This window comes from Sarcophilus harrisii, chromosome 3 (genome assembly GCF_902635505.1).
Source record: "Sarcophilus harrisii chromosome 3, mSarHar1.11, whole genome shotgun sequence".
In the NCBI taxonomy this organism is placed as follows: domain Eukaryota; kingdom Metazoa; phylum Chordata; class Mammalia; order Dasyuromorphia; family Dasyuridae; genus Sarcophilus; species Sarcophilus harrisii.
Genome location: NC_045428.1, coordinates 555,245,135 through 555,308,889, shown reverse-complemented (window position 1 = coordinate 555,308,889; position 63,755 = coordinate 555,245,135). Strand labels below are relative to the sequence as shown.

Here is a 63,755-nt window from a genome sequence, read left to right as displayed (position 1 = left end):
ATCCCAATGGGATGATCCACAAATTCCCCTCCAAATTTAGGTTTTTCTGGAAAATAGTATGGTCTAATCAATTTTTTCCTAGTAAATTTATTTATTTTTAATACCCATTACTTTATGAATCATGTTGGGAGAGAAAAATCAGTGCAAAAGGGAAAAATCATGGGAGAGATTAAAAAAAAAAAAAAAAGAAGAAAAGAAAAAAGAAGTGAACATAGCATGTGTTGATTTACATTCAGCCTCCTTAGTTCTTTTTTCTGGCTGCAGATGACATTTTCTGTCCAAAATCTATTGGGATTGTTTGGGATATGGTCTAATTAAAAGGCTACGAAAGAGCAGCACCAAAGTTAAAAATCCTCTTGGGCTTGCCTTGAAGGATAGGATCCATAGAAATGAGCATTGCCAGTGGTTGCACAGACAGTTAGCCTCACTAACAGTCTGGGAGTTTGGATACCTTTGCCTGGAGGATTGCAAGGGGATTTTTCTATACATCAGAAAGGGTGGGAGAGTGGGGGTGGGAGCAGCTAGGTAGTACAATGCATAGACCACCAGTCCTGCAATCAGAAGAACCTCAGTTCAAATCCAGTCTCAGATATTGACTAGCTGTGTGATCCTGGGCAAGTTCCCTCAACCCCATTGCCTCTGGAGGAAAAGATTACATATCATGGCAAAGGGTCCCACTCTTTGTGACTCATTTGGCATTTTCTTAGCGTGCCATATTAAAAGTCTGAGAGACCTGGTTTCTGGATAATATCAATGTATTAATTATAGCTAGCAAATAATTAATAAAATTATGGCCATCACTTTTCCCTTTTTTAATAATAGCTTTTCCAAATACATGCAAAGATAGTTTTCAACATTCACTTTTGAAAAACCTTGTGTTCCATATTTTTCTCCTCTCTTCTCTCCCCTCTCCCCTAGACAGCAAGTAATCCAATATAGGTACACAGTGAAATTCTTCTAAACATATTTCTACATATATCATGCTGTGCAAGAAAAATCAGATTAAAAATAAGCAAACAACAAATGTGAAAATACTGTGTTGTGATCCACATTTCGTCTCCATAGATCTCTCTTGGACTGGATCGGCTCTTTGCATCACAAGTCTAAATCAGTTTTCTTTTGTAACACTGAATGCTTAACAAGCCTTTGGGAAAGGGAATGTACCTGAGGATGGAAATCAACTCTGATTGGCTGACAGTGAGGGGAAGGACATATTAATGAAGAGCTCTGCAAAAAGTCTTCGGCTCCTCCTGTTGAGAATGTGACCTGATTGTGAGACAGCTGCCTTCAGCAATCTGGATGAAAGAATCCATCTCTACCCATCATGCTACTCTGACTGATTTTCTCCTTCATAAGCTGGGTCATCTTGAATACTAATGAAAGGTTCCAAGGACAGGAGTTTATTTCCTAAGTGCAAAATCTCTTTGGATCTCTACTGGATGCTATTCGTAAGGTTTTCTAGTTGGATGGGGGCCCACCCAAAATTGCATGTGTCCCCAGAGTTTGGGCAATCTCCTCTATGTCCTTCAGGGCTGTCTGAATAACCTACAGGGGTTGGTTTCTGAATGAGGAAATAGAGAAAACCTTAATCTTAATAATTGCTTATTAATAAAAGAAAAAGTATAATCATTTTTCTTGTTGGCAAGGATACTGGAACTGTTTGCATTTCCTCATCCAGCTCATTTTACAAATGAGGCAAACAGAGTGAAGTGTCTTGTCCAGGATCACAAGCTAGGAAATGTCTGAGGCCAGATTCTCAAACCTAGGTACTCCATGCCTGGCACTATTTAGCTGCCCTCATGGTCTAATGGGGAAGAAAAATCACTATATATATATATATATATATATATATATATATATATATATATATATATATATATATATGATACATATCCTGTATTTGGTGAGAAGGAAAATATTCCCTCCTCCTTTTTCCCTGCCTCACCCGCAAGCAGACTATTCTGCCATGGACAACCTTTAATTACTGGAAAAATATTCCTGATATCCAGCCTAAATCTTTATCTCAGCAATGTGCCTACTCATCATACCTAATCTTTGATTTCTAATTCTGTTCACTGTTTCTTCCCTGAAGTCCTATCTTCTCCAGGCTAAACAGCCCTAGTTCCTTCCAATTTTTTTCATATGACATGAACTGTAAGCCTTTTATCTTCCTAGTCTTCCTTCTCTGAATGTTTTTCAGCTTATCTAGGCAGCAAGGTAGTGCAGTAGATAGAGATTTGGGCCTGGTCTCAGAGTAGCTGTGAAACCCTGGACACGGTTTTATTTCTTGTCTCAGTTTCCTCATCTGTGAAAGGGAAGATAACATTTACCTCCCAGGATCATCGTGCTGATCAAATGAGATAATATCTGTGAAAAGCACTCAGCTCAGTGCCTGGCACATAATAGGTGCTTAATAAATGCTTGCTTTTCCCTTCTCATTATCCTTTCCAAAATGAAATGTCCAAAACTGAACAGTATTCAGAATATGGTTTCTCTAGGGCTTCCTCATTTTGGACTTTAGGCCTCTCTTAAATGCAGTCTAGATCTAATTCAATGGAGGCAATTAGGTGGAGTGAGTAGAACATGAGTTTATATCTTGGCCTTAAGACACTCACTAGCTATTTGATACTGGACAATTAACTTTGCCTCCAAAAAGAAAAAAAAAAAATTCAATTCAATGAATATTAAGTGGTGTATGTATAAGGCACCATACTGTGGCTTACAAGATAGGGGGAGGGGAAGCTGGAGATAGAAATACAACATATATACAGCTAAGAATTTTGAAAGTAAATTAAAAATGATACCCTATACCAAGATAAAGTCAAAATGGGTACATGACTTAGACATAAAGGGAGATACTATAAGCAAATTAGGAGAGTAAGGGATAGTTTATCATCAGTTCTTTGGAGAAAGGAGGAATTTATGACCAAACAAGAAATAGAGAACATTATGAAATATAAAATGAGACGTTTTAAGTACATTAAATAAAAAAGGTTTTGCACAAATTAAGACAACTCTGAGATACCACTAGACACCTCTCAGATTGGCTAAGATGACAGGAAAAGACAAGGACTAATGTTGGAGGGGATATGGGAAAATTGGGACACTGATGCATTGTTGGTGGAGTTGTGAACGGATCCAACCATTCTGGAGAGAAAATTGGAACTATGCTCAAAGGGCTATCAAACTATGCATACCTTTGACCCTGCAGTGCCATTACTGGGTCTGTATTCCAAAAAGATCATAAAAAAGGGAAAAGGTCCCACTGTGCAAAAATGTTTGTGGCAGCTCTTTTTGTGGTGGCAAAGAATTGGAAAATGACTTTTTAAGTAGATCCCACTGAGAAATGCTGAGCAAATTTAGGTATATGAATGTAATAGAATATTACTGTTCTATAAGAAATGAGGATGCTTTCGGAAAAGCTTGGAAAGGCTGACATGAATTGATACTAAATTAAATGAACAGAACCAGGAGAACACTGTGCACAGGAACAGCAAGATTGTGGATTGATCAACTATGATAGACTTAGATTTTCTCAGTAATTTGGTGATCCAAGGCAATCCCAACAAACTTTGGATGGAAAATGCCACCTGCATCCAGAAAACTGTTTTAAAAATGATTTTGGACTTGCGGGCTGAGGAGAAATGAGGAACTGAGGGGAAGGAGCAATTCGGAAAGATCTCTTGGTCTAGAATTTGGGAATTAGCTTTCTACTCTATTCCCATAACTACTCCCTTAGCTCAGGGTCATCTAAACGATTTCAAGGGCCTCCTAATTGGTCTTTTTGTCTCAAATCCCTCCTTGCTTCAGTCCATCTTCCACAAGTTCTAAGTAATTTATTCTTAAGCTTAGATCTGACCGCATCATTTCCCTACCCGATAAATTCCAGTAGCTACTAAAATTGACAACCAAGCCACTTCAAGTGAGCCGGAGGGAGGGAGGAGCGGCAGAAGGCACCTGAGTGACAGAGGAGGATGAGGGAGTTCCCAGCAAATGGCGCGAATGTTTTCTGTAAAACAGGCGGCAAAATTCTCCGTGTGGGGGGGAGGAGGAAGGATGGGAAGGTTTACAAGAGCCGCAGTGGGAGGGGGAGGTTAGGTAGGGCTGCTCGGAAGCAGTGAGGACCCAGAACGGTTCGGGGATTTTCTCCACCTTATCTCTGTTCTTATTGTCTCCCTTTCCCGAGAACGTAAGCTCCGTAGGGGCGAGGACCTCTCACTCCTGCTTTTGCCCGCGCAGTGCCGGGCACATACTCAGTAGTAACGCAGGATTGCGAAAACAATTCCGAAAGGCAAAGGAGAGAACGCCTTCTGGGCAGCCCGGGAGCCGACCAATAGCCATTTATTGAACACACAAGCCCAGGGGCCTTGCCGCGGAGGAGACAAGGCTGTCCGAGGCCTACCGCGGGCGGCAGCCGAGGGGCAGGACGGGCAGCTCGCGCTTGGCCGGCCCACCGCCCGGGGAAGGCGGGCAAGCTCGGGGCTTCCGGCCTGCAGGCCCGGCCCTAACCACGGCGCGGCCTCGGGCTGGGAGGAAGGAAATGACGAGGTCTCAGACGCGCAGGCCGGAGCCCTGGCCTAGCCCAGCCCGGCTGCCCAAGAGGAGGCCGATTCCGCCCCAGAAGCAATAGGGAGCCGCGCGGAGAGCGGAGCTTGTTCTCCTGCTGCCCCGTCTCGCTGCCGTGCGCTCCGCGTTCCTTCTCCTCCGCAGGATCCTCGGCGGAGACCGCACGGGGAGAGGAGGTCTGGCGTAGGCCCCAGGAGGCGAGGCTCCTGTTCCGGGGGAAGGGGGGGACGGGGAAGAAGGGCACATCATCTCCCGGAAGTGACGCAAGCAGAACGGCTCCCGCGGCCGGAGGTGGCGAGAGCCATGGCAGAGGCGGAAGCGGAAGGATGCTCCCTCCTGCTGCCACCAATGCCCCCTCAGGGGATGGCGGAAGTGGAGGCGGCCGACGGAGCGGCGAGGAAGCAGTTCCGTGGAAGCGGCGCCGGCGGCAGCAGCGGGGTCGCGGGCATGGACGTGGAGCGGAGTCGCTTCCCCTACTGCGTGGTGTGGACGCCCATTCCCCTGCTCACGTGAGTAGCCCTCAGATCCTCCCTCCCCGCCCCCCAGCTGTATTCCGGCTCAGCCTCCCGAGTGCGGAGTGAGAGCTGTCGGCCCCGCCCCCGTCACTGACCCGGCCCCGTTGCTAGTCCCTGCGCGCCTCACGAGCCTGGCCCCGCCCTCTCCAGCTCTTCCAGCTCCGCCTCCGCCAGACTAGCCCTCGGTGAAAGCTTTGCCTTGGAGAAGCTCGTGCGCCCGTTCCCCGCCCCCCACGTAACAGCTCCGCCCCTGCTAGCTCTCTGGTGTGAAGATGGCCCCGCCCCTTGCGCGTTCCGCGAGCCCGGCGCCGCCCCCCCCTCCCGTCCGTTCTCAGAGCTCCGCCCTTTGCTCCCACCCCTTCCCCCGCCCTCCGAGCTTCAGCCGTGCCTCCCCTCCCCCCGCGCTGCTCCCCAGCAGCCCCGCCCTTCTGGGGTCCCCTTCCTACCTCTGACCCCGGAGTCTCCAAGCGTCCGCGGCTCCGCCCCCCAGTCCCTGAAGGAGGGCGGTCCCGGGCCTTCTGTGCCCCCACCCTTGCCCGGGCCGCCCTCCTCGGTGGGACTGGAGAAAGCGGCGGTGGGCGGCGCTCAGGGGCTGGGTGACTTTGGAAAGTCCTGACTGAAATGGGGTCCTGGTGCCCGGGGCCCTGGCTTCCCTGCGAAACGGCGTGGGGGGGAGGGGACTGAGGGACCACCCCGGCTCCCGCTCCTGTCTCCGGGCCCGCCTTCGGAGCAGAGCGCTCTTTCCTCTCTGCCCCGGCGCTGGGGTCTGTGGCCCCGTCCCCATTTAGAGCTTCCCTGCCCTGGGGAGGATCCCAGCCTGGACACAGGAAGGCGCCTCTGCCCCCGCCACCCTCCCGGGGGAGAAGGCTCGTGGGCACCGCAGCTCTTTGGGGACCTCTGTCCCCATCCCCTTGCTTCCCAGAGCGGGAGGGGGCTTTGGGCCTTTCCAGCTCCCCAGCCTGAGGCGGGGCCTGCTTCCTGCCCCAGGAGCCAGATGAGCTGGCCCTGGGGCCGGGCCCGGCCAGGGACCCTCAGCATCCTCGTCCGGCCTGTCTCTAGAGGTTGCTCTAACCGAGATTCCCCCACGCGGCAGGGCATGGATGCTAGGGGTGGGATGGCTCCCTGGGAATGCCCCCTCACAAAGGTGGATGGCCAGAGGAGCGGCCTGGAAGGGGACCCGAGGCCTGCAAGGCCCAGAGTGTTTGGGCCTTCCTGAATGCAGGGAAGGGAAGCCATAGGAGGTGTTTGGGCAAGGGAATGAGGTAAGGGAAACAGCCTCGGGAGTAATAGCTCAGGGTCGGAGGGCTTTAAAGCCCACAGTCATGGCTCCCGTGGATCGGGACCAAATCCGCTCTCTGGGGCTTTGGGCCCCCAGTGTGAACAGCCTCCTGCATCATCTCAGCATGTTCCCGCAGGTTCAGAGCAGCCCACCCCTGCTCCCAGCAGCCCTTGCCAGTGCTCTCAAGGGCACAAGCGGCCTCTCACTTCCCTAGGCCCCAGCCCGGGCTCATCTACTCCCCTGCACGGATCTTGTCTTCTCTCTCTGCGTCACCTCTCGCCCAGCCCCCCCCAGCCTCATCACCTCTCTTCTGGATCACTGCAGCCGCCCCCCAGGCCTTTCTCCCTCCTGGCCCCTTCTGAAGCCGCCCCCTGCATCACTCTTTGGTGCTCACTTTCCCAGCCCTGTCCCACCCTCTGCCATCCCCACTAGGGGCTTTCTTGGCAGAAATACGGCAGTGCTGGGCCACTTCCTGCTCCAGCTTGTTTTTACAGACAAGGAAATGGAGGCACACAGGGTAGTGACTGGCCCAGGGTCACACAGCTGGGAAGGGGCTGAAGCTGGATTGTACTGAAGAGGACTAGGACCCCAGGCCCAGCTCGGTGCTCTGGGGCGCCCCCCAGCGGCCTGCTGGTTGGTTCTGGAAGAGGACCAAACAACACCCCGGTGTCAGAGCAAGCAGCTGCTGTGGCCCAGGAGCTGGGAGCGCTCGGCCACAGTCCCTGGGAACACTTGGGGGTGAAGTCTCCAATTCTGCATGTTCTGGCCCGGTTTGCTCCTTCGTCCTCGAGCGCACCTTCTCGGGCACGCCAGGCTGGTCTGTCCTGGGCCAGGTCTCCCCGTCTGCAGGCGATTGTACAGTCCTTAAGAGAGAGCTCGGCGTGGCCTCAAGTCCCTGTGCGAGCCCCCCACCCCCGGGAGTTCTCTGCAGCACGGCCCTTCCTCTGCCTTGCTCCTGCCTCACCTATGGGCACAACCATCGCGCTCTGCTCTGCTCATCTTGCCCACCGGCTCCTCTGACGCTCGTGGCGCGGCCTCCCACAGGGCCATGGCCCTTTTGCTACTCCCCCCCCGCCCCCCCCAGGGCGCTGCCTTTCTTGTTTCTGTGCCTGCACGCTGGCTGCCCCAGCTCCAGAATTCATCTCCTCCCTTCCCCCTCTTGGGCAGCCTTCCCCATCTCCAGCTTCCTTCCCCAGACTCCCGGCGTCTTCTCCATATAGTTAGGGGCACACACGTTGCCTTCCCCTTTAGGGCAGGGACTGTTCCCTTTGCCTTTCAGTCCCTAGCACTTGGCCAAGGCCTGGCGGCACATCAGAGATGGTTCCCCACCAGAGGCTGGTGGATTAGAGAGCACAAGTAGTGCCCTCGTTTTACAGATAAGAAACACTCTTGGGGAAGTGACTTCTAAGATCCCACAGCTAGGTGGGGCCAGGACTGGAATCTGTGTGGCTCTGGGTTGCATTTATTGCTCTTTCCCATACCTCGTGTCCCTCCTTGTTCTGATAGTGGAGAGGAGAGATAAGCTAAGAGATCTTTAAAGAGCCCGTCCCATGATCTTCCTCCTGCCCTTTCAGGCCCAGCACTGGTACCTCATCCTGCTGGAAGCTTTCCCCCACTCCCTTTTGTGGCTGGTCCACTCTTCCCCTTCACTGCACCTTGTATGTTGCTCTCTGCAGACACACTGCATCTCCCCACCCCGCACAGGGGGTGCTCTTGGAAGATCATATGCCTTTGACCCTGTCTCTCTAGTCCCAACACCATGTCCCATACCCCATGGGCCCTTAATGAAGGTCTGTTGAATTGAACTGTACTTTTGTCTTGCAGATGGGTTTTCCCCATCATTGGCCATATGGGCATCTGTACTTCCACGGGCATCATTCGGGACTTCGCAGGCCCCTACTATGTCTCGGTGAGTTCCCCAGACCTCCATCCCCTTCTAAATCAGCTGATCTCTGTGCTTGCTTCATGTCACAAAGATGAACCTGCAGTTAGCAAGCCCTGTTTCTTTCCACTCCATTATCCCCCTCCTGGCGCCATCCAGGGAGTCAGGGTAGCCAGTGGTCATTTCAGCAGCTCTTTCGTTTCTCTTCTCTGGACCCACGTTTCTCTGAGCAGTGGATTCCATCCCCTTAGGGCTCCCTTCACAGCAGAGCTTGCAAAGGCAGGACAGGAAAGCATGAAAAGTCACTTACAGGGCATTTGATTGCAAATATTAGATGAAGGTGTGGAGAAAAGTGTTAAGTATATCTGGACCACATAATGATCTCTCCCTGCCCTTCCCTGCCCTTCCCCACTTACAGATTTAGAGTTCTAGGTAATTGCTCCCTCATGTCTCACTGAAAAATGGAAGTGATAAGATCATGGAGTGGTGGGTATTGTAGGGAACTTAGAGAATCACCATTTAGATGCAGGTAGGAGAAGAAGACTAGTGTGTGTCCAAAAGAACAGGAGTCTCAGGGCTCCTGAGGGTGATGGTCTTACCTCTCACCAGGGGGAGGCACACTTACCAGCATGGGCCTAGTTAATTATGAAAATCATATGGCATCATATACATTGGCCCTTGGCCCTAGCAGCCAGGCAGCTTCAGTCGGGCAGTGGTGAGGGAATGGGCATGGGAGTGGTCTGGGAGAGAGCCTTGTCCTCCTTCCTCAGCAGTTCCCCCAGCAGCCAAGGAATGGCTCAGCCATAGAGTGATGGTGTCGGTGGCCATATGTGGTGCTAGGGACCCCTCCCAGGACATCTTTGCCTCTCTAGAAACTGGTCTCTAAATTTTGGGAGTTCACACGGACACCCTTTTTTTTCTCTTGGGGACACTAGATACCAGTCTCCTCTTCCTTCCTTCTTTAGCACTCTTAAAAATGCTTTCATTTTTACTATTCCATGGGCCCCCCCTCACTCCCCCCAGAGATCTAGCCTGCAGTCACTGGCCAGAGTGACAGGATCCCCCCTCTTAGACCTAGAAGAGAGCTCAGATTTATCTAGTACTTTGTGTATTTTGCAAAAAGCTTCCTCTGCAGGCCCCCCAGCAGGTTCCCATCTGTGTCTACCCAGACGCTCCCAGGAATGGAGGCTCACCGCTTTGCAGGACAGAACATTCCACCATCAGAAAGGTGTTCTCCTTTTTCAGCTAGAATTTCTCTCCCAGTAACACCCATCTTTGAATTTTGGAAGGATTTTTGCTGCCAACAAAGACAAGGCCAGGGGAAAAAAAATCAAACCTCAAGATGGCTTCTCCCAGGGCCCAAGAGGGCTTTTGTCCTTGAGTCTTCTGCCATGCATTACAGAGGAGTTCCCCTAGCTGCTGCTCCTTGCAGGCATTCTCCACTCTAGCCTCCTTGTCCCCGGGACCCCAGCCTCCTTCTCCTTTCCTTGGGAGGAGGGGATAGTGGGCCGCCTTCCCCTCCTTCCCTCAGCTCTGCTCTCCAAGTTAGGAGGCCTAGGCCACCCCTCCTGTCTTTATACTCTTTCTACAGTCAGTGACAGTGTTAGGTGACTTAGGGAACTATGGTGCATTCAGTGTCCATGGGCCCCATTTGTCCTGGGGGATTTCTTCCTTTCCCCTTATGCACCTAGCCCTGCAGTCCTGGGGCTGATCCACAGGCCAGAACGTGAGCTGTTGTTTGTTCCCTCTTGGCCATATGTGACATTTGAACACAAGATTTTCTTTTCTCTCCCCACAGGAAGACAATATGGCCTTTGGAAAGCCTGTGAAGTAAGTTATTAAAAATGTAGCTTGGAGGCTGGGCGAGCCCCACGTGCCCCAGCAGGGAAGTGGGCCCAGAGTGCGCCGGCTTCCCAGAGCGGGGCAGTCTCAGCGGCAGGGACCTGCGGCCCCCTCGCCACCATGCCAGAGGCCTGGAGCTCGCTCCCTGAGACAACCTTCACCTCCCTTATTCATCAGAGGAGGCGCTTTCTCCCCATGGCTTTAAGTCTGAGAGGAAGGGACTCACAAAACTGGCTAGAAGTGGGTACAAGAGGCCAGCGGGCCGAGGGGGCTTCGCTCTCAGAGCTCCCAGGGGAGCCTGGGACCCACGGCAGAGAGGAGCTGCCCAGAGGGGACCAGAACAGCTTCAGGGCCCCGGGGGATTTGTGTTTGCGGCTTCATGTCTCCATTGCCAACCTCCCTTGTGGTTGATCCAGTGCAAATGCCCTCCTAGCCACAGATAGGGCCCCATTCCTGACAGAGGAAGCCATAGGCTTGTGTCCTTCCCCTGCTGCCAGGGCCCAGGGCGGCTTACTGCCCCCAAGTAAAGCTATCGTTGCTTTGAAAGCTTATTGGGACAAACTATGGACTTAGAATAGAGGATCTGGGGCTCTTCAGGAGAGAGGAGGATGCGTCCCCCGCCCAGCTCTAGTCATAAAGAGTGGGCAGGGGCTCTAGGTCACTGTCTCTCCCCTTCAGGCCAAGATCATGGCCTTGGGTCTGCCCTGATTCATACTGGCCTTTGGAGGGGCAGGTGAAGGCAGGGATCTACTCTCTCAGACCCGCTGGCAGTGCCAGCCTAGGGCTGGACAGGGTGACTGACTGCCTGGGCAGCCTCGGAGATGCTGGAACCCCAAGGGTCCTTCTCCCCGCAGGTACTGGAAGCTGGACCCCTCCAAAGTGCACGCCGGCCGGCCCAATGCCTGGGACACGGCGGTCCATGAGGCCTCGGAGGAATATAAACATCGCATGGTAGGTGGGTGGGAGCGGGGGCGGCCGGGCTCCCCAAGTCCCCAGGGCCACCCCTCACCCTCTGCCCCTCCCTCCTGCAGCATAACCTCTGCTGTGACAATTGTCACTCCCACGTGGCCCTGGCCCTGAACCTGATGCGCTACAACAACAGCTCCCACTGGAACATGGTGAAAGTCTGCTTTTTCTGCCTGATCTACGGGAAGTATGTCAGGTGAGACCAGGCCTCTGCCCCCCCTCCTCCCCCCCAGGGAGAAGGCCGCCCAGTGCAGGGCAGAGGGGGAGCCTCTGCGGCTGCTTCTGCCCTCAGCTCTGGTCTGCTGCAGGGAGCTATGGCCAGCCATTAGTGTCATTGAGATTGGCTGAATGACCTCGGGAAATCACTTCCTCTCTGGGTCCTTGTCAAGAAAACTGGGGCACTCGTCTTCTCTTCTCTGGGCTGTGTCAGGGGGCGGGTGCTCTCCCCGTGCCGACACCAGGGGGTGCTGTCCAAGCTCGGAGGCCAGGGATGGCCCCAGCCTCCCTCAGAGACCATCAGACCCCTCATCCATCCATGGATCTGGCCTCTGCCGGCCTCCTGCCTCCCGGGGCAGTTCCAGAACTGGGTGTGAACCCTGCTCCTGCCCTCCCTAGTCTGGGCCTGACTGGACAAGGGAGTAGTTAGCGCCCCAGGATTTCCAGGCTCCCAGAAGTGCTCCCAAGGTGGCGCCTCCCGGAGGCAGCCCAGAGGGGGCTTATTTGGCTGTCTGCGAGCCTGGAGCTCTGTGGGGGCCTTAGAGATGGGAGCAGGAGCAGCCAGGGAGCCCAGGGGATGGCTGCACAGGGCAGTCCTGAGGGCGAGAGCTCCCCCCTGTACGGCCCCTCACCACCAATGAAAGTGCTCTCTGGCCCGGGGGGGTCAGGGAGAGCAAGGACCTTGTCCAGAGTCAGGCCCAGGCCAGAGGGCAGAGACCGGACTCACTCGGCTCCTGGAACTGCCCCGGGAGGTGGGAGGCTGGCAGAGCCAGATCCACTCGGATGATGCCTCTGATGGTCTCTGAGGGAGCCCAGGGGCCGTCCCTGCCCCCTGGCGTTGGGATCTGGGGGAGAGTACTGGGCAGGGAGAAGGTGGGGCTCCCCATGAATGTCAGCCTTTGCAAGCCTAGCCTTGTTCCCACTACTGGGGAAACCTAAGACACAGGCCCTCCCTCTACACCCGGCCCAGCCAGCCCTGAGCACAGTCACACACGCCCGTGCCCTTGCCGCTCCCCATTCCTGGGCTGTCAGCTTCCCGGTGTCTTTGTTGGGGACCCTTGTCAGAGCCCCCAGTCACGACAGCAGGAGGCTGAAGGCCCACCGAGGGCCTTTGCTTCTCCCTGGCTCACCCTGGGGCCAGGACCTGGGTCCTATTCCATACCCCAGCCCACTCTGCTGAATTCCCCCCTGGCAGCTCAGGCCCTGTGCATACCGGCCCTGCCTGGGGAAGCTAGAGCCCAGGGCAGTCCTCAGACTCCGGGCAGGCTAGCGTGGGGCAGTTGTGAGTGAGTGGGGGCTCAGGGAGTCTCGTTCGTCCAACACCCATACTGCGATCGGCCTTCATCGCAGGCTGAGGGGACTCGGCAGGAGCCCAAGATGGGGGCCTGGGCCCCCCCTGCTCGCTCATTCTTGTTCCCTTCCCCATCTCTCCCACAGTGTTGGGGCGTTTGTGAAGACCTGGCTCCCCTTTGTCCTCCTCTTGGGCATCATTGTCACCACTGCCTTCATCTTCAACCTGCGGTGATGGCTGCAGCCCCAGCTGTGCCGGGAGTCTGGAGGCCCTGGCCGGAAGGAGGGCAGGCTGGCGCACACTCTCCCTGCCCCGCTGTCCCAGAGCGACGCAGGGCCGAGATGCCCGCCTCCTTTGGTCGCAGATACTCCTCCCTCCCAAAAGTAGCAGAGCTGCCCGTGAGCCTGGAGCCAGGGTCCTTAGCAGCCAAAACTCGGGACAGATGCTGACCCTGGAAGGGGCCACGGCCTCCTAGTCCTGTTTCAACCCAGCCAGGGCCCTTCGTCTTCTCCCTCCCCCCAGGTGGAGCAGCTGTGGGGTCCTTACCTTGTGGGGTCTGTCAGGGAAGGGGGCTGGCTCTCCTCCCGAGGCCAGAATCCTTCCCTCCCCTTCCCTCCCATTCCCACTGAGCCCTGTCGCCTGGCCCAGCCCGCCTCTGCCCCTGTCCCAGGCTCCCCAGGCCTTTCCTTCTCATCCCTGTCTGGGGAGGGACAGAGGGTCTGGCACAGATTCAGTCACTCTAGCTTAGCCAAGGCCCAGAGTTAGCCAAGATGCCCCAGCAAAGGCAGTGGGTCAGACCCCAAGGGGGAGGTGCCCTGGTCCCCTCCAAACTAATCTCTGGTTCCCCTTCTCTGCCAGGAATAGGTAATGAATTGGGAGGGTTGGACTAATAACTGCTACGATTGCCCAGAAGGGGGGCAGCAGGTGCCCGCCTTCACCCCCTCCCCAGAGGCATGAGCCCTGCTCAGGTCCCTCCCCTTGCTCAGGGCCTTGCCCTCTAGTTTAGGGCAGAAGATGGTTGGCTGCCCCTACTTCTCCCCTGTCTGTTCCACCATGGAGGGAGACGGGTCAGCAATTCCTGGCCCAAGCAGGAAGCCCCACTTGTGCAGGCATATAGTTCTTCCAGTAACCCCGGTGTGAGGGCGGGAGGACCGAACCACAGTGGGAACTCCAAAGGGATATGGATCACTACGTCCAGTGCCACACTGACCAGCCCTGAGCCTCTCCTCGAAGGGGTGCTCTGGGGCACTTCCTGGGGCACCTCTAAGTCTAGTTCCCCCTTTTCATGTTATGTGATTGGGGCCTGGCCCCTCCAGTCCCCTGCCAAGCAGATCTAGCCTGCTGTGTCCCTGACCCTCAGAAGGAAAGGGGGCTCACCAGGCAGGGCCAATAAAGAGCCTTGACTCTAGTTTGCCCAGTCTTTTGCCCTTCCTTGCTCCCAAGCCCACAACCCCTGGATCTCTCCAAGGTTCCTCAGGAGCCTGAGCCCTGCTTTCCTAGATGAGCCAGAGGCCTGGATGGGTGAGGCTTGCAAAAGACTCCTGGGGCACCTTGCACTCGTTCTTAAAAACAGGATGTCCCCCCCAAAACACCCCCATGATATATGCTCCTAGTCCAGCCCTGACTGGGGCTAAAGTACAGTCTGAGGAAGGAAGGAGCCTTGGCTCCTGGTAAAGGCTGCGGCTTGTGTTCCCAAGTCGATGACTGAATCTTCTCTGTAACATCTCTGCCCAGGGGTCCTCTGACCTCTGCTGGAAGACTCCCACACCAGGGAGTTTGTTACCTCCTGAATTCGGCCCTCCCCACTTAGATCCCTTTTGTTGAGCCCCAAGCCAGATAGGGCCTTGAGCTGGACGAACTGGACTCGACACACAAGCTGACCGTCCTGGCTGTGGGACCCAGGCCTAGTCCTGTCACCTCCCAGTGGCCCAGACAACTCGGAAGGGGCTGCTGGAAATGGGAGGAAGGGAGCTCCCCATACTGTGGCAAAGACAGCTCAGCCCCTCTCAATCCTTCCTTTAGGAGCCCCCAAGCTTACTCTTGGGTGTGAAACCCCTTTGAATCCTTAAAGATAGCTGTCATGGTCCCCTCAAGTCTCTTCCAGGAGTGGCCCTCAACCAGATATTTGCTTTGAGAGCATCTTCCTTACTGTCCTGGCTGCCTTGTGCACAGTCAACATTCTCCCAAAAGGTGGGCTCCAGAAGTGGTCCCCGCAAGTCCTGATAGGATCCTGGCGGGGCTAGGGGATTCCCAGTGGGGCCTAAGGGATTGGAGGGGCTGCACTAGCACCCTGAAACAGCATGGGGAGCAAGATCACACCTCGGGTTTGGTGCGGGACTGAGCATTCTGGCCTGGTACACCCCAAAGGTGCTCAATCAGCCAAGGATCTGGCCAATTAGGCCCTACCTGCCCCCTGCTCCCTGGGGCTGTCAGCCTCCTCTGGGCCCACAAGCCACAGGGAAGTACATCATAATATCTACATGTTGCCTGTGGGCCTTCAGGAGGAGGGGAGTAGGTACCTTAGCTGGATCTTATGGCTGGATGGAGGCTGTGATCTAGGTGAGTAAAGGTGAAGGGGAGGGCATCCGGGATCCCAGGGAGAGCAGAATGGGGGAGGCAGGAGAATGTCGGGCGGACTACTCGAGGACATGTCGCAGCTAGTTTGGCTGGAGCCAGAGGCCAGAAAAGCAGGTTAGAGCTAGCGATGAGCTCAACTCTATTTAAATTGTCAATTCACTTGAAAATATACCTCACTGACCTTGAGTCAATTACTTCATTTCTCGCCGACACAGTTCCCTCATCCGGAAAACGGAGGGATTGGACCAGGTGACCTTTGCGGTCTCCTCCAGTAATAAGTTCTAAGAATCCATGAGCCAGCTGCCTTACAAAGCAGGAAGCTCCCCATCACTGGAATTATGTGAACAGAAACTAATCCTAGAGTGGTTGAGGGGTGGGGGTGGGGGGGAGGTGTGTGTATGTCTGGGAGTGGTCTGGGTCCCTTTGTCCCTTAAAATGTTATGGTTAATTTATAGTAACAGGCTGCCATCAACCAGGAAGTGATTAACCGGCCCTGTGTTTAAGGAGGATTAGTTACTCCCCGTTGTGTACAGAGGGATTGAAGGAGGTGAGCTCTAGCAGAAATGGTGAGGAAACTGTTGAAATAGTCCAGAGGAGGAGGAATAGTGCCCCATGGGATGGAAAGTGAGGGCATTAGCGAGTTTAAGCATGTTGGAAGGAGGGCAACAGTACTGGGGGACAAGCCCAGGAGACGATTGATCAGAAGCACCTGGGATATTTAGCCTGGAGAAGACATGGTGTCCTGAGGGATGTGATCCCTGCTGTAAAATATTTGGAACGTTGTTCCAGGGGAGAAGGATCAGATTTATTCTGATTTATGTTCTGGGAGGAGAGGAAAAGTTAAAGGGAAATAAATGAGGGTTCACTGTGGGGTGGAGGATTTCTTAAGAATAATTTTGTGGGAGCAGTTAGGTGCTGCAGTGGATAGAGAACCAGCCCTGAAGTTCAAATAGGTTTAAATACCAAAAGTTCAAATACCAGAACCTGAGTTCGAAGGTGACCTCAGACACAACTCTTCCTAGCTGTGTGACCCTGGGCAAGTCGCTTAACCCCAATTGCCTCAGGGGGGAAAAATTTGTGTAGTCTGGCTCTTCATGACTCCATTTGGGGTTTTCCTGGCAGAGATCCAAGAGTGGCTTACCATTTCCTTCTTCAGTTAATGTGACAGATGCGGAAACTGAGGCAAACAGGGTTAAGGGGCGTTCCCAGGGTTACATAGCTAGGACGTGACTGAGGGTGAATTTGAATTCAAAAAGATGAGTTTTCCTGAGTCCAGACTGGGCACACTGTTCACCCCACCACCCATCTTTCCCTTCTCACAGTCAGAGCTGTGCAAAAAGCCTCTCCATCATGGGAGGTCTTCAAGGGGAGGTTAAGGACCATTTGCTGTTATAATTCCTGCTCAGATATACATCAACCTGGAGGACCCCCAAAGTCCCTTCTAACCCCAACATTCTGCGTCAGGAGCAGAGGTCATGAAGGTGATGTCCATTCATTTGCAAGCTGGGTGAGAAGGAGATTGGAAACAAGGATAGCCAATACTGAGGTCATGGATGGGTTTGGGAGAGAGTCTGGGTGGAGAGCGGAAGAAGAGGGTGTAACCCAGGGACAAGTGGGCCCGATCCATGGGAGTCTAAGAGCTGGACTGGGTCAATGGATTGGAGGAGATCAACTCTTTACCCCCTTCAGGAAGGTTTTTGAGGAGGTGAGAAGGGTGTGTGTGTATGAAAAGCAAAATGCTTTTCTTAGATAATTACCCTGGGCTAGGATAAGGGAAGAGCAAAGGGGCCCCTTCTCCCTGACAAACGGCCATCCGGCTCCAGCTGGACCTGCAGGACCTGAATTTAGGAGCACCTTGAAGCACCGAGCTGCTGCTATTGACTCTGTGTGTTTTTCAGATCCACAAGACAAAGCAAATAGGGAGCAGATGGAAATATTTCTTTCGCAGTCAAGTAATAGTAATAAAAGTAAAGTACAAATCGTTTTTTGGCTTCAGTTGACTGGTCTTTCCAGCATAACGAGCACTAGGAAGGGAAAGCCCATCACACCTGTGCTCCTTTCCCTGCGTCCTACTGCCTGTGAGAGGGAATGACGTCATTGGCCTCTCCAGAAGGAAACCGATGGCGTCAGGAGGCGGGGGCGGGTTACCCTGGGCCCACTGCGATAAGAGGCCTTATGGATGGGGGTAGTGCCACTCCGAGCTGGTCCCACAGGCGCCGGGCAGCTTTCGGGGGCCTCTTGTGGCGAGGGGGGGAACTGCAAGGGGCAGGGCACGGTGACATCATGGATTCTAAGATCATTTACTGAGTCTCTCGTTTTTCAAATAAGGAAACTGAGCCTAGATAAAAATGATGATTCACTCAATGTCACAAGGCAGCAGTAACTAGACCTCCCCCAAGTCCTACTGCTCCACATTACTGTTCTTTCTGTGACCTCCCGCTTGTTCAGTGCCGTCCCACTCTGTGCTGCTCCATTTTCCTGGGAAAGATACATTTCCCTCTCAGCCCATTTTACAGATGGGGAAACTGAAGCAAACAAGGTGAAGCGACAGAGCTAGGAAGCGTCTGAGACCAGATTCGAACTCAGGAAATGAATCTTCTTAATTCCAGAGCAGTGCTCTTGTCTGCTGCCCCCTCCCCCCCAGCAATATCTTCACCCCTTATCCCCTAACAAGCGGAGACTCCGTCCTACCCTCTGGTGGGAAGACATCTCTGGGCGTCCCTGTGTGAGCTTCTGAGTCAGCTGAGCCTCTGGGGGGGAGTTCCAGCCACTCAGTTCCTACCTTTTCCTATCAATCATAATTTTAGGGAGGTGACAAGGGAATTTGGAGGGGGAGAAGTTGTTTCATTTCATGTTCTGTCCCCTTCTCCAATTTCTGGGGGGCACATCTAGGAACAATCACGTAAAAGGGGAGACAAGGTTTGGCAAGGGTCAGTGCTGTAAAATTACCCATGCATATGCTTTGTAAATAAAAAGCTTTAATTAAAAAATTAATGCATAAAAGGCATTGAGCATTTGTGGGGGGAAAAGGGAGGGGGTTACAAACACTTCACCAATTTCTGATTGTCTACCAGTGGAGCAGGCAGGGCGAGGTTCCGGCTGCCCGTTTCACAGCCCAAGCCACAGAGACCCAGAAGAAGGAAATCATTCCCTCAAAGCCCCTCAGTACTTTGGAGGGAGGATTGGGAGTAGGACCCATGGGTCTGGGGTTGGGCCCCCCTGGCGGGACAGCCGAGGTCTCTTGGGGAGCAGGGAGTCCAGGCTGGGCGGGAGCAGGCTCCAGGCCCGGTTTTGCAGCAGACTCTGTAGGTGTTTCCTCCTCCCCAGGTTGAGTCAGCCTTAGAACTCAGTTGCTTTTTCTCCCTTTCACAGATCTGGCTGCTCTGCCTCCCCTGGCTTCAAGAAGTTGGGGCCACCTCAGCCCGGAGCTCCCCAGCCTGGATCCCGACAGGTAACGCCCCCGGGGCCGCAGGGACCTCCAACAGAGGGACTGTGCTCCTCTTCAGGCAGGGAACAGGGACGCTTTTCTGTGGCTACCCCAGGCCGCCCACAAACTTTGGGTTACCCCTTTTCTCAGAGCAATCCATCTGGTCTGGGGGCCCCAGGGAGCGTCTGGGGCTCAGGACTGGTCCGGACAGACACATTCATCTGGAATTTCTGCCCTGGAGACTGCAGAAGGGTGGGAGCGGCTGCTTTGTTTATCTCACCTTCTCTGAGCCAGAGGAGATGTAGCTGGGGATGGAGAAGCCAGGCAGGCTTAGGGTCACAGAACCCCCCCCAAGACACCAATGCTCCCCCCGCTGTAGTAGGCTCTGGCCCCCAGCTTCCCAAATTATGCGCTGTAACCCCCTAGGGGTTTCCTAACCAACTACGGGGGTCATGAAATCATGATTTCTTATTAGCTGCTTTTGATTTGTACACCTGTTTAATACATCTGTGTGCCTGGAGTCTCGAACAATTTCTCAAGCGAAAAGGGGTCGCAAGTGGAAAAAGTTTAAGAAGCCCCGTGGGGCCCACACGAGCCGGGGCGTGTCACAAGTGAAGGTATACAACGCAGCCCAGCTCCGGGCCACACAGGCACATACAAGGCCGCGTCTCTGCATAAGTGGCCCGTCCACAGAGGGCCACACGGAGAATGTGGCCACCTCTCACGCAGACCCCTCCCAGGAGGGAGGGACATCTCGGAGAGACACAGAAGACCCCAGAACTGACTCACACAGACACACAGCTACACAACAACAGCTGAAGGGGAGAAGGTAGACACAAACAAGCAGACAGTCACAAAACAAACAGTACAATCCGCTATGTACACAGCCCAGGACTACCCAGGCCCAGAGGCCCTTCCAGAGCTCCCCATTCTGCCTGGCTCCATGGCGGGGGGTTCCTCCCTTGAGGTCCCCCCCTCCCGGCCCTAACTCCTATGTGTCCATATGTTTATCTTTCTCACCCAGGGCATGGTAAATAGCACCTGAGCTTGTCTGGATTTCCTAAGCGTTCCTACCCTGGTCCCTCCGAGCATGTGATCATCCCTTATCCCTCACCCCTACCCCAATTTGTAAAAGAAACTCTCCCTTCATCCTCTCCTTAAGTTACTGCTCCCCCAGCTTCATCATCTAGGCCTCCAGCACCTCCCAGCCAGGACTTGGGCTGGGTCTGAGCTAGGGAGCACGGCCGAGGTTCCCTCCCCAGAAGAGCAAGCAAGGGGGAGGGCACCCAGAGCCTCTTTTGTGGGTGCCGATTCAGGCTGGAGGGGTGTGGGAGGCTGAGGACGCAGGACAAGGCCTCCCTGCAGGCTCTAGCACAGCCTGGAACTCCCCGGGTGGGGAAGGGAAGGCCAGGAAGCCTTGGGAGGATTTGATGGATCCTGAGACCCCCTTTGGCTCCCAATTCTCCTGCCTGTCCCTGAGGCTCAATGTTTTCTTCTGGGATGGGGGGGCTGCCTTGGTGCCCACCCGTCCACTCTGAAGGAGGTCTCAGGGCCATGTTCTGCCCGGCCCCGAAAGCTGCCTTGGGTGGCCTCTGGGCCCTGCCAGCCACAGATGGGCTCCAGAGACACCCCCCAAGCCCGGGGCCCAGGAGGGAGGAGGGGAGCAGGCTTGGAGCTTACTGGAGTGAGCCCTGGGCCAGGGCTGGGGGTGAAGGTACGCAGTGGGTGTGGAAGAAGGGTGGGGAGGAAGTTGGGGAGGTTGCCTCATACAGGAAGGCAGAGGCCAGATCAGGGTAGAAGTGGGGGGCCGGGCAGAGCCTCCCAGGGTGGGGGCAGCGGATGTGGGGAAGCGAATTGATGTGTGGGCCCACTGTATGCGTGTGTGTACAACCCACAGCCAGGAGGATGGGCATCCGTGGGCTGCACGCCGGCTCCTGTGCGGGCCGGCCCTGACACGTGAGGGCTCACGGACTCCCTCTGTGGCCCAGCCCTTTGTCCGAGGGGGCTCCTGCCCAGACGGGCATCTCTGCTCGTCTGTGTCTCTGTACATGCCCATGGGCACTCTGTGTGCAGGCGTGCAGTCTGTCCTCTGAGTCCTGGCCTCTGGCTCTCAGGCCACCCAACTGGCCCTCTCTACTGAGCCTCTCAACCCCGCTCCTGCACAGACTCGGGGGCGGGGAATCAGCAGGGCAAGTTCTCAGGGAGAAGTCCTGCCGGGGGGTGGGCAAGGCTGGGGCTGGACCCAGGGGCTGATCTTGGGACAATCTCCTTAGGGAAAAGCTGTCCGCAGGCAGCCCGGACGTCGCTACCGACTGATGTCACCGAGGGTGCCTAGGACGTCAGAAGGATCCCTCTCCTATCGGTGGTCCTGGGGGCTGCTCAGCCCTGCCATCCCATGGCGCATGAAGTGGAGGCAGACACATTGCTGGATCTCAGCTTCCTTACCGAGGAGGAGCAGGATGCCATCGCCAGTGTCCTGAGCAGGGATGCCCGTCTGCGCCAGTTGGAGGAGGGAAGAATCAGGTGAGAGTGGGAGCAAGGAATAAGGCAGGCAGGGCCCTGAGATGGATGGAATAGCGTAGCTTTGGAGAATTAAAGGGCTGCAAAGGAATCTTAGAGCGCAAGATGTTAAAGGTACTTAGAACTTAGAATGTGACCCTAAAAACACCTCAGAACACAGAATATCAGAGCTGGGAGGGATCTTAGAACAGGGAATGTCAGAGCTGGGAGGAGTCTTAGAACCCGGGATGTCAGGGCTGGGAGGGCCCTTAGAACAGGGAATGTCAGAGATGGAATCTTAGAATCTTAAAACATCTAGTAGCAAAGCATCTCAGAGGTCAGAGTATATCTAGAATTCAGTAAAGGATTCAAGAACACTATGTTATCCTTGTGGACAAGACGGAGAGATGTGAGATCAATGATCACTCAGTTATGAGGATTTGGGATTCAACAATAGTAGTCATTAGTATACTGATGTCAACTTGGAGAAAAATCTGAGAGGTATATCCTCCGGGATCTGTCCTTGGTCGTCCAGGGCTACTCAACATTCTTATCAATGACTTGGATGAAGCTTTAAATTGATTAATTTGTCAGACTGGTGAATGACATGAAGCTGGGAGATATGGATAATATGTCAGATGGCACAATCAGGATACCAAAAGATCCCAGCGGACTGCAACAATGACCCGAACCTAATAATGTGAAATTTCATATGGATAAAAACCAAATCCTGCTCAGGTTCCAACCATCAACTCTGTAAGCACTGCATGGGGGAGAAATACCTAGAGATTAGTTCCTATGGAAAGAAAGAGATCCAGGAACCTTAGTGGACCTCAAACACAGTAGTGTGACATGGCAGAGAACATCAGCTGATTCGATGCTGCATTCAGAAAGGTTTCTTTGGCCCTGGTCCGAAGACATGTGGAGTATTGGATCTAATATGTTTGAGGAAGAACCTTAACAAGATAGAACTTGCCCAGAAAAGGGTAATGAGAATCCAGGAGACTGAAGGACCTAGAGAAGAGGGGATGTGATAAACAATCACGCAGATAAGGGGCAGGTCCTGGATTCGGAATTTCCTTGGTGTAGAGAATTCTCAGTCGGGGAATTCTCTGCTATAGTAAGTCAGTCAGCAAGCATTTGTTGAGTGTCAACTATATGCCGGGCACCAAGCTTAGCACTGGGGAAAAGAGTGAAAGGCACAAATAGTGAGGTCCGGTCTAAATGAGATTGCTGTAAGTGCACTCAACGTGCATAAAGGGATAAAGGGAAGGCAGTGACTTTAAGGGGAAGCAGCTTTCTTCTTTTACAAGGCGAGGCTTGAAGGAAGTCAGGGAGGCAAAGATGTGAAGGGAGAGAGTTCCAGGCATGAGGGTCTCGGGGAGTTGGCAGCTGGAATATTTCAGGTCAGGACCAGGAGACCCGGGTCCACAGTACATGTCAGGGAGTAAGTTTAAGAAGATTGGAAAGGTAGGAGGGGGTTAGCTTGGGAAGGGCTTTAAAGGCCATAAAATGGAGATAATAACAGCACTTACCCGCCCAGGGTGTTGTGAGAACCGAATGAGAGCATAACTTGGCACAGTGGCACATAGTGGGTACTAAATACAGGTTACTAGTTGTTATCATACAAGAGAACTTTGTGATGTTTTATCTGATACTGGAGGCAGTTACACCACTGGAGTTTATTGTATAGGGAGGTGACATGGTCAGACTTGAGCCTTAGGAAGATGGGTCCGATGAGTGAGTAAGAGAAGAGGGACATGAGCAATGCAAGCGGATTTGGGGCCCCTGTGAGTCTTAGATAACACTGAGAGATACAAGCAATTTCCCCGGCTCCCAAGCCAGGGTTTCCTGCAGCCAGCTCTTTAGCCACTTTCCCAGTTTCCCATGGGTCTTTAGAAGAGGGGCTGAGCTTGTCCCGTTGAAGTCCAGAGGGGAGAAGACCACAAGCGGCAGAGAGGCCCATGGAAGCTGCCCTGGGAGCTATCCAAGGTGCTGCCTTGGCAGGAGGAGATCATCCATTACTGGAGGTCTTCAAGCAGAGATAGGACAATACCTCAGGGGATATGGGTTGTAGAGGACTCTCAGGGTCTGTAATTCTGTAAGACTCTAATTAATGAGTTTGACTGAGGAGAGATGGCTTGGGAAGGAGGAGAGCAGGCTGAGGGTGAAGGGCATGGGGGATTGCAGCTGATTAGGGAGAGTTGCCAAGAATTTATCAGGGACAGAACCAATCAATGTCCACATTGCCATCTCCTCAGCAAGCTTCGAGCATCACTGGTGGACCCTGGGCAGCTAAAGATCCTGACAGGAGACTGGTTCAGAGATGCCCGCTCCCAGCGGCACCGCCATGCCCGCCTGGGCTCTGACCTTGTTCGAGCCTCCATCCGCCGGAAGAAAAGGTCCAGGGGTGAGGAGCTGCTGCTCCAGGGACCAAAGGCCCCTAGGAGTTTCCATTTGGAGCCCCCCTAGCCCATTTTCTCTGAACAATGCCAGTTAGGAAGTAGGTCCCAGCCTTGTGGGTCTTGGTGCCCCGCCATGTGTCCCCTGATTAGCCTGGCACACAACTCCTGTCCTTCTCTGGTCTTTCTCATAGCTTAGCATGGTCAACCTCCTGGGCACCGGGTCGTCCTCCCACGTTGTCCCTGTTGACTTCCACCCATTTCTTCCTTGACCTAGACATAAGGGGCAGAATGTGTCTTCTGGGAGGACTGAAACAGTGTACCTAGCCCGCCCAGTGGGTGCAAGGATACTGGGGGCAGGGAACACTGAGGCCCTTACTTTGGCACAGGTGAGCCAGAGCTGGGGAGTGAAGGAGAGCCTGAGGAGGAGGTGGGCTCCAGGTAAGAGGGGAAAGGAGTTAGGGGATGCCAAATGGGGTACCAATGGGGCTGAGAGCCCCAGAAGACCAGGATCCTTCCCCTGACATCCTTTTCCCTGCAGTCTCAGGCTCTCCTTGGAGGTGCCCACCCCAGAGAGGGACAGTGAAGCTCAGGTGAGAAGGGAGCTGGGAGAACCCCTGGATGCAGCTGTGGTGAGTGAAGCACAGATTAGCAACTGAGTCAGGCAGGGTTTGCTCTGGGCTGGGTTTGGACTTTTGTGGGACTGGAGCCCAGGAGGATTGAGCCTATAAAGCCCTGAGTCAGGCTCACACAAGCCTTAGGTCAGCCCTGGCCTGAGGGGGAGGCAAGTGAGCTGTTCAGTGAGAGTGGGAGGAAGCAGCTCTAGGACATGCTAAGCTGGTCCCACAGCTCAGAGTTCTCAGCCCCACCCTCAGGCTCGGGGCCTGGGCACCAAAGTTCAACCTCTGGTCTTCCCTCTGACCCCCCCCCCCCAATTCTTCATTCTCTCCTCCTCACCCCCCAACCCTCCCAGCCTTCCTCTTCTCTGTCCTTCCAGGCTCCAGCCCCAGCTTCAGTTGAAGAAGAGCCAGGGTCCCAGGCCCAAGCAGGTGAGCAGCCTTGTGTGGGGAGAGGGCCTGAGCAAGGAAATACTGGGGGAAGCAGGCAGGTCTGATGTTGGGAAAAACAAATGAAAAATCCAGGCAGCCTGGCTCAAGGGAAGAGATCTTCACCGGGAGCTGGGAGACGGGATTTTAATTCTAACTCTGTCACTGAGGCTCTGTGACCATGGAGAAATCACCTTTCAGGAACCCGTTGATTGTCAGAGCTGGGAGGACCCTTATAACCCAGGAGGTCAGAGCTGGGAGGGCCCTTAAAGTCTGTCAAAACTGAAAAGACACATAAATATAATCAGCCCTCCTTCCTTATTTTAAATATGGAGAAATTGAAAGCCAAAGAGAGAAGGAAAGACTCCATTTATATATCACCTACTATATGGGTAGACACTGTGTTAAGGATTTTTTTCCCCCAAATATTATGTCATTTGATCCTCACAACAGTGCTGGAAGATAGGGGCTATTTTACAGATGAGTGAATAAAATTGGGTGACTTAACTGAGGGCCCAGGCTGGATTTGAATTCAGGCCTTCCTAACTCCAGGTCCAGCATTCTATCCACTATCTCAGTAGCTGCTTCCAGAAGGTAAGTAATGTACCCATGGCAACGGGAAGAGGTGGCTACAAAGTCAAGGCTAAAGCTCAGCTCTGGCCAATCCACAGTTCCTGTTCTTTACCACTTAAGAACCTATTCTCTTCCTCAAACCAAATGAGAGGTGAGGACAAGAATATGATCAGCCAGCCTTTTTTGTTCCCTGGACTGGCAAATTGCTGGGTCCCTTTTTAGAATAAGGTTTTTTAATGCATAAATAAAAATAAGAAGATTGCATTCTAAACCTTATTTAAATTATCATAATATTTAAAAAAAAATAACAGACCAAAATAAAATCTCTGGATTTTGAGGGATTGGTGGGTCTCAAGTTAAGAATTTCTGGACTAGATGGATTAAGGCTTTTCCCAGCTTGAATTTGCTCTGAGGTAACTTTTAGGTAAAATAATCTATGTTCTAACTTCCTATATCTTAGGGTCTCTGACAGCTAATCAGTTAACATTTATTGGGTTGTATCTTAGTGCAGAACACCCTGCTAGGGAGAGATACAAAATTCAGATAGGATTTTGTCCTCTCCCCTGGAGGAATTTACAGTCTATCAAGGAGATAAGACACCTAACACACCTGCACAATATTAAGCGATAAAGGCTTGGAACCAAGAGGCGGCATGATATGGCACAGGAACTGGAATTAGGAAGATATGGGCCCAAATCACGCCTCTGTCAAATATCAGTGATGATTGTAAAAGGAAGGAAATAAGCATTTATTAAGTATTATGTGCCGGGTGCTTTGCAAATATTATTTTATGTGATCCTCATGACAATCCTGAGAGGTAGATGTTATCCTCATTACAGCTGAGGCAACCGAGGGAGTGATTAAATGATTTATGTCAACTTACAAGGGTCTGGGGGTAACATCCGAATTCAGGTCTTTGTTACTTTGGCATCCCCTAGTGCCCCTGGGCCGGTCAAAACCCCTCAGAGCAGTAAGTCAGGCTTTCTTTTGTTAGTCCCTGTGGAGGGAGGTGTGTGTGTGTGTGTGGGGGGGGACTCAGAGAGATAAAGTCCTTTGCAGATCTTAAATTGGCACCTACTTGTCTGCCACTATTATGTGCCGTTTCTAACACCCCGTGTCTGAAGCTCCTTCCATCTCTGACGCTCCATGTTCGGAGGGTTCTCCCATGTCTGACATTCTGGGTTCTAAGAGCATCTTTCTTAACTGACATCCCGTCGTCTGAGGTATCCTCCCAGTTCTGACAGTCCCGTTCTATGGTCTCTCCTCAGTTCTAAAATTCTATAACAAATACCCACTGATCCTCTCCTTCCCCCGCACGTTTATGAAATCCTTTCCCAATCTGAGATTGTCATCGATGTGCAAACATTATCATGGGAAGAGTTGGTCAGTCCACAAGCATTTATTAAGGGCCTATTACGTGTTAAACGTTAGGGATTCAAAGGCAAAAAAAACCCAAAAACCAAAACAAACCTTTCCAGGTGAGACCCCAAAGGGCCGGCCACCCCGAGCCCTTGCTCAGCCTCTGTGCAGAGCTTGCGCGTGTTTTTGAGGAAGGACTCTCTCGCGCGCAGCTTTGGGGATGTCCAGATTGGGACGGTGGTTAACTCGGTTTGGAGGGATAAACCGCGGGGTGGGACGGGGTGGGGTGTTCTACAGCCTGGCCTGCTCCTTGTCGCTCCAGGTACGGACCCCAGATCCGGAGTAGAGGGTTGGGAGAAGAAGGAGGAGGAGGTGGTGGTGAAAGAGGAGAAAAAGGAAAAGGAGGAGGCGGAGATCCGTGCCGGAGAGGTCCAGGAAGCGGAGCCGGAGCTGGGGCCAGAGACCCAGGGGCAGGGGCAGGAGCAGGAGCCCCACCCTCCCCTCGTCCAGGTAGGCAGGCCGGACTCCCGCAGCTTCCCCAGCAGGCTGCTCCCAAGATGTGGAGCGGAGACCACGGCCCGGAGCACTTCTTTCCCCTCCACTTTCCCTGGCCTCAGAGCTCGGCATTCTCAGAGCCCCAAGGAGGGAGATTCGTATTCCCAGAACCTCCGAGTTGGGCCCCTCACGGAAGGGGGGAGAAAGGGCGGGGATGGGGGCTACTCCGGGAGGGAGCTGGAGGAGGGGGAGCACTAGTCTGGGGAGGCTCCCCTGCCCCCCTCACCACTCTCTCCCCCTCCTCAGGAGGAGCCGGGCCTCCAAAGCTTGGAGAACGGGGACGAGGAGTCCTTAGGCTCCCCACAGCGCGGCTCCGCCCCGCCCTTCAACCGCATGCTGAGCAGTAGCTCCTCCGTGTCCAGCCTCAGCTCCTCCACGGTAAGGGGCGGGACTGGGGGGCCCGTGCCTTGGGGAGGGGCTTGAGGACTGCCCGGGCAGTCGCTCACTCTCTACCTGGCCGGGATAGGCCGTTTTTTCTGGGTTCCCTCCCTGTGTCGGTACCCTAAGTGAGTCCCCGATCCCGTGCCATCTGCCCGTGGCCGGGGCCCGAAAGGGTTCTCTCCACTCCCGCACCCCTCTGCTCGGCGTGGCCCCCGCCCACGTCCCTCTGCCAGCCTGTACCCGTGGTCCCTCTGGGTCCCTCCCCTCCGCCGGTGACCACGGTGTGCCCCATCCCGTGCCCCTGTCTCTGCCTCGCTGGGCGCCCCCTCCCCGGCTGGGCCCCCGAGGAGCCCCTGACCGCCCCGTCTGCCCGCAGCTGAGCGGCAGCCAGCTGAGCCTGTACAGCGAGGGCGAGGCGGTGCCCGTGCGCGGCTCCATCCAGTTCTCGCTGCTCTACCAGCCGGTGCCCGGGGAGCTGAGGGTGCAGGTGCTTCAGTGCCAGGGGCTGGCCCCCGCCCGGAAACGCCGCTCGGACCCGTGAGTCGGGGCGGGAGGGGCCGGGGGGCTTCCGACCCAGGCCGGGCGCTCCTAACCCCGCCCGCGCCCTCTTCCCCAGCTACGTGAAAAGCTACCTCCTCCCGGACAAGTCCCCGCAAAGCAAGCGCAAGACCGCCGTGAAGAAGCGCAACCTGAACCCGGTGTTTAACGAGACCCTGCGGGTGAGGAGGGGCCGAGGGGCGGGGCCAGCGGGGGCGGAGACCGTCCCGGTCCCAGAGCAGGGCGAGAAGCTGACCTGGGGGGCTGAGGGGGGCCAGGGGGCGGAGACCGTCCCGGTCCCAGAGCGAGGGCGAGAAGCTGACCTGGGGGGCAAGGGGCGGGGCCAGCGGGGGCGGAGACCGTCCCGGTCCCAGAGCGGAGGGCGAGAAGCTGACCTGGGGCTGAGGGCGGGGTAGCGGGGGCGGGAGACCGTCCTGGTCCCAGAGCGAGGGCGAGAAGCTGACCTGGGGGGCTGAGGGGCGGGGCCAGCGGGGCGGAGGACCGTCCCGGTCCCAGAGCGAGGGCGAGAAGCTGACCTGGGGGGGGCGGGCAGTGGGGGGCGGAGACTGTCCCGGTCCCAGAGCGAGGGCGAGAAGCTGACCTGGGGGGCAGGGCGGGGCAGGGGGGGAGACCGTCCCGGTCCCAGAGCGAGGGCGAGAAGCTGACCTGAGGGGGCTGAGGGGCGGGCAGCGGGGGCGGGAGACCTCTCGGTCCCAGAGCGAGGCGAGAAGCTGACCTGGGGGGCGAGGGGCGGGGCCAGCGGGGGCGGAGACCGTCCCGGTCCCAGAGCGAGGGCGAGAAGCTGACCTGGGGGGGCCGAGGGGCGGGGCCAGCGGGGGCGGAGACCGTCCCGGTCCCAGAGCGAGGGCGAGAAGCTGACCTGGGGGGGCCGAGGGGCGGGGCCAGGAGGGTTGGGCCTGGCTGAGGGGGCGGAGAAGTTAGCGATGGGCGTGGTCAAGGCGGAGAACCGTCCCGGTCCCAGAGCGAGGGCGAGAAGCTGACCGGGGTGGGGCGAGGGGCGGGGCCAGCGGGGGCGGAGACCGTCCCGGTCCCAGAGCGAGGGCAAGAAGCTGACCGGGGTGGGTCGATGGGCGGGGCCAGGAGGGTTGGGCCTGGCTGAGGGGGCGGAGAAGTTAGCGATGGGCGTGGTCAAGGCGGACATCTAAGAGGGGTGGGGTCTGACCTAGGGGGTGAGACTTGAAAGGCTAAGGAAAGGGGCGGAGTTTGAAGGAGGATCGGGATGGGGGCGGGGTGTAAAAAGCTTGAAGGACAGGTCAGAGCTCGCTGTAGGAGGAGCCAAGGAGGAAGGGGGCGTGGCTCGGGGGCGTGGCTGGAGGGGACCTGGGAGTCGCTGCTGACAGCCTATCTAACAGACTCTCCTGCTCTCAGTACTCGGTGGAGCAGTCCGAGCTCGGCGGCCGCGTGCTCCACCTCTCCGTGTGGCACCACGAAAGCCTCGGCCGCAACCTCTTCCTGGGCGAAGTCGAGGTGCCCTTGGGCACGTGGGACTGGGCTTCCGAGTCGGCCTGGTTGCCCCTGCAGCCCCGAGTAAGGAGACCCCAGAGTGCGGCCATCCGCATCCTGCCCAGCCCGGCCTCCCGTTATCCCCACCGTGTCTCCTTCTCTCGGTCCCATCCCCTCCCAGGAAAGCCCCCGGTGGAGCCTCCACCCCGCAGTTTCTTGCACCAGACCGTTCCCCAGATTCTCTTTGCCCGACCCTGCGGCCCCCCCCCCCCCCGCGGCTTTCTTCTCTCAGCCCCTCCCCTCCCCCGCAGGCCCCGCCTTCCCCTGACGGGCTCCCGAGCCGGGGGCAGCTGTCTGTGGCCCTCAAGTTCATCCCCGCTGGAGCGGAAGGTGAGGAGGCCCCCACCGCGCCCCTCCCCCAGTCCGGGCCGACTAGGCCGGGTCCGCCCCTGAGGGCGCCAGAAGCCGGGAGGGGGAGGGGGGTTGCTCAGGGTGTGGGGGAGAGGAGGAAGCTCCAGCAGCCTGGGCGGGGCGGGGCTTGCTGAGGGTGTGGGGGAGGTAAGGAGGGTCTGTCTCCTGTCTGGGACCGCAGGTGCCGGGCTCCCTCCCAGCGGGGAGCTGCACTTCTGGGTGAAGGACGCGCAGAACCTGGTGCCCTTTCGCTCGGGGTCCCCGGACTGCTACATACAGTGGTGAGCCAGCGCCCCTCCCCACTCACCGCCCCTACCCCCCATCCCCGGCATCCCCCGGTGCCGCTGCCCCAGCCGGACCCACTTCCCGTCTGTGCCCCCAGCTCGGTGCTGCCGGACGACAGTCGAGCCAGCCGCCAGAGGACACGCGTGGTCCGCCGCAGCCTGAGCCCGGTCTTCAACCACACCATGGTCTACGACGGCTTCGAGTCCTCCGACTTGCAGCAGGCCTGTGCCGAGCTGTCCCTCTGGGACTCTGGCACCCTGGGCAGCCGCCTGCTGGGGGGCACCCGCCTCAGCCTGGGCACCGGTGCGCGGGGCGGCTGAGGACGGGCAGGCAGGGGGCACTGGGAGGGCGCTTGCAGGGTGGTGTTTCTGGAGGGCCGATGGTGGGTCTGGGAGAAAGCCGTCCTGTGCCAGGTGGCAGAGAGTGTGCAGAGCAGAAGGCACAGGGTGGCATCAGCTCGTCCCTGCCTCCCCCCAAGGCAAAGGGACATTAGCTAGCACACATGAGTGGCCCGAGCATCCCGATTGCTGGGTCAGGTAGTGCCTGCCCGTGAGACAGTGCCTTCCGCCCCCAGGCAGCAGCTATGGGCTTCAGGTACCATGGATGGACTCCACCCCTGAGGAGAAGCACCTGTGGCAGATGCTGCTGGCCCGGCCTTGCGAGTGGGTGGATGGACTCCTGCCCCTCAGGACCAATCTTGCACCCAGGACGTAACTGCCAGTCCCTGCCAGGTGCTGGGGCAGGAGGGGAATTGGATGGGGAAAATAAAGTCACTACCAGTCTAAAAGGCCCTGGGTCTTCTTGGGGGGCCGGAGGGGTCTGGGAGGGGCAGGTTCTCTCCAGTGGGAAAAGGTCCCAAGATCCAGGGAACAGCCACAGGACTCTGCTTCCTGGCACCCTTTGGGAGGGACAGGAGAGTCAGGGAGTTGGATCTCCATACTCAAACTTGGTCACTTGGGAGAGGGTTGGGCACGGGGACATCCTTTGCCCGCTGTCCTGCCCTCAGCCACAAGCCCCTTCTCTGCCTTCTGGCCTCTGGTCTGCTGGGGCTGTCCCTCCTTGACTACTTCTGTGCATGTGTCCCACCATCTCCCCACCCCTGTCCCCGAGAGCAGGGACTGTTGCTTCTTTCTCTGTATCCCCAGGGTTTTGTCCTTAGTGAGGGCTTCAGAAATACATTTTGCATTAGATATGGGACATAGAATCAGAAACAAATACAGACCCAGCTCCCAGCTGGGTGGATGGAGAGATGTCGATGGAGACATCCAGGGACCCCGTAGCAGTGACAGACACAAATCTACAAAAGTATGCTCTTTAATGTCCTAAGCTGGCTGTGGCCCAGGCCAAGCCCTCCCCCGGGCAGTCCTTCCTGTGTCTCGTCAGCTCCCCCAAACACACTTTGGGGAGGAAGGTCCTCTGCTCCCTGTGGGGAAGCACCAGCTTCTGGGCCTCCGCCTGGATGGCCGCCTGCCGCCGTGACGTCCATGGGTCTGTCTTTGTGCCCCCTGCATCCTGAGCCTGAGGTGGGGGGGCTAGGGCACTGGCACAGCCCTCCGGACCATGATGGCTCTCCAGATTCGGCACACCATTCCACCTCTTGGGAGAGAGGGGAGGGTTCAGTAAACACAGCCTGCTCTTGCCCCACCTTAGGTGGGAGGCCAGTGTGGAGGGTTTGGGGCAGCTGCGGTCAGAGGGAAGGGGGCCCTCTGCCAAATTTGTGCCTGAGTAAATCAGGGAAGATACCTGATCCGAGTATAAACAAGGTCATCTCGACTGGCACAGGTGAGGAGCATGGGCAAGGTGAAGCCGTGGCTCAGGAGCTGGGGGCAAGAGGAGAGAACAGCAGCTAGCTTTCCCACAGCCTTTCAAGAACACTTTCCGAGTCTTACCTCAGTTCATCCCCATAACAGCCCTGACCCTGAGGCCCAGAGAGTCTGCAAGAAAATGTCCGCTTTCCTTGAGTTCACATCCCTATGCCCTTAAAGAGACTGAAGCCAAAATGCGAGGCCCAGAATGGGGGGAGAGCTCTGGCTTGGACCCCCCATTCTGTCCTGGTCCCCCTCACTGGCTCTCCTCAGCCAGGCTGGGCCTCTGCTGGACTTTGGTTTCCTTCTCAAAAAAGAATCAGGAGCCCTGGGTTTGGGTTCTGATCTTGGACTAGTTACTTCCTCTCTGATAATGGAGGGGCTGGACAAAGGCCCTCTCCCCCTTTAACATGGTTCTTTCATGATTCTATCCCATGAATCTGGTCCCTCTCCGCTCCAAGTGGCTGTGACAGCCCGAGAAAAAGGAAGAGGGACAAGAAGAAATCCCTCTGTACTTACTGTCTGGATGGTGCCGGAATCTACCCCCAGCTGCTGCAGCCACTGGGTCAGCTCAGGGTCCCCTGCGGAGGCTGCTGGGCTATCTGAGAGGGAAATGGCCTGATGAGCCCAGACTCCCCTTCCTACCTCCCCCCTCCCTGCTCCTGGGCTCAAAAACCCAATGTGGGATGGCATCTGGGAGTCAGCAAACTGGAGTCATTCTTGTTACTTAGCCAGCCTCTCACCAGAGGGACAGATTCCAGCCCATCTGTGCTGCATCCCGCCTCCCCACTTGGCCAGCCCCACAGGTGGCACAAGTCTCGCTTCCCCACCTGGCCAGCCCCACAAGTGGCACAAGTCCCGCCTCCCCACCTGGCCAGCCCTGCAGGTGGCACAAGTCCTGCCTCCCTGCCCAGGCGCTCCGGGCAGGTGCCCTCAGTTACCGGGAGGCCCAGAGCCTAAGGTTAGAGTTGAGGTCTCCTCTACACACTGCAGGGCTCTGAGGGCTAATGCTTGGCACTGCCTTTCCTTCTCTGCCAGCTGTCCCAGGAGTCTGAAAGACAAGGGGTGATGGGAAGGGCCTGACTGCCTTATACACATCCACTGACTTCTCTTGGGGCAGAGAGTGTCCCTCAGTGGGCTCACCTGCCTGTCTCTGCCCTTAGGAGGCTCAGCTGTGCCATCAGGGGCATGGGATCCTCGTCAGGCGCCCTGGAGTGTCTCCTCCTGGGGGGCACGCCCCTCTGCCCAGGTTCCTGCTCTTCTTCCTCACTGCCCTCCTCAGGTTCCCCTGCAGCTGGCTTCTTTAGCTCTGAAAGAACAAGAGATGGGCAGCAGGAGTCAGTTTGTATTTGACATGAGCAAGGGGCCCCAGGGAGGGCAGGGCTAGCCTGGCCCGGGGTATCTGCTATGGCCCTGGGCCAGATGTGCCTCTTTTCCCTCCCCCTACATCTGCTCCCTTGCCCTTGCCCACAGTGACAGCCCTGTGCCCGTGAGCCCCAGCTCAGGCCTGACCTGTCCCCAGCACGGCCAGGGCTGCCCGCACGGCCCGGCTCATCAGCCCATCCAAGGCGAACATCCAGTGGGGTCGGATTTTGTGCCTCCGGAGGACCCGCTTCACCTGGGAGGGGGTTATTTCAGACAAGAGAAAGCTGAAGTCCAAGGGCAGCGCTTGCAATTAGGGCCAGGCTGGAGTAAGGCACTGGGAGGAGAGCCCACTGTGTCCCAGGTGGGTGAGGGTGCAGGGGAGGAGGAGCAGGGGAGGATCTGAGGCGTTTGGGAAATTCAAGCCAAAGGAGATTGTTTCCATGTGCCTGGGGGACACCGGTCTTTGTTCCCACATGAGCAGAAGCTCTCTTGGCAGGGATTCAGGGGGGACCCTGTGGGCAGGGATGACTTCTGGGCCAGAGGCCAGGGGGTGGTTCAGCTTGAAAGCCCCCTCCCAGCCTTATCCCCACTCACAGCATCCTGGAAAGCAAAAAGGGGTCCCTGGAGTAATCCCACGCTGTGCCCCTGGACCCGAAGCTGCTCCTGCAGGGCCTGGAGCTCCTGGGCCAGCTGTCGGCGGCTGGAAGAGCAAATGTAGCTCCGGAGGCCTCTCACCAGCTGGGCCACCTGCTCCCGGCTCAGGGGTGGCCCAGGGGGGCCCTAGAGAGGAAGCCAGGGAAGGGAAGCTGGGCTGGTTCATCAGGGCCTGGCCTAGAGCCAGGGAATGGTGCCCTTGAAATGTCTCCCTTGGCAGGTCCAGGCCCAGATGTCTCAGAGCCAGGGCTATATGAGAGGAAGGGTTGGCGAGGGGCAGTTGGGATGGGCTGGATGTGGGCAGTGGGGGGAGGGTGGCACCCCAAAACCAAGATGGCTTAGAGATGAAAGGCCCCTGGAGGATCTCCTTTGGAGATGGAGAAAGTGGAATGAAGAGAAAGGTTTCTTCAAGGTCTCCCACGCTGCCAGCCCCTCCAGAGGCCCCTGGGCTTGTGTGCCCACCTGCTCCAGCGCCCGCTGCAGGCCCTCCACAATGGTGGACAGCTCCTGGCTGAGCACTTGCGCCAGCATGGCCCTCTGCTCACTCTCCTTGCGCATCAGGGACTGCTGCGGCGTCTCCTCTGGGGAGGGGGTCTGCTCTCTGGCAGAGTCCTTGAGCACCCTGAACATGGCACGGGGACAATGGCACCAACTACCGGGGCCACTGGAGCCCCGGGGCCTGCACCAGCAGGAAGGTGCAGAGACCCCTCCGGGCACCAGGGGGCACTTGGTGCCTGGTGCAGGAATGGTCCCTCAGGATGGGGTGGACCACAGGGGCCTGATCTGGGACCCTGACTCCCAGGTCTTGGGGAAGCGGCACTCTGCCCCCCCCCCCACCTACAATGCTCACCGGAGCTGGCTGTTGAGGGCTCCTCCTTCACTGAAGCAACGCTTGGGGGTCAAGAGGCCGGTCTGGGGACTGGCCCCCAGACACGGCACCGTCTGCGACTGGCCGACCGAGGGAGCCGGGCTGCTAGGCGGGACACCTGGGGACCAAACGCCGTCAGGCCGGGCCCTGCCCTGCCCCTGCTCCCCTCCCCCGGCCCAGAACACACCTGTAGGGTGAGGGGGCTGCTGGGGCAACGTGGAGTTCCGGGCTTTACGCCGAGGCTGCAAGAAGGGGTCCCCCAGCAGGGCAGCTGCGCTGGCCCGGTGCTTGGGCTCAGGCTCGAAGGTGCGCAGGATGAAGGCTCTGGCTTCCTCAGACATGGCGCCGGGCACCGGGGGGTGGATCTTGTACATGCCCACCTGGAGAAAGGGGGGAAGGTCACTGGGGTCCCGCCCACACGGCCCAAGGCCGGCCTGGCCTGAAGGATGAGGGTACCTGGAACATGGCGGCCTGGGGGCTGCCCAGCTCGTGGAAGGGCGGGCGTCCAGTGGCCATCTCAATGACGGTGCAGCCCAAGGACCAGATGTCAGCTGCCTTTCCGTAGCCTCGGGGGCCCTGGTCAATGATCTCGGGGGCCATGTACTGCAGGGTCCCTGCTGGGCAGAAGCAGTCTGAGCTAAGGTGCAGGTGACAAGGAAGGGCCCATGGCCTCCGGAAGATCCCCCCCCCCGGAATCCCCCTGACCCCACCTGTAAAGGTCTCGGTGCAGGGCGTGATGCCCGCCAGCCTCTTGGAGGTGCCGAAGTCGGAGATCTTGAGCAGCCCGCTATAGGTGTTGATCAGAACGTTGTCCCCCTGGGAAGAGAATGTGGGCACCCGTCAGGGGCAGGGAGAACCCCAGGGCCTGCCGCCCTGCCTTGGTGCAGGGGCCACATGGGTGGAGGGGTCAGCACTCTCCAGCCTGGGCCCATCCTCCCCTCCTGCGCCAGAGACAAACTGCGCTCTGCAGCCCAGGTTTGTGTCACTTCCGCCCCATCCCCATGGCACCAGTGGCTCCTCTGTCTCCCTGGGCGCCTCTGTCCCTCCCACGTCATCAAAGATTCATGGAGTAAAGCCTCAGTTTAGTATTCTGTAAAATGGGAAGCCTGTCGGGCGGCCCCTTCTCCTGCTGTGCTCCTGTCCCTTCCCCGCTGGTCACTCTCCACTGGGCACCCTCGGGTGTGGGTCTGGCCGCAGCTGAGAAGCCACCTCCCGGGCTCTGGGCATCCGAGCGTCGCCGTGGCCACCGTGCCGTCCTCTGGCTTACCCCAAGCCTGCCCCCCCGCTCCCCCAGGAACCTTCGCTCCCCCCAAGCCTGGTCTTTTAATTCTAAAACTGAGCCTGTGGGACTCCCATCGACACCTTGATCACTCTAACCCGTTAAGGGCAGTTTAGCCCCTGCCTGCGTCTTCCAATTTTCAACTTAATTTGTGTCACTTCACAAGCCCTTGTTAAGCACCTACTGGGCGCCCGGCGCTGGGTGAACTGCCTGGACACAGACCAAATGGAGCCAGTCCCCGACCTTGCCCTTGAGCCTGCTTCATGGCTCCCTGTGAATTTCCCAAGTACATCATCTGGGCCTTAACGCTGCTTGTGGGTCAAGACGGTGATGGGGTCAGGGCTAAGCCCTGCAGCAGCCTGCCCCATCGGTCCCTAACGAGTCCCCTCGGCCTGATCATTCCTCGCCTTGACCACTGTGACCCCTCCCCTCCCCCCCCGCGCTCGGGGGTGTTGTTCTCCCCTGAGCCCTGCGCTGTCACCTTGATGTCGCGGTGGATGATGTGGTTGTCATGGAGATAGCTCAGGCCCTGTAGGATCTGCCGGGTGTAGTAGCTAATGGTGCTCTCGTTGTCCTGGAGCGGTCCCCACACAGACCGCAGCAGGGACGACAGGCTGCCTGGGTGTGGGGACGGGCATCAGACCCCGCCGAGCGTCTCCCACCTTCCCCAGGCTGTGGCCCCCTCCCATGGTTCCTGGCCTATGCCTGCCCCCCGGCCCCGGACCACCTGGCCCCAATTCCCCCATTTCTGGCCCATGCTGCCTCCCTGAGCCCCGACCCCCTGCCCCCCATTCCATGTTCTGGCCCATGCTGAGACCTGAGCCCACAGCCCCCCCGTCACAGACCCCCGCTCCCCCCCATCCCACATTCTGGCCCATTGCCTCCTGAGCCCCAGCCCAGCCCCAGTTACAGACCCTGCCCCATCCCAATTCTGGCCCATGCTCTTCCCTGAGCCCCACCCCTGCCCCCATTCCATGTTCTGGCCCATGCTGAGCCCCCCGCCCAAGCCCCTGCACAGACCCCGCCCCCCATCCCACATTCTGGCCCACGCTGCCTCCCTGAGCCCCGAGCCCACAGCCCCACCCCATCACAGATCGCTGCCCCCCCATCCCATGTTCTGGCCTATGCTGCCCCCAGAGCCCCAGGCCCAGCTACCTCCAGGCACCTCCTCCATGAAAATCTTGAGGAAGCCATCCTGGCTGATGGAGCCCAGGTACTGAACGATGTTCTTGTGGCGCAGACGCTTGTGCAGGGCGATTTCTTCGTGGAGGCTGAGAACCTGTGGATCGAGCCTCTAGCCCCAGAGGCCCCTAGCGCCCCGTGCCTGAGCCAAGCACAGCCTCCCCACCAGCGGGCCCGCCACTTCCCTCCGCCCCCTCCTCAGAGCTGGGCCCCGGGTACCTGCTGTCCCTCTCGGGGATCTCCTTGATGGCGATCCGCACCTGGGTGCTGAGGTCCCGACCGGCATACACCACCCCATAGGTGCCTTTGCCCAGGACCAGCCGCTCGCCTGTCTCTGTGTACTCATAGTCAAACTGGGGCAGGGGGAGGCAGGGTCAGCCGGCCCTCGGCCCTCCCCAGGACTGTCCCCTTCCCCGCCCCGGCCCTCACCTCCAGCACCTCCTTGCGGGCCGTGCCCTCATCTCCAATCAGGGCTGGCTGGGTCACGAAGGCCTGGATCCGCCTGCAGAACCTGTGGGGGCCCAGCCAGACACTCTGGGCCTCCCCCTGCACCGGCCCCCACCAGAAGCCTCAGACCCTTGCCAGGCCAAGAGGCAGCTATTTCCGTGCCAGCCTGGGGCAGGCCCAGGGACCCGGCCCTTCTGGGACCCTTGGTCACCTCCCACCCGGGGCCCTGCTCCCCAGCCTGGGGAGGGCGTCAGCCTCGACAGTTAAGATTCGGGGGCACCTGCCCGGAGGCCGGGCCCCCCAGCATTACCCTCGCTCCCACCTGCCCGGACACTGGGTTGCAGCGAGTCCTGGTGACTGACTCCTGGTGAGTGGGGGACCCCCGCCCCAGCCCTCGGGGCTCACCACTGGCAGTACTGCTGGCTGGAGAAGCCCAGCTGGAAGTCCTGGGCCGTGTGCAACACGTACAGGAAGCAGCAACGCTCATCCCTCTTGGAGATGCTGGGCAGGGAGAGACAGGGAAAGGCCAAGGTGGGCCTGGGTCCCCCAGAAGCCCTCAGGGCAGCCCCTCCCTCCCCCGCTGGGTGTCCTCTGCCAGGAACGAGGGGAGGGGTATCGAGGGGCCATATCTCACCTGACTCCCCGGATGGAAGCCTCGGGGAAGGTCCAGCCACAGCCGGCAGCCTGAGGGAGAGGGGACCGGTCTAGGGGAGTGGGGAGTCCTGGGGCGCAGGCTACAGGCCTGGGGGGAAGGGATTCCAGGCCATGGGGAGGGGGGCGCAGGAGATGGGGGTCATGGATTGGGTCCAGAGTGTAAGAGACAGGTTAGTCTGGAGGGAATGCAGGTCCGTGACAGGGAGGATGGGGGCAGGGCTGGTGCCGGGGGTGAGGGGGTGTTCAGGCCCCGGGCCGTGGGCAGGGCTCGGAGTTTGGGCGGGGGAGGGGCAGCCCCACCTCTGTCTCAGACTCCAGCAGGCTCAGGGTCACCGCCACGCTGGGGCTCCCCTCTGTCACCCGCAGCCGGGCTGGCTGCAGCACTTTGTTCTGCTCCAGGATCAGCACCTGGAGGGGAGAAAGGGCCGCCTGTGCCTCCCCAGCCAGCTGCCCCCCATCTGCCCCCATCCGGACCTACTGCAGCAAAGGGCTGGCAGGCCTGCAGGAGGAAGCGCAGCCAGAGAGGCGCCAGCCCAGGCCCGCGCTAGCCGGGCAGAAGTGCTGGTACAGGAGGAAGGTCTCCATGACCGAGGCCAGGTACCTGCGGGCACAGGGCGGCCGGCTTGTCCCGGGAGTCCCCCCCTCAGCCCGCCCAAAGGGTCCAGAGTGTCATGCCAGCCCACCTGGCAGGGCATTGCAGGTTGGCCAGAGGCCACGCCCAGATACGCATCTTCCACCTGCCCTTCGCCCAGCGCCCACTAGCCAGGAGGCGCAGAGCTACCGGGCACCGGCCCAGCCCCGCCTCCCTCCGCCCCCTGCGCTGGGACCCTCACACCTGGGGAAAGGCCCGGGGCAGGGACCAGTCACCTATCTGCCGGAGCTCGTCCGAGTCCTCAAACTGGTGTCCGGCAGCCAGGAGCAACACGGCCGCGTTGATCCCCGAGTGCAGGCTGGGCTCCGTCTCAAAGGCCTTTCTGTACCTGGTGGCGGATCTGGCCGTGAGAGGCCAGGAGCCGACGGCCGGGCCCCAGGCTGGACACTGAAAGGGCCCATTCCCGGCCCAGGACCCCCGATGCTCCCCGAAGCCCCAGGGCTGGCGGGAGGGGGGCCGGCTCTCACCAGTGACAGGCCTGGTTCCGGTGACCCGTGTCTGTGAAGCCAGAGCCGCTGAACATGTCCTTGTAGATGCGGCCGCACATGCAGTAGAGGTCGGGGGCCACGGCCCCGCTGTGCACCAGGGGCAGCAGCACCGAGAGGGCCTTGTCTCTGTCCCCAGGCCTGTTCCTCCTGGAGCCCGAAGGCAACGAGAGGGCGGCCTGGGCAACAGCTCCTGGGTCCCACTCAGGGCCAGCCTCCACCCTGGGCCTCTCCCCCCCACTGCCTCTCCTGGGTCTCTCCCCCCCTGCCTCTCCTGGATCTCTCCCCCACTGTTCACTCCACTATTGTAGGATTCTAGAGTTGGAACTGGATTCATCTACTCCTGTCCCCTCAATTGATGATCTGAAGGCACTTCGTTGTCTTGAGTCCGTAAGCAGAGCTCAGCCACGACAGAATTTGAACTTGGTGCTCCTGCTCCCCAGTGCGTGTTCCTCCCACTGAACCCCCGACTCCCCCACCCGCACCCCTCCCCCTCAGCCCTGGAGGCCGGGCTCCCCCACCTTCCCTCTGGGCCTTACTGGTTGAGGGCAAAGGTGTAGTGGAAACAGATGTTGTGCTGCTCTGCCAGGTCACAGGTGGGCAAGGCCTGCAGTGTCTCCACCAGGGAGATGATGGCCCCATAGTCCTGGGGGAGAGGGTGGGGAGAGACGGTGACCCCTCCCACCCCACGCTCAGCGGGCCCCTTCTCCATGTGCCTGTCCACCATCTCCTATGGGACATGGGCTGGCCTGGGGTCCTGGCTCTGACTCCGGGGGCAAATGCCGGGGGAAACTGAGACAAAGAAGTGACTTGTGCAGTAAGAGGAGGGACTGGAGCCCAGGGTCTGACTCAGAAGCCAGGATGCGTTCCCTTGCATCGCCCCGCCGTGGTTCCCTTCTCTGTACAATGGGCCACCACTAAAATCCTGCAGCGTGGGTGACATGAGCTGTAAAGTCTCACAGGACGGGCACACCTGCACATCCCGGTAGGAGAGCAGCAGGGTCATGATGATGTCGGGGGTCAGCAGCTCCACGCTGTCCAGCCGTTTCTGCAGCCGCCCCAGCTCACGCCGAAGCCGGTCCCCAGAGAAGTGCTCCCGCACCCGGCGGATATCCCTGCGCATGGTCTCACGGAAGTAGCCACTGGGTGAAGGAGGTGGAGGGATCTCCCACCGTCCTGCCCAACGCCCACCTCCCACAGCAGCCCCGGGCTCACGGCCCCCAGGCCTTCCCTCCCAATGCCTCAGTGGCTCTCCCTTCCAGCCCCCCCCCCCCCCCGCCGCCCACCCAAGGTACCCGGAGGTGGTGGGCACAGCTTCCAGCAGGCGCACAAGCCTGCTCACCAGGGGGCTGAGGAGGGTCTCGGCACCTGCCCCTGACTGGAACAAGCCCTCCACCAGCCCCTTCATGACACCTGCATCGCCACACAGGACCTGTCCTTGGCCCGTCACCATGTAGGGGATGAAGGTGTAGCCCCCGATACAATCCTGAAAAGGAGCCCCAGCAATGAGGGGGGGAGCATGGCTCCCCTCCAGCCGGTTCCCGTGTCTGCCCCTTGGCTGTGGGTCAGGACGCCCAGACAGAGTGACTCAAAGGCAAAAACAACAGTCTGGAAAATGGCTGAGGGACCGGGTTATGTGTGCATGTATCTGGAGAGGATGGGTAGGGCACTAAAAGCAGGGAAAAGGGGATTGTGGGCTGGGCTGGACTGAGGTCTGGACCAGGGAAAGAAGCTCCATCTCTACTCACAGCATTTTTCTGAAAGACGTCTTCCTGCAGGGAAAAAATAGCAAGTTAATGGGCCTGACCTCCTGCCCATCCCAGGCCTGTTGAGACCCCCAATGGAGGGACCCCCAGCTGCCCCGGCCCCCTGCCTGAGCCATTCTCTCCCATACTCCAGGGTAACACATTCAGCCACCTGCGAGGATCAAGAGCTGGAGGGACCTTAGGGACCAGTCAGTTCTGCCTTCTTCTTATAGTTAAGGAAACCAGCCATAGGTGTGTAAACTTAAAGCTGTAAGGGACCTCAGAAGTCATCTAGTCCACCCCTTTCCCCGTTTGTTAAAAAAGAGGTAGCACAGTGAACAAGAGTGCTAGACTTGGAGGCAGGAAGTCCTGAGTTCAAATCCTACTTGCAGAGACCTTGCTAAGGGGCCGAAATTTAGATAAGTCACTTAATCTCTGTCAGTTTCCTCATCAGTAAAATGGGGATAATAATAGCAGAATTGTCGTAGGGATCACATTTTGAAATCTATATAAATGCTAGTGATTATTATTATTAAAGGGAAACTGAGGCCTAGAGAGAGCACAGGTCCCAGAATTTAGTCAGAGTTGTAAGAGACCTCAGAAATCTTCAGGCAAGAAGCACTGGCAAAGCCCTTATGTCAAGCACTAAGCCTTGGGGGTACAAAGTCAAAGGTGAAAACGCCTGCCCTCAAGGAGCTCACAAGCCAGACCTCCTATTTTACTGATGAGGAAGAAGATGGAAACTGTGAGAAGCCAAATGACTTCTCCAAGATCATGAAGGTGGTGACCGGGGTGGGAGCAGGAGATAGCCTCAAAATCCAATATACTACCCGATAGTACACAGTAAACACTTAATTATTGCTTGTGGACCTGACTTGAACTTCCAAGAGTCTCATGGTGGGGTAATGTAGGTTGTGAATGAGTGATTTGTCCAAGGTCCTACTGGAGTTAAAGGAGGGAATGTGCCCCCCCTTTCACACCCAGCCTTGCCCTAAGGACGCCCACCTACCCTGAGGGCCTGGAGATCAGGCAGGTCTGCTTGGGCACAGAGAAGCACATTGTTGGTCATGCTGAAACTCTCCCTCACTCCAAGGTGGTAGAACAAGGAGGGTTGGCCCAAAGAACCGCTCACTTCCAGCACAACCACATCTGGAGGGGCAGGAGAGAGAGGAGTAGGGGAGGGTAGAAGCTCATTCTCCAAGGAACCCCCCACCCCCAGCATGGTGTGAAGGTGACAAATGTGGGGAGAAAGTAAAAAAAAAAAACTCAAGAAAGAAGTCATGTCAGATCTAGGGAAGAAATGACATTGTCAAACCTTCTCCGCCCCCAACCACCTCAGGCTTGGTCCCCACAGCCTTCCCTTAGAGAGAAGGTGGGCTACTGCCTCTCCCCAACCCCTGCCACTGGCCCTGGCTTCTGAGCCTGGGGCGTCTCCCCTGTGGAGGAAATGTGGATTCTCCCAGCAAAGACAAAAACAAAGAGCGAATTTCCCAGCTCGTTCCCCAGCTCGTTCCCCAGATCCCCACAAAGGGGTAAGAAAGGGGGAAAGAGATCCATTCATTCTTAGGGGATTCATGAACTGGCCCTGGACTTTAGAACATGGAATGTCGGAGCTGGGAGGACCCTTAGAATACACTGTCAGCTAGGGAGGGACTTAAATAGAGAATGTGAAAGCTGGAAGAGGCCTTAGAGCCCACGAGGTCAGACCGGGAGGGCAGAGCCAGGAGTACCCTGGGAGCCCAGCATGTCAGAACCGGGAGGGACTTTGGACCGCAGGATGTCGGAGCCAGAAGGGCCCTTGGAACCCGGGAGGCCAGAGCTGAGAGGGGTCTTAGAGCTAACCAGGGCGTTGCGTTGGGTGGGACTTTAGAACACAGAATCCTAGGACCGGGAGGAATCTGCTAACAGTGTCAGAGCTGAGTAGGTAGGGCTAGAGACGATCTGGTCTGACCTAAGCATTTTACAGAAGAGAAATGTTAGCCCCAGCTCCGGGTCCCAGGGCCTTGAGGGCCCCTCCCTTCCAACCCCTTCCCGAGGTTGTGCAAGAGGCTGCCTCTTCCCAGCAGGAAGCCCAGCCCTGAAGCAGGGAGAGGCCCTGGGAACAGGGCTCTGGGCCGAGCGCCAGGATTGCTAGTCTCTGGTCCCAATTCTGCTGGGTGCCGACCCTGCAGGGCCCAGGGCTCGGGGCCTCTCAGCCTCAGGCGGGACTCTTCGCGGAGCCTGGTTCTAGGGGGAAGCTGGCTTCTTAGAAGGAGCAATGTCCTCGCCCCCCCCTCCCAGGGCGAAGGGGCCCCTCCCAGCCAGGTTCAAGGGCTGTGGCCCAGAACCAGACTCGGGCGTCCATTTCTGGGGGTCGGGCCGTTGCCAGCGCCCCCCGAAGCTGTTTAACAAGCGTGCGCGTGTGGACCTGTTCCCGTGGACCGGGAACGCCGTTCTAAACAATGATTGCGCGGGACGGCCTTTCGGGGAATAGACAAGCGGGCTCCCAACCCTAGAGAAGTGGGGGGCCGACTCCGGGTAAGGGTTCTGACAGCCCATCACTGCAGGCCCTGAGTGGGTCCTGCCCCCAGGCCCCGCCCCCGAGGCTCCACCCCTCTGTCCCGGAGTGTCTGGTTCTTGGCTCCGCCCCAGACTCATTTCCTCACTAGCCCCGCCCCCAAGTTCTGAGCCCACCCCTCCTAGGTTGTCATCCCTAGAGGTTCCTTTGATAGGTTTTTATAGACACACCCCTTTCTGAGCCCCGCCCCATCAAACAAAGATGCTTCTTGTTTTCTACCTTTGAGCCCCGCCAGGTAACTTCTTTACAGTCGCCCCCCAAGCCCCGCCCACTCTTCTCTAAACCTGACCTTCAGAGGCCCCGCCCCCGCTCTCTTCTGCATCTTCTTGAGCCATCCCCCTGAGTTTCAGCCACTGCATTTTTTGTCCCCATCACCCCCTTCCCACTATCCCTCCAAGCCAGCTCCCTTGATCCTCCCGTGAGCCTTCTAGGCCCTGCTCATTCAGTCCCACGGCAGCCCCTCCTTTGTAGCCCCGCCCTCAGAGTCCAAAGGCCCCGCCCTCCTTTCTATCGCCTCTCCTTTAAATCTACCCTCTTGGATCTCACCTTGGCCTGCCCATTCTGTTTTCTAAGCCTGTAGTCCTGTCCCTCTTAGCCCCGCCCCAGGCTACAGGCCCCGCCCTCACCTTCCCCTCCCCTGGCCTTCCGGCTCTTACAGGTTTTTCCCCTGAATCCCGCCATTCTTAACTCCGCCTCCGGCCCTGCCCCTGGCCCCGCCCCCAGCCCCGGCCCCGCCCCCAGGGCACCGCTCACCAGCAGCCGGCTCGGGCTTACTCACCGGCGTTGTAGAAGGCGTCTAGCGCGGCGGGCTCGCCCAGGGCCACGGTCCCAAAGGGCAGCGTGCGCAGCTGCGGCGCCGGGCGCGGCCCGGGCAGCTGGGCGCAAGCGTCGCGGAGGCAGCGCAGGGGCAGTGGCTCGGCCTCGGCCTCGGCCTCGGGCTCCCGGGTCAGCACGTAGACCACACTCAGGGGCCGGCTCCGCCCCCAGCCCCGGCCAGGGCCCGGCGGCCTCGGGGCACTCGGCGCCATAGCCAGCGGGTCTTGCCAGCAGCTCCCGGCGCGCTCCGGCCCCCGCCGGCCCGCGCCGGCCATCCCCGCACCTCAGGCCGGTGGCCGCGCTGTGGCTCCAGCTCGGCGCTGGGCTGCCGCTCTCACGTGGGGGCCGGCCCCGCCCCGCCCCGCCCCGGGACACCCGTGGGCCGGAGACTCCCCAGGGCCGACCTACAAGCGGCCGGGAAGGGGGAGGCGCCGGGGAGGGGGCGAGTCCGCGCTCCAGTTTGTTCTTTTCCTCGCTCGGCTCCTCGGTGCCCCCCGAGGCCGGGCTCGGGCTGGGCCTCTCCCGGGGACCCCGAGCCCGCGAGGACGGACGTCAGCGAGCAGGGAGGCGGCCCCCATCCGACCCACGGAAAGTGCTCCGCAAGGCTGCATAAATGCGGGGGAGGAGGATGCTGAGTCTGTGTGCATATATTATGCGCCTGCTGTGTGCCCGTTGGTGGAAGAGTCCCTCACGCTCTCTCGTCTGTAAAATGGAAACGATAATGTTTCCCTTCAAGTCTTGTGAGTGTGAGCGACCCTGGTTAAGTGATTTGCCCGATACTCCGCAGAGACCAAGCCGGCGGGAGACTCAGATCTCGGGGTTTGGTTTGTGTTTTCTTCGGGAGGCTCCTCGCTGCCTCCTCTGGTGTCAGATGAACGCTCTTTGGAAGCTAAAGGGAGCCGGGCATTTCAACGTGTGTTTGCAGGGCAGACAGATACTTGTGGGGGAGGGCGCCAGGGTGTGTCCCCGTTCCCAGGCGTCCCTGAAAAACCAGCCCCTACCCTCCTGTTGGGGCATGGGACTGGGAAATCAGGCCAGGGTAGCTCCACCCTGCTCTGGTATTCTGCTGGCTGGGGGTCGCCGTGGCCGTCTCTTTTTTCTCCTCCCCAATCCCCAAACTAGGCACTCTGCAGGGCATGGCCCACCCGGGTCAGGGCTGATCTCCCCACCCTCTAGGGTGGCTGCCAACTGCTGCTTCCTCTTCCTCCCCGAAGAAAATAGATGTCTGGGAGGAGAGTTGGGGAATTTGTCTGCTGGGGAGGAGGGAGGAGATGGGAGCCATTTATTTAACAAACACTCAGACCTACCACACAGTTTTATGATCAACAGTTGGGGGGGACACATTCCATCATGTTCTCCCCTCCTTCTAAGCCATTCTTCCTATGGGACTTCTTATATTTCTGTCTTGTTGTGACAGAAACCCCCACCCCTCAAAAAAAATGCATCCCTGGTTTCCTTCTCCAGGACCTTCTCTCATCAATCCTGGCCCTTCAGCTCCCCATCTCCTCCCATGCATTCACACCGAACCAGGGTACTCTGTTCTCTGCCCTGCTATTTCCAAATCTTCCCCTTTCCCCCACAAAGCATCAACTTCTCCTTTTCTCCTTCAAGAGTCACCCACTATCTGTGTTGCCCTCGTTCCATCTTGGGGGCAGTTAGTTTTTTATCAGCTTTCCAGATCAATTTCTCATTTCTTTTCTTTGGGGGAGGTGGGGGTTAGTGAATCGGGGTCAAATGTTTGTCCAAGGTCACACACTAAGTGTTAAATATCTGAGGTCAAATTTGAACTCAGGTCCTCCTGACTCCAGAGTCGTGCTCTATGCACTGCACCATCTAGCTGCCCCAACTGCCCCCCATTTCTCAAGAAGTTTAATACCGACAGGGCTCATGGGCTTCTTCTTCACCCCAACTCCCTGCTTTCATACTTGGAGACTTGAATACACCAGTCATTTCTTCCAGTTTCATCATCATCAGCTCTCGTGACCTGGTCCTCCATTCCATCTTGGCCATACACAGGCATGGTCGTGCCCTGGATGTCCATATCTTCCAGTGTCCCATCTCCACAATCCATAACTGCAACTCCTCCCACCGATCACTACCTTCTAATCTACCATCTCTCTCTGCGCCTCATCCCTCCTAAACCTATTATGTATGCGCCTTATGTCTACTCACTCCATTGGCCTTGTTTTCCCAGGCCTGCTCTGGTCTCATTTTTCTCTATCCCTAATTTTATGCCATAGTTAACCAACCAATTCATTTAGACACTTTCCTTTCTCTTCAAATCCTTTTCTCTTTGTCATATTGTTGCATGTTCCTTTCCAGATCCCAAACTCTGGATCAACTTCCAAAATGCTCTTCTACTTCTACTTCAGGGCTATTGAACACTAGTGTATCCGGTTGTTTTCAGTCTGATTCTTTATGATCCCATTTGGGATTGGCAGAGATACTAGTGGTTTGCCATTTCCTTCTCCAGCATATTTTACAGATGAGGAAACTGAGGCAAACAAGGTGAAGTGACTTGCCCAGGGTCACATAGCTAGTAAGTATCTGAGGCCAGATCTGAATTCAAGTTTTTCCAACTCCAAGTGTCATCTGGCATGTCATTTAGCTACCTGATGAGCTAGCTGAGAGAAGGAGAATAGTGATCCTCAAATTATTTGGTCTCAGGAATCCTTTATTTACACTCTTAAAAATTATTAAGGAACTACTCCAAAGGGCTTTTATTTATTTTTGTTGTTCATTAGTCCAAGTCTTCTTGCTCCCATTTGGGGTTTTCTTAGCAAAGATAATAGCCTTGTTTGCCATTTCCTTCTCCAGCTCATTTTATAGATGAGGAAACTGAAACAAATGGGGTGAAGTGACTTGTTCAGAGTCACATAGCTAGGAAGTATCTGAGGCCAAATTTGAGCTCAGGAAGATGAATTTTTCTGATTTAAGGCCTGGCCTTCTATCTAGCTGCCAATGAAGTCCTACAACTGTACTGTTTAAGTCTACTACAAATTTCTTTCCAAATTTTAACTGAGCGCTCACTAGTGCAATCCTTTTATTCTTCCCTCCTTAGCTCTAACAGTGCTTCTTGTAGCACTTCTGGGACTTCTGGGAAGTCTACAAAGTCAAAACTATTTTCATGATGATACTAAGATATTTAAATTTGCAACATGGTGGATGTTGATAAATGTTACTCACATAAATAAAGGAGGCAGCTAGGTGCTGCAGTGAACAGAGGACTGGGCCTAAAATCAGAAAGACCCATCTTCCTCAGATACTTACTAGGTGTATGACCTTGGGCAAGTCACTTAATACTATTTGCCTCAATTTCTTTATCTATAAAATGAGCTGGAGAAGGAAATGACAAATCACTCTAATATCTTTGCTAAGAAAACCCCAAATGGGGTTATAAGGGTTGGACATGATTGAAAGGACACAACATCCATCCATCCATCCATCCATCCACCCACCTATCTATCTATCTGTGTGTGTCTGTGTGTCTGTCTGAATATCTTTATGTTCATAGGCTCCAGATTAGACCCTCGGCTCTAGAGCATGTTTGAAGTGGAGGTTGAGGCAAAAGGGAAAGTACCAAAGGGAGAAGAACAATTCTTTTGAATGCTAGCATTTGAGAGAGGTCAGAAAGATTTAACAATGATTTTATTTTGTATCAAAGGGCACTGTAGGCTATCTAGGCACCAGAGATGGATTCAGTGCTGAACCTGGGGAGATAGAAGATCTTAAAAAATCTAGAAATCCCAAGAACTGAATTAGAGACTCAGATACCATTAGAACTAGAAATCCCTTAGAAGAGAGAATGCTAAAGTCAGAACATAGAATGTTAGAACTGGTAAGGAATTTAGAACATAAGCTTTTTAAGAAGGGTGGCTCCTTTCTCCCACTGCTGAGTCTTTAGAACCTTCATTTTGAGGAAGAACCCAACATGCCTGACAGTGGGAAGGGCTCTCCCTTCCCATTACCTCATCTTGCTTTTTTGAATTTCCTTTATATTATGTCTTCTTCCATTAGAATATAAGCCCCTTAAGATCCCAGATTTTTTGCTTATATTTGCATTGATAAATGCTTGTTGATGTAATTTTGAGCTGAGATCTTAGAGTTGACTGTTAAAACAAAATGTAAGAGATGTTAGCATTCTAGGAATACAAAATGTCAAAATGAGGAAGGACTTTAGAACAAGGAAATATGTCAGTATTAGACAGACCTTAGAGAGATCTACAGAGGGGAATTGGCTTGCCTAAGGTCACATGGGATGCTGTGGTGCTTGCCAGTGGTCCACTTAATGCCATTTTGTATTAAAGGGCACTGTAGGCTATCTAGGGACCAGAGATGAGTTCAGTGCTGAACTTGGGGAGATAGAAGATTTTAAAGAACCTAGAAATTCCAAGAACTGAATTAGAGACTCAGATATCATTAGAACTAGAAATCCCTTAGAAGAGAGAATGCTAAAGTCAGAACAGCTTGCATAGTGTCCACTGAGGTTGTATTTATAGCAGCCTCCATTCCACCAGGCCGCTTGCACAGTGTCTGCACGGTTCTCATTGTCGGTATATCACTATCAGTATCATGGGTCTGGAGAAGTGCATTCTATTATGAAAAGTCAAGGAACCCCTGGAAAGAGCAAACAAGCAAACAAAAAAAAGACTCACTCTGGCAGCTTGTCTCCCTTACTTCCCATTCATTCTCTCTCCCCCGGTCACTCCTTTCTAGCCAAGCACTGGCACATAAAGAGAAGTGGTATAGTATGACAGGCTGGAGAACTGAATTCCAATTCTGACTCGGATGCTAATTTGCTATGTGGTCTCAAGGAAGTAATTTCCCCAATCTGGGTCTCATTTTCTGCATCTGGAAAGTGTGAGGTTCAATCAAGATGATGGTAGTAGCATTTGGACTCTGTAAAGACCTCAGAAAGTCAACTCCATTTTACATATGAGGACTGAGGCCCATTGAAGTTAAATGACATTATGAATATCAGAGTCACAATTCAAACAGAGGATCTCTTGCTTCCAAATCCAAATTCTTTCCATTAAGTCACACTGCGGGTTATCAAAAGTCTCTTGTAGATTTAGAAATCAGGGTCCAAATTATTATAAGGCACTTTAGAGAGCAAGACGTTTAGCCTCTTCCCCTTTAGCCTCTCCCCCCATCACTTTCCAAGTCTTCTCAGGCTCATCACCTCTGCAACTCTTTCTGTTTAGCCTCCTCATCCATGAAAACTGGACAAAAAAGTTCTGTCAAGGGTGACTTTGAAAGGGTCTATCCCCAAGACTCTGAGGAAGAGAACACCCTTTCCACCAAGCTAACTTCCTTCTTTTCAGTCCCTCCCCAGTGACTCTCAAATCTCTGAACAGCCTTTCATGGTTCCTCCTCCCAAAGGCCCCAGTTCCTGCTCCCCCTGCCAACCTACCCTCGCTGCCCTCCAGGAACTTGTCAAGAACCAGCTGGTATTTATCAGCCTCACCCAGGATCCTGAAGCCCTAGTGGTGGGTGAAGATTTGGGTATCACTGAAGTCTTCCAGTTCCACTCAGAGTTCCTTGGATGCTTCAGGGTAGGGAGAAAGTAAAGTGTATAAATGGGAATTTCTTTACCTTCAGCAAAAATAGTTGGAGTCAGACATGATCTGTGGGTGTGATCATACCTGAAGAATACGAAAGCCAGCACTTTCAGGTTATTTTTTCTATTTTCTCTGAGCTAGGGATCTGGGGGAAATAGTGATCGTTCTTTCCCCAGCTCATTTCTACATTGCTATAGCAGAACTTACAGATAACATCCTTATCTCCCTCTTCTTGAACTATCACCATAGCCACATTTCCCACAACTTTTTGCCTGGTAGCATCATGTGGTACAAACGTTACATCTGGAATTAGGTTCAAATCCTGGCTCTTATCTGGATGAATCTGAGCAAGTCATGTCCGCTGGCCCTGTTTCCTTAGCTGTAAAATGAGGAGACTGGACCTTTCTCTAGCCTTTTCCCTTCATAACGACCTTTTACTCTGCTTCCCAGTCATTCTTCTCTTCAAAAACCATCAGTGATTCCCCATTGCCTGTTAAGTAGAGTATAAATTCCTGATCCAAGGCTTTTTATGACTTGGATCCTAGCTGCCTTGTTTCTCTTCTTCCCCTTCATGCTAGAATCAAAGTGGGCTTGTTCCTCAACACTGAACCTCATAGAATCACAGATTCTCAGAGTTGGAAGGATTTTCAGAATATATCTAGTCCAACCTGTACCTAAACCCTGCCATAATATCCCCAACAAATGGTCATCTAACCTCCTTTTAAAGACTCATTCAACTTAAGGATATCTCTAATTATTAGCAAGATTTCCCCTGACATTAAGCCTAGAGTTGTCCTTTTGTAACTCCTGAGTTCTGATGAACAGAACAAGTGTAATCCCCCTTTCTACTTACCAACCCTTCAAATAGTGGTTCTCCTCTTCTCTAGGCCAAGAAATCTCAATTCCTTCAGCTAATAATTCTCAAATGTCATACGCTCAAGGTCCTTTCCTAACCTGGTTACCCACCTTTGGATACTCTTCTTTGTCTTTCTTAAACTACTACACCAAGTAGTGATCTGACCAGGACAGAATACAGAGGGATGATCTCCTTCATTTTTCTGGAAGTTATGCCTACCTTACTGGGACTTAAGATTTCATCAACTTTCTTGTTTACTACATTATGCTATTGAGCTTGCAGTCCAATGAAACACCCAGATCTCATCTCTAAAGCACTTCTGTTTTTCTTCCACATGGTAATGGTAAAATTGACTTTTTCTACTTAAATGTAAGACTTTACATTTATCCTTTGTGAATTTCATCTTATTCAATTCAGTCCAATGCTCCAGTTTATCAATATCTTTTTGGGTCCCGATTCTGACTTTCAGTGTGTTAGTTGTTATTAACATTATTAATATTAATAATATTTTATTAATGGCAAATTTGATGAGTCTTTTGATTGATAAAAATTTGAATCAACCCAGGGCAAACATAGATCCCTGGGGTTCTCCCTTGGAAAACCTCCTGAGGAATCATTAATGACTATCTGTACTGCTTCCTGCCATTTCTGTATCTAAGTTCCTAGAATGAATTCCCATTTGCCATTAGTGGGAAATAGTGAAATATATGCTGAATATAGAATCAGAGGCCTTGAATTCAAATTACTTACGACCTGAGACACCTTATATAAGTCATTTCCCTTACACCGGGGGTTGGAGGGGGGGAATTGGACTAAATGGTCTCTAACATGCTTTAGGTCTAGGATACTGTGATTTCTGCGTGGCAAAGTCTCTTCTAGTTCCTCTGCCAGCTTCTCCATTAGGTCTTTCCTGCTTCCCTTCTAGATATAGTGAAAGCATTCTTCTCATACACCTCCTTCCACATTTCATATAGCATTTTGCCCGGTACCATTGTGGAATAGAAAGAATATTATATCAGCAATCAGGCTCAGATCTTGACTCTTATTACTCATGTCCACTGGGTCTCAGTTTTCTCATCTGGAAAATAAGGGGACTGGACCAAGATCCAGAATTAATGAAAACATTTTTCATCTAGGGCAAAAATAATTGGTTCTGGGGAGGTAGCAGCTCTGCTAAGGTCCTTTCCAGATTGAAATCAATGGTGCTATGACCCTTTGCTCTTATCTCCTTTGCCCTTGAATCATATTTACTTCTGTCTCCTCTTCCTCCAACCCCTCATCCACAATTAGACTCAGAGTCAACTTTTGAAGGCAAAAATTAGATTTTATTTCTCTTTGTTTGTCTAGGACCCAGCCCAATGCCCTGAACACAATTGAGCTTAATAACTATTTGTTGAATTATGATCTGAAAAAGAGAAGCAAATCCTTGAGAAATGGGTCTTGGGTTGGCCAAAGAGCAGGAGAGAGTGGGATTAGAGAGGTTCCCTAAGCCCCCTCTGTCCCATGGCCTGAGAAGTTACCTTCACATTTAAGCTGACAGAAGTTCTCATTTCCAAGCCACAACTTGGATTCCTGGCTCCCAAAGCCGGCTTTATAGGATGTCCAAGAGCAATAGAAATCTACAGAGCCATCCTGACGTCTCTGTGGCCCAAGACCCAGGAGCTGAAAACTCAGGCAGAAGAGAAAAGTTTCTTCCTCCCCAACCACCGGGGAAAGTTGTCTTGTTTCTTTAGAATGGAGGTGGGGAGGGAGGAAGGATGGGCTTCAAGTTTGTTGAATCGGGGCAATATTCGACATGAACCCCCTTCACCTCTATGGGAGAATTTTGGGCAAGAATAAATGTTGGTCATAAAAGATCCTGGTGAATAATGGATCTCAAAGTGTAATTCGTATTGAGGAAAGATGGGCAAGACTAGAAAGAACAACCCTTGGTGCTTCTGGGGGACCTTATCTTCCCACCCTTGTCTAGTCCAAGCAAAGAGGCTCTTCGGTTCTGCAGCTCCCGCAGTCCTGGGGTCCTGGGTGGGACAGAAGGGTCAGGGCTGTGGTGCCCCTTCCGGCTTCATCCCCTGGCAATGTCCCTCCCCGTTTCAATCCCTGCATCCTGCCCCACCCAACAGCCAGCACTAACCCCTCCCTCAGTTTCTTCTCCTTAGGGAGTCCAGCAACCTGCCTCAGCACTTCTCCTTCCTAACAAACCCTCCGCCTTCATTTCCACCAGGGCTCCCTGAATCCTCATTGCAGCCCTGCCCAAGGATTGCCCAATCCCAGCTCTCCAAAAACTCCCCTCTTGGGTTCCTCCCAACCATTGGTGTTAGAACCAGGGCTGAGTTCAAGCAGCTGGAATCATAGGTTAGCTGGATTTCCTGTGCCTCAGTTTCCCCTCTCAACATGGAGGGTCTCGGAAAGGAGGAGAGACTTCAGAGCGGGTGAAATTTTTAGAAGTTCCAGGAAAAAGACATTTCCCCAGACTTGGTTGGAATAGACTGTTTCACCCCCTCCTCAGTTGTGGACCCTCAGGAATCGACCTTTTCATCCAGGGATTTCCTCACCCGCCTGGCACAGTATCTTCTGGCACCAGGGGAACAAGCCATGTTACCTCGGTGGTCATGTAGCTGATCATCCCTATGCAAAGGTCAGGATGGGGGGCTCTATGAGGTTGGGGCAGCTTGAGCAGTGGAGGAAGCCTACCAGGACTCCAGAAAAGTTGAGGGGTTCAAGTGAGGAGAATTGGGGAGCTCATCCAGAACTTGTCCTTCTCCCTAAAACCCTACTCTTGTAGGGGCTGTATGAGGGGGAAGAAGCAGGAGGGGAAAGCCTTAGCTTTGGAGTAAAAGAGAGCTGGGTTTCACTTCTACTTCTGATGCTTCCTCGTCTCTGATTCTGAATTTCCTCATTTGCAAAATGAGAATCATTGCATCAGGGAAGAGGGAAGAGCAGTAAAGCTGGCTTCCTATTCAGGGAAGAGCCGGCAGCAAGCCCTGGGCCCTGTCTTAGCAGCTGTGGGATCGGGCTCGAGTGACGTAATTTCTCTGAAACTCAGTTTCCTCCCATGTAATAGGAGGTCCATCCCTGGGGAACTGAGTGGAAGGGCTGTTTCAGGCCCGGAGGAGAACTTGGCAGTAGAACAGGCGTGGCAGACTGCAACACTGGCTGTGCAATCATCAGCTGCTCCTCTGAGGAGATGAGCTTGTGAACTGGAGGGGTGCAAGGACTGAGGGGCCCCCAGTCTCTGGCTGTGTCCCCAGAGGTGCCCACTGAGCCAGCGGGGCACCCCCATGGGATCCAGATCAGAGAGGTTGGGGGCACCAGGGGAGAGGGGATTCACTCACCGGGTTCCCCCTTACCTCCAGCCTTCCCTGGCAGTCCTGAAACAAAATAATGGAGGCAGCCGCAGGAGTCTGGCACCTCTCAGGACCACCTGGCAGCTCCCCCTCTGTCTCGGGAAGATGGAGATCCCCCAAAGTCCCAATCCTATCCCCATCCCTTTTCTTTTCTCACCCCTTACCCCAGGGCTTCCAGCTGCCGCCATGAGTCCTAGGCAGCCTTGCAGAACAATCACTTTGCTTGCATCCAAACCTTTGAGTTCTGTAGAAGGAAAAAAAAATGGGGACAGATGGGGAAGGGAACGCAGGGCAGGTCAGTCGGCTGCTGGCACCTAGATGTTGACAGGTGGCCCAAAGCACAGAGTATTGAACCAGACTTCAAATCTGGAAAATTAATTTCACCTGTCTGCCTCAGTTTTCTCATCTGTAAAATGGGGACAAGTAATAATACTTCCTTCCCAGGGTTGTTGTGAGGATCAAATGAGATACAATTTCTATAATACTATATAACTACTAGCATTATTGTTACAATTAATTATACCTCTACAACCTCTCATGCTCAACTACTCATGGCCAATCACATGTGGCCACTCTGGGAGCCTCCAGAGAGGTCTCCTTGCCCCTCAGACTCTCCCCTCTCTAGGCTGTCCTTCACACAGATTGCCAAAGCGTTCTTTGTGGGCAGATCTTACCACGTCACGTCCCTGGTTGAGAATATTATGATTCCTCAGTGCCCTGAACTTTGAATTCATTGTATCCTTCAGTGAAACAGTCTCCAAGAGGGCAGAGACCATTTTGTTGAAACTTTGTATTCCCGGCACCTCCTATGGTACCTGGCACACAGTAGGCCTTTTGTTTGCCACCTCCAGGGCAAAGCCCTTCAAGGTCTTCCGCAATCAGATGATGACTTATTTCCCAAACCCCCCATCACATAAAATCTGCTTCAACCCAACTGGACCATGTGTCCCTATTCTGCTGCCCTTTGTGGCTTTATGTGCCTTGTACCCCGTTCCTGGGACAATCTGCCTAGGCAGGGTAGCCTAGTGGGGAGAGCCCTGGGTCTAGACTTGGTCCAAATTGCTGCTTTGTATCTGAGCCCTGTCACTTACCGGGGGCACCCAGTGGCCCAGTAGATAGAACCACCCAGGTTGGAGTCGGGAAGATTTGAATTCAAATATGGCCCCAAATGCTGACTAGCTGTGTGGGCAAATGATTTCAACCCTGTTTGTCCCAGTTCTTCATCTATAAAATGGGACACAGCGGAGAAGAAAATAGCAAGCCATTCCAGCGTCTCTGCCAAGAAAGCTCCATAGAGTAGAACACGACCCAGCAACAACAAAGACTATTTACTGGCCATCTGTCCCTGGACAAGTCATTTGACGCCTTTAGGGGCTTGAATGAGATGATCTCTACTGTTAACATCCTGCTCATCCTTCCTTGGCCCAGCTCAAATCTTCCTCCCTTCTAGGGGGAAAGGAGGAGGAGTTAAAAAGAACAAAAAGGAAAGAGGGTAGGAATTGAGCCAAGTGTCAAGATGAGTAGCAGGATCCGGGAAGGAGCCTGAAGCAGAAACAAGGAATCCTGGGAGCAGGCTGATCCTCTTAGCTTAGGTTTCCTCCCCACAAACCACCACCCTCTCAGATACAGGGCTCAGGGCTCTTATTTGCTGAGCCCAGACAGATTGTTTCCTTTTTTACGTCCAGGTCTGGTGCTGGTGAATGGAAAAGGCCTAAACTGAAGGGGGCCAGGAGGTCCAGAGCCAGATTCATCTTTCCCCTAAACCCTCCCCACTTCTTCCTGTCGAGTCCAGCACCGTAGTCCTGGCCACGCAGGCCCACAACCCAGATGTTCCCTTCACATCCTTCATCTCCCAAAGCCAATCTGTTGCTGAGGTTCATCGATTCTACCTTTGTGCTATCTCTCCCATATATTCCTTTCTCTCCTCTGATACTGGTGCAATCTCTCACCACCTCATGTCTGAACCACTTAAGTAGCCTGCTTGCTGGGAGGGGCATCCCCTTGCCTCAAGTCTCCCCCTGCGCCAATCCATCTTCCACTTGGCTTCCAACGCAGCCTTCCTTAAAATGCCAGTCTCAACGTGTCACTCTGTTATCCGCTCAACCCCCCTGGCTCCCTGTCACCTCCAGGATCAAATGGCATTCAAAGCCTTCCCCGGATTTCTGGTCCTCTTACATCTTACAAGTGAGGCACTAATTTGCCCCAACTTCCTTGTGTATTCTTCCATCTCCAGTGAGACTAGTCTCCTGACTGTTCCTGGAATAAGACACTCCAGGCTCCTCACTGGGCATTTTCTCTGACTGCCCCTATGCCTGGAACTCTCTCCCTGCTCATCTCTGCTATTAGGTACCTAATGTTTATGGAAGGATGGCTGGCTGGTACAATGGTCCTACAGGCAAGAGAACCTGAGTTCAAATCAGGTCTCACACTTATTAGCTGCACATCCCTGGGCAAGTCACTTAACCCTGTTTGCCTCAGTTTCCTCATCTGTAAAATGAGCCGGAGAAGGAAATGGAAGACCACTCCAGTGTCTTTGCCAAGGAAACCCTAAATATAGTCATAAAGAGTTAGACGTGACTGAAAATGATTCACAGCAATAAATGTTTCTTGATTGACTTGGCTTGGGTATAAAGGACCCTCACACTTCTTAAAGCCCGAGCACTGATGAGCTGGAGAACCCCAGACATCTTTCCTGTCCTATCCCCTAGCCCACCTTCCATCTGCCAAAAACCATGCCATAATTGAAAGGACCTTTGGCTAAGTCAGGATATGGGGGTTCTAATCCCAGCTTCAGCAAATCATTTTCTTTCTTTGTGCCTTAATTTCTTTTTCTCTGAAATCACTGGGAAAAGGGGGAATTGGATTTTTCAAAGACTTCTGAGGCCCCTGCAGATTCTCAGGACAAGTCCTGATCCTTCAAAAACCAGTTCAAATGCTACTTTGTCCCAGAGATCTTTGCTTTTCCTTTTCTCCCATCTCCTACTGTGTGCACTTGTGGCACCCCATCCCCACTAATAGCAGTCTGGGAAGTGGCAGGTAGGCAGTCCTTGTCCTGCTCCAGGAGGGGAAGGAGTTGGAGGAGGAGCAGATGTCTACCTGGGCACATGGGAGGCTCCTGGGTCTCAGTGAAGCCAAAGCCTGAGAGCAGCAGCAAAAGCGAGATTCCTTTCAGTGACAGCTCCCTCTCCTTGGCGCTCGCTCGTGGTGTCATGCTGGGGGCAGAGTCCTCACTTATAGACTATGGAGCAAAACAGGTGCTCCCCTTCATTGTTCCCACAGGGTGGCCCAGCCTTGCCTTGGAGCCAGTAGGATCAGGGATAAGACATACCCGAGATAAGGTACCCTGAGAAAGAACAAATTTTACCTTGCCCTTTAAGCTCTGGTTTGCGAATTTTGCCTTCTACGTGAATATTGGATTCAAATCTCCTAGATTCGTGATTCTGTTCTCCAGGCCAAACCTGATCCAGAGAAGTCTGGCAGCTCCTGAGTCTCTATAGGTGAACCTGGCTGAACTATGTCACCTCCTTCTGGTTTGTGTTGTCCTTGCCTGTAGAATGGCTATAGAGTTATGAAGCCTGAGATCTCTGTTCATGTCCTCTCAGTCTTCTGAATCCAAATAGGGGGACTCCTGTATTTGTCTGAGTACTGCAGACACTTCTCTGGAATGACCTACCGGGATTGGGTATATATGAGGATGGAAACCAAGAAACTTTTCATCCTTTTCATTTCCTTTGGCTACAGTGCCGTACACTTAATTCTAAGGTTTAACCGCTCTGCCTGAAATGCACCTGGGACTTGGTTCATTGGAGGTCCCCTAGTTATCTACCAGTAAATGGTCCTACTCCTTTTTCTGTCTTTAGTACTGCTATCACCTTCACTTTCTGTCTTATATTGCCGCTTAAAATCATGCTTTCATTGTCCTCTAGTTCTTCTTAAAATCCTTCTTGCAGCTTTCTTACTTCCTAGTTACGTTCACTCATCACTTTTTCTTTCTTGTTCTGAATCATTCACTTCTTTCCTTAAGGTTCTCTCATGCTCCTCCCTTTCTTGCGCCTTGTTCTTCATGCCTTCTTCTTCTTCTTCTTTCTCTTCTTCTACTACTTCTTCTTCTTCTTCCTTCCTTCCTCTCTTTCTTCTTCCTTTTCTTCTTCTTCTCTTCTTCTTCTTCTTTCTTCTTCTTCCTTCTTCTTCTTCTTCTCTTCTTCTTCTTCCTTTCTCTCTTTTCTTCTCTCTTCTTCTTCTTCCTTCTCTTCTTCTTCTCCTCCTCCTCTCCTCTCTCCTCCTCCTCCTTCTTCCTCCTTCTCTCCTCCTCCTCTTCCTCTCCTCCTCCTCCTCTCTTCTCCTCCTCCTCCTCCTCCTCCTCCTCCTCCTCCTCTCCTCCTCCTCCTCCTCCTCCTCCTCCTCCTCTCCTTCCTCCTCCTCCTCCTCCCTCCTCCTCCTCCTTCTCCTCCTCCTCCCGTCCTCCTCCTCCTCCTCTTCCTTCTCCTCCTCCTCCTCCTCCTCTTCTTTCTCCTCCTTCTCCTCCTCCTCCTCCTCCTCTTTCTTCTTCTCCCCTCCTCCTCCTCCTCCTCCTCCTTTCTCCTCCTCCTTTTCTCCTCCTCCTTTTCCTCCTCCTCCTCCTCTTCATCCTCCTCCTTTCTCTGTCTCTGTGTTGTGTAAATGTTTTGATCTTTCCACTGGGCAGTCAGTGAAAAAAAATCTTTTAAAAAAATTATAGTAGCTTTTTACTTTTCCAAATACATGCAAATATAGTTTTCAACATTCGCCTTTGAAAAATCTTGTGTTCCAAATTTTTCTCCCTCCTTTCCTCCCTCCCCTCCCTTAGAGAGCTAGCAATCCAATATAGATTAAATGTGTGCAATTTTTCCTAACATTTCCATCAGGGTACACAAGAAAGATTAGATTAGAAGGAAGAAAAGAAACCATGAGAAAGAAGAAAAAACAAGCAAACAAACAACAACAAAAAAGTGAAAATACTATGCTTTGATCCACATTCAACATTCATAGTTTTCTCTCTGGATGCAGATGGCTCTCTCCATCACAAGTCTATTGAAATTGGCCTGAATCATCTCATGGTTGAAAAGAGCCAAGTCCATCCAGTTGATCATCACATAATCTTGTTGTTGCCGTGTACGATGTTCTCTTGGTTTTGCTCATTTCACTCAGCATCAGTTCATGTAAGTCTCTCCAGGCCTCTCTGAAATCCTCCTGCTGATCATTTCTTACAGAACAATACTATTCCATAATATTCATACACCATAACTTTTTCAGTCATTCTCCAACTGATGGGCATGCACTCGGTTTCCTGTTGCATACTATCACAAAAATTGCTGCCACAAACATATTTGCACTTGTGGGTCTTTTCCCCTTTTTGATGATCTTTTTGTGATACAGACCCACTAGAGACACTGTTGGATCAAAGAGTATGCCCAGTTTGATAGTCCTTCGGGCCTAGTTCTAAATTACTCTCCAGAATGTTTGGATCAGTTCACAACTCCACCAACAATGCATTGGTGTCCCACTTTTCCTACATTTCTTCCAATATTTATCATTATCTTTTCCTGGTATCTTAGCAAATTTGGACAATGTGAGTTGGTACCTCAAAGTTGTTGAGAAGGGTCTATTTTACATGCTTCCCCAAGAATTGGGGAATAGATGAACAAATTGTGGTATATGGCTGTAATCAAACAGTGTAAGAAGTGATAAAAAAGGAAACACTAAGAAGAATGTAGTAGATGATTTACCCAATTATGTAAAAGTAAACAAACTTGGGGACAGCTAGATGGGGCAGTGGATAGAGCACCAGCCCTGAAGTCAGGAGGACCTAAGTTCAAATCTAACCTCAGACCCTTAATACTTCCTGGCTGTGTGACCCTGGGCAAGTCACTTAACTCCAATTGCCTCAGCAAAAAAAAAAAAAAAAAAAAAAAAGTAAACAGATTTGAAAGACTTCAGGATTCTGATCAATATAAGACCTAAGAAGACTGGATGGTGAAGATTGCTTTTGAGATCACTTTCAAACTGGTGGAACACAGGTAGAGAAGAGAGAATACTTTTTTTCCCTGAGGCAATTGGGGTGATTAAAAAAATTCACTGAAATGGATAGAACACTGGACCTGGGGTCAGTAAGCCTCAGTTCAGATCCAGCCTCATACACTAGCAATGTCTAATATAATACATCTGCTCAATGAGGTGAGATGCCTTCCTTCTCTATTAGTCTGTGATTCCACCATCCTCTTCCTCCTTTTACCAATACAGCTTTAAACAAAACCCACCATACTCTTTCTAACTCTAAGCTTGCCTTGTCAGCCCCAGGACTATTCTGAGTCAAAACTATGTATTAGACCCAAGGATTGTTTCTTGCCCAATTCCTGTACGTGGACTGCCACTCTTGGCCTGGGCCTTTGGAAGGAAGTTGGAGAACCAGAGTTGAGAAGGTCAGAAGAAGAGGATCTGTACTGGGAGTCAGACATCGTTTCTTCAGTGAGATCATTGTCTATTGGTCCCTTGGGGAGCGAGGTGGTCCTGAAGATGATAAGGAAGAGAGATGATAATAGGGCTGTGAGGAGTTTCTGGGCCAACCCAGGCGCTGCAGCAACACAGGCCGTCAGTTTGTGCTGCCATCCCCAGCTCATCCAAATGCCCACCGTGATCTGGACGATAGACATCCTTCCTCTGGTCTTTCTTGCATCAATAGGGTGGTTAGATGGCACCAAAATGGGCCTGGAGCTCTTTCTGAGTTCGAATCTGACCTCAGACACTTCCTAGCTTTGGAACGAGCCTCTTAACTCTCCTTGCCTCAGTTTCCTCACCTGGAAAATGAGCTGGAGAAGGAAATATCAAACCATATCTTTGCTAAGAAAACCCCAAAGGAAGTCGCGAAGAGTCAGGTACTGCTGAACAACTAAAACCTCCCAGGATTGTTTTGAAGATCAAATGAGATATTCTTTGTAAAGCACTTTATTCCTGGCACATAAGTACTTAATCAATGTTTGTTCCCCCTATCTGATAGTTATTGACACAGATGCCATTGATATCCCCATTTTACAGATGAGGAAACTGAGACAGACGGAGGTAAAATGACTTGCCTGGGATCCCATGGTTAATGAGTGTCTGGGACTGTCTCCCTGACTACAGACCCTGTAGTCCAAAAGTCTTTCTTGCCCCCTGAGTCCCCTGAGTGCTTATTGGATGAGCATCTAAGTGCTTATAAGAAGGCTGCCACATATGACCAGTGAGGAGCTTCAGAGACTACAGATCCCCGGTCTTTGCCTCAGTGTCCATCCTTTGGTTTTCGGCTAGGAAGACTACCCGGAGGACAACCTTGTGGGTTTGCAAGGGTCCCATGAGGTCCAAGACTCTGAGAGGAGAATCCACACCAGGTTTTGTAGCCCACCCAGCATTGATGCCTCGAGGAAGAGAAGACCCAGCCCCGGCTGAGATGATGCTCCATTGGATGCTGACTTGCTGGTACCAGGGGTAGGTAGCTGATGCAGTGAATCTGATCCCAGTGGCCCCAGAGGTTGAGGTGATATGAGGTAAAACGTCCCCTGGAGATGCTCATTCTTCTGCTCTGGCTATAGCTTTGAAATAAATATCCCTTTGTAAAAGCTAATTGATTTTAATTGCTTCAGTAGTGTATGAGTGCTGGGCACTGGTAGCTGAGTGGGGGAGAAGATATTCACCAATGCCTCAGGGATAAATCTAGAACTTTGAGGGGAAGATAATATACGTTAGCTTTTTATATATGCCGGACACGATGCTAAGCACTAAAAAAAGATCTCATTTGATTCTCACCAAAACTCTTGGAAGGTAGATGCTATTATAATCCCCATTTTACAGAGGAGGACACTGAGGCAAACAGAAGTTAAAGTCACACAGTTAGCAAGAGGCTAGATTTGAATTCAGATCTTCCTGACTTCAGGCCCAGATCTCCATGAATTTCACCTCAAAAGACAACCAATTTCCCTCTGGGAGAGAGAGAGGCCAGAGAACTTGCTGCACATGTTAATCCAGAGCTTCCACCTTGGGCTACCGGATTCCCAGCGGACGATGTGCCTTTTAGCTTAAGGTCCCACAACACCCTGGGGCACCGGAGCAGCAAAGTTCCCCGTGGGCTGCATTTCCGAGCTCTGTGATGGATCTCTGGGCTCTCTAACCAGGGACTTCTATCTCTAGGTGGTCCACAAGATGGCGCTTCTTGGGCCAACAGCCCAACTGCCGATCCAGCGCTCCTCTCTAGCCTGTACCGCCCAAACCTCTCCACTGGCCACCAGAGGGCGGCCGGTCTTTAAACACTTTATTCCTCCTTTTCCAGATTCAGCCAAAGTGCGGGGCAGCCCCCCTTCTGAAGGGGGTCCTGGCTAGGTGCGAGATCTGAAATAGCACCTGGCAGCCAACCCTGCTCATAGCGCTCGCTCCCACGCCACGCTGGGAATCTTCTTTTTCAGCTGATCGACTCCAGCACTGGCGAGGACGGGGCCTCCGTGCCTCGCGGCCCTGTCGTTTATGGAACAGCATAAAAATTAACGGGCCTCTCCCTCCTACTCTCCCGCAACTCCTGGGCCTTGAGAGCATCCCCTACCGACCCAGCGGGGGAAGGATTAAGGAAGGGGGTCACATCTGGGGCCTTCTCAGGCTCAGTGACGATAGCAAAGGAAAAGCAAGGGGTCTGCCTTCTTTGTCCCTGGGATTTCCAACAGATGCCAGTTCCTGGCGCTGGAGACGCGCCTCCTCCGTGCTGATCTCCGACGGACAGGTCTTCAGGTGCCGTGGATTCGAGTAGGGTCCTGTCCGTCTCCCAAAGCCAACAATGTCTGAGGCTGGTGCAGCTGAAATTCAGCACACTGAAATTTATTTATTTATTTTAATTATTGACAGAACCCATGCCAGGGTAATTTTTTTTTTTACAACATTATCCCTTGCACTCGCTTCTATTCTGATTTTTCCCTCCCACCCTCCACCCCCTCCCCTAGATGGCAAGCAGTCCTATATATGTTGAATATGTCGTAGTATATCCTAGATACAGTATATGTGTAGCACACTGAAATTTAGAAAAAAAGTTTTCAAAATAAATTTTATTGATATATTTGTTATTATGTTATTTAAATTTCCCAGTATGATGAGGGGAAGGGGAAGAGAATAAGTATTTAAATAGTGCCTACATCATGCCAGGTATTGTACTAAGTGCTATCTCATTTTGATCCTTATAACAGCCCTTTGAGGCAGTACTGTCATTGTCCCCATTTTACAGTTAGGAAAAATGAGGCAAACAGAAGTTAAATGACTTGCCCAGGTCTAAGGTTGAATTTGAACTCATGTCCGTCATGTAATGACGTACTACTGGGCTATAAGAAATGAGGCATATAAGGTATACAGAGAAGTCGAGGAAGACTTACATGAACTGATGCAA

At 54.2% G+C, this 63,755-nt stretch overlaps 3 protein-coding genes across 7 annotated transcripts; 2 read left to right on the top strand and 1 right to left on the bottom strand.

The window, feature by feature from the left end:
* Positions 1–4,288: 4,288 nt before the first annotated feature.
* TMEM222 (transmembrane protein 222) lies at positions 4,289–15,320 on the top strand. 2 transcript variants are annotated; one of them, XM_031962497.1, is made up of 6 exons: positions 4,289–5,075; positions 8,185–8,269; positions 10,041–10,072; positions 10,939–11,035; positions 11,116–11,246; positions 12,704–15,320. In XM_031962497.1, the coding sequence occupies exons 1-6, from the start codon at positions 4,870–4,872 to the stop codon at positions 12,789–12,791; spliced, it is 639 nt and encodes a 212-aa protein (XP_031818357.1). In that variant the 5' UTR covers positions 4,289–4,869; the 3' UTR covers positions 12,792–15,320. The 2 variants fall into 2 exon arrangements, with proteins under 2 accessions (XP_031818357.1, XP_031818358.1); XM_031962498.1 differs by lacking the exon at positions 4,289–5,075 and adding an exon at positions 5,635–6,343.
* Positions 15,321–18,152: 2,832 nt separating this feature from the next.
* SYTL1 (synaptotagmin like 1) lies at positions 18,153–30,860 on the top strand. Of its 4 annotated transcripts, none has more exons than XM_031962492.1 (15): positions 18,153–18,585; positions 20,835–21,084; positions 23,322–23,470; positions 23,852–23,903; positions 24,004–24,094; positions 24,436–24,511; positions 26,763–26,950; positions 27,242–27,373; positions 27,753–27,913; positions 27,993–28,095; positions 29,303–29,461; positions 29,689–29,767; positions 29,970–30,069; positions 30,171–30,376; positions 30,648–30,860. In XM_031962492.1, the coding sequence occupies exons 2-15, from the start codon at positions 20,957–20,959 to the stop codon at positions 30,785–30,787; spliced, it is 1,764 nt and encodes a 587-aa protein (XP_031818352.1). In that variant the 5' UTR covers positions 18,153–18,585; positions 20,835–20,956; the 3' UTR covers positions 30,788–30,860. The 4 variants fall into 4 exon arrangements, with proteins under 4 accessions (XP_031818352.1, XP_031818353.1, XP_031818354.1 ...); XM_031962493.1 differs by having other exon boundaries at positions 18,155–18,585; positions 24,460–24,511; XM_031962494.1 differs by having other exon boundaries at positions 18,156–18,585; positions 24,004–24,055; positions 24,460–24,511.
* A 75-nt stretch (positions 30,861–30,935) lies between these two features.
* MAP3K6 (mitogen-activated protein kinase kinase kinase 6) lies at positions 30,936–44,960 on the bottom strand. The gene is given in 29 exon segments (XM_031962496.1): positions 30,936–31,669; positions 31,817–31,893; positions 32,398–32,480; positions 32,820–32,929; positions 33,022–33,187; positions 33,391–33,496; positions 33,838–34,023; positions 34,360–34,519; positions 34,748–34,883; positions 34,953–35,145; positions 35,222–35,379; positions 35,476–35,581; positions 36,526–36,662; positions 37,200–37,315; positions 37,434–37,579; positions 37,656–37,737; positions 38,079–38,174; positions 38,308–38,357; positions 38,628–38,756; positions 38,812–38,858; positions 38,861–38,928; positions 39,011–39,307; positions 39,447–39,614; positions 40,004–40,110; positions 40,438–40,606; positions 40,760–40,950; positions 41,213–41,236; positions 42,219–42,358; positions 44,545–44,960. Coding segments are annotated over 29 exon segments (3,825 nt in total). The 5' UTR covers positions 44,858–44,960; the 3' UTR covers positions 30,936–31,605.
* Between the last annotated feature and the right edge of the window lie 18,795 nt (positions 44,961–63,755).

Excerpts from the sequence above, each read along its gene's own strand:
- TMEM222 (XM_031962497.1), top strand. The coding sequence starts at position 4,870 with ATGGCAGAGGCGGAAGCGGAAGGATGCTCCCTCCTGCTGCCACCAATG. Across the intron at positions 5,076-8,184 it reads ACGCCCATTCCCCTGCTCAC|ATGGGTTTTCCCCATCATTG; the intron begins GTGAGTAGCCCT and ends TTTGTCTTGCAG. Across the intron at positions 10,073-10,938 it reads GCCTTTGGAAAGCCTGTGAA|GTACTGGAAGCTGGACCCCT; the intron begins GTAAGTTATTAA and ends TTCTCCCCGCAG.
- SYTL1 (XM_031962492.1), top strand. The coding sequence starts at position 20,957 with ATGGCGCATGAAGTGGAGGCAGACACATTGCTGGATCTCAGCTTCCTT. Across the intron at positions 24,512-26,762 it reads AGGGTCCCAGGCCCAAGCAG|GTACGGACCCCAGATCCGGA; the intron begins GTGAGCAGCCTT and ends TTGTCGCTCCAG. Across the intron at positions 26,951-27,241 it reads CCCACCCTCCCCTCGTCCAG|GAGGAGCCGGGCCTCCAAAG; the intron begins GTAGGCAGGCCG and ends CCCCCTCCTCAG.